At 31.8% G+C, this 66,159-nt stretch overlaps 2 protein-coding genes and 2 long non-coding RNA genes across 4 annotated transcripts; 2 read left to right on the top strand and 2 right to left on the bottom strand.

Annotated features, from left to right (window-relative positions):
* Positions 1 to 4,565: 4,565 nt before the first annotated feature.
* LOC143053821 (uncharacterized) lies at positions 4,566 to 13,903 on the top strand. Its single transcript, XM_076226612.1, has 6 exons — positions 4,566 to 4,890; positions 10,525 to 10,990; positions 11,537 to 11,623; positions 12,581 to 12,671; positions 13,042 to 13,122; positions 13,814 to 13,903. The coding sequence occupies exons 1-4, from the start codon at positions 4,643 to 4,645 to the stop codon at positions 12,599 to 12,601; spliced, it is 822 nt and encodes a 273-aa protein (XP_076082727.1). The 5' UTR covers positions 4,566 to 4,642; the 3' UTR covers positions 12,602 to 12,671; positions 13,042 to 13,122; positions 13,814 to 13,903.
* A 357-nt stretch (positions 13,904 to 14,260) lies between these two features.
* On the top strand, positions 14,261 to 18,918 carry LOC143055165 (uncharacterized). The gene is made up of 6 exons (XM_076228305.1): positions 14,261 to 14,326; positions 14,542 to 14,638; positions 15,011 to 15,297; positions 15,588 to 15,764; positions 16,395 to 16,496; positions 17,113 to 18,918. The coding sequence occupies exons 1-6, from the start codon at positions 14,261 to 14,263 to the stop codon at positions 18,775 to 18,777; spliced, it is 2,394 nt and encodes a 797-aa protein (XP_076084420.1). The 3' UTR covers positions 18,778 to 18,918.
* Positions 18,919 to 36,952: 18,034 nt separating this feature from the next.
* LOC143054238 (uncharacterized) lies at positions 36,953 to 46,098 on the bottom strand. Its single transcript, XR_012971609.1, has 6 exons — positions 45,773 to 46,098; positions 44,738 to 44,862; positions 44,181 to 44,341; positions 42,628 to 42,717; positions 41,017 to 41,139; positions 36,953 to 38,400 (listed from the first exon to the last, which is right to left on the bottom strand). It is a non-coding gene; the product is annotated as an uncharacterized LOC143054238 (long non-coding RNA).
* A 1,111-nt stretch (positions 46,099 to 47,209) lies between these two features.
* LOC143055195 (uncharacterized) lies at positions 47,210 to 50,571 on the bottom strand. The gene is made up of 4 exons (XR_012971965.1): positions 50,535 to 50,571; positions 49,278 to 49,356; positions 47,883 to 48,015; positions 47,210 to 47,453 (listed from the first exon to the last, which is right to left on the bottom strand). It is a non-coding gene; the product is annotated as an uncharacterized LOC143055195 (long non-coding RNA).
* Positions 50,572 to 66,159: the final 15,588 nt, after the last annotated feature.

The raw sequence follows: 66,159 nt of genomic DNA, 5'->3' as shown, positions 1-66,159 counted from the left end.
GATTCAACCGAGAGTAGAAGGTCTGCTCCAAATCTTAATCTTTTCCTCGGAATTGACAAAGAAGTACGACTTCCAACTGAAATATATGACCAACGTGAGTATTTTAACTTTGCTAGTGTCAACGTAACATCTGACTAGTAGTCACATACCTCCTGTTGCCATCTTAAGTATAGTTTACATGTCTCTATGAATAAGGCTTGTTGATGTATGTTCACCACACTGTACGGATGAACAGGGTGTGCTCAGAAAAACAAAATCTCCTGCAACATATGTTTGAAGGATAAGTACTAAAATCGACATTTTATACGTTACCATCACGTATTGGTTGATCGCTACGACGTTTGTATTCATGTCTCATCTTAGCGAGCTACCTTTTGAATTTTAGGAGGGGGGCTAGGTTAAATTTGAAAAAGGCAGGCAAGGAGTTTTGAGTAAAAAAAAAGACAGATACGACACTAATCTAAAATAAAAAAAGCAGGATGACAATTAATGTAAAAAAGTCAGTATAAACTATTTAAAAAAGGCTGGACCGATTAGGATGAAAAATAGCAAGGCAGCACATATATATTACAGTTAAGAAAAAATGAAGGACACAGTTTGTCATCCTAGCCCTCACATAAAAATCAAACGGTAGCTCGCTTACTAGCGACAAGTTTTCGCATTCTTGGATCGTAAGCAACCAATATAGTCGTCTAGTCTGTAATATAACCAACTATGTCTTTTCCCCGATTTTGATATTGTGATTGAGTGTGACTACGCATTGTGGGTGATGTATGCTTAGTAGAAGGGGCGGTTCTACTGTCTGATTAACCGGTCTCATTTCTTATGGGTTCCTGCAGTTTCCTCAGTTTTTTGTTGATACCTTGATTTGACTCTTCAAACGAGATTTGAACATAGGTAAACTGCAGTGATGTCAATTTGATGTGCACCTTTCCTTGTCTGATATTTGCATTTTGATATAATTTCTAGTGATACTATTCAAGTATTAATTTCATTTCCCTTCTGCTTTTCGACATTAGCGAAAACAATCGCATTTCATAAGGCAAATACATGATTAAGCGTGTCTGAGGGTAAAAGTTAACAATGGCATACATGTTTTGTATATATAATACCGCGACCAAGAAGGTAAATATTCAATAACAAGTAAATCTTCCATTCAATGTTGAACTGTTTACTGATGAATATGAAATATCAACTGAAATGCTTAATTGTTAATTTTTAATGCTAACTGTGATATTCCTGGCTTGGTACAGGAATTTTCTTATGTAGAAAATTGATGATTAAACCTGATTTTCTAGCTAGCTAAACCTCTCATTTGTATGACAGTCGCATCAAATTCAATTATATTGACAACGATGTGTAAACAAATCAAACAGACATAATATATCATAATAGGTAAAAATGTAAAAAATATGAGTACAGCTATCAATATTGTGTTATAATCTTAACTAAAAAACAAAATAATATGTAACAAAAAGGCATATAGAAAAAGGACATAAGCAAAAAAAAGCAAAACTTTAGGACAAGAATACAAAAATTTACCATAGCACAATAACACAATGACGAGATGTATAAGTACAGAGCCAAGTCATATGTATCAAAGAAACAGCAACAGGCATATAGACAATTGCAAAACACATTAGCAAAATTAAAGATTACAACAGTGTCAACAATAGCACAATAACGGGATATATAAGTACAGAGCCATGCCATAACTCAAAAGTTGTTGAATCAAGGGTTTATAGTGTTCTTAATTTGGTAACCGATTTCGGTTTGTCTGAAAATGCATAGGTTTACAAATAAAATCAAAGTGGTCGTGTACATATTTTTTTTAAAGAATATTTATTTACAAGAGTTGTTAGTCTTTCCAGGCCATAATTGATTATTTTCCTTTTGGCAGCAGTTCGCATTAATGGATCATACATTTATTTGCAAATTTTCACAGATTTAATTAATTCAGAAGAAAATACCGTTTAAATAAAAACTTTTATTTAGGCTTAGCAGGTAGTCATAATCATATATATACATATGTCAGGAATATAATACAAATGAAATGAAAATTTTGAAAAAAGAACAAACGACGAAACACAATGTTCTTTAACAAATTGGCTACGCTGATAGAAGTTTCAACGACAAACTAAGACATATTTAAAGATAAAAATTCTAAATTATTAAAATGTTGACTACCTGTTTTCTGGTGTTTCTGAAAAGTGAAAATCAATAGTGAGTTCTACTTTTAAATTGAAATTTGTATCCAATATAAATTACTGTACTGCGTGACCAATAAAAAACGTGTTTAAATTAATTTAGAAAGCAGAGCAACTAAACCTTGACCAGATATGTGCTCACTGTTAAATGAAGCGGGACCAATTGTCCATTTACCAGTTCACTAAATTGTTTTTCTGATTCTTCATTAATTAATAATTTTTAATCAAAAATTTACAAATTTTAATATGAATTAGATTTTGAATTTATATTCCCTTTTTTGGCATATTTGTAAGTTCTGCTAATGTTCCATTTATTTCCGTTTCCGTTTCCTTTCTATATTTTATCATTTCCCGATGCTTTCTTTGTCGAAAAGTATCTAGGAAGTTAAACTTTTGGGATTCATGTTTTTCTCATTTCCGTATCAAGTTTTGTTACATTATGCATATTATTTTTCTCTATTTTATTTTAATATTATACATGTTGCTTTTGACGATTTAAAACTTGCTTAAATGAAACAAATATGTTAAAAAACGTAATTGATGTACATGTCAAAAAACTAAGATGCCGATATTTGGTCAACATTTCGTTTTTGAGATACGGCGCGACATGTGACACCCCCCCCCCCCCTCTTTTTTCTCCAAAAAACTCAATAACTCAAAAATGAAATGTTGAATCACCAAAAAGTATACAGATCTTATGATTAATATATCTAAGAAGTGTATAAAGTTTAAAGCAATAATCATAAATCGTTTTTAAGATGCGGCGCGACATGTGGCCCCACTTTCTTTTTTTACAAAAATCTCAATAACTCAAAAATGAAATTTTAAATCATCACCAAAAGTATACAGATCTTTAAATTAATAAAACTAAGAAATGTGTTAAGTTTTAAGCAATAATCATAAATCTTTCACGTAAAAGTTCCGTAACTCAAAAAGTTTTAATCTTATTTTCACCAATAAGTATATCGTTTGACAATTATAAGAAACAACAATGTTAAGTTGCATGAACTTGATTTGGATTAGTTGTTCTCAAGTTACGGTGCGATATGTTTACGCCGGACAGACAGATTGACAGACGGACAGACAGACGGACAGACGGACGCCGGACATTTGTATGAATACGTCCCGTCAAAATTTTAACGGGCGTATAAAAACCCTAGAATGACATGTACATCAATTACGTTTTGTGAACGTTGTGACAAAACGGTTATACTTTTTGATATCAACAAATCATTTGCCGAGAGCAGATTTTTCACCAGTGAGGAGTAATGTTTTTCTCACACCGGTCAAGAAATGTGATAAAAGTACAAAAATTAGAGAAAGCAAAATTAGTCATCACTGAAACCGTTAACCGAGAAAAGTGATTTTTGAAAACAGTCTGAAAAATGTCCAAGCATATGCAAGGTAAGTATATATCGGGTTTGCGCATTTATACCGTGAAATTGGAAAAGCTGAGAGGAAAATATAAAATATTTATGATATTTTGAAGGTTTTATTTAATTTTCTCCTGGTTCATGATATTTTTTGCCGGAAACCATGCGTATAGTTTCATTTGCAATGACTTCAAAAAGTATAGCCATCTTGTCACAACGAAAAAAAAAACCGCTGTATATTCCATACAATGGAGGTTTCAACCCTCTATATTAAATAAACATAGTTAGATCATAAAAAAATAAAAGTTGGCGGTAAAAGTTTTTCTGTTTTTCTTTTTAAACAATATAGATTGATATCATCACTTGCTTGATTATATCATAAGTACAATGTATCTGAAATTATAATCAGATATCCATGCAATTAATCCGATCATTTTGACCTTTGCAACTATATAATTAAAACATTCAACGGTTTGATTGAATATATTAAACATGATACAAATTATTTAAAGAAATTCCATAGTGTCAGCGTCCTTTAAAAGGGAGCAGCAGTGTTACTCTCTTGTGTGTTACTACATTTATCTTGCTCAACATCTTTTATAGTCTTTGGAAATTGAAATTTCTTCATAATGAAAGATAAAAGGGTCAAAAAGAGGGAAGTGTTAATGATGTGACCAACTCATTGGAAAAGCTAGATGCGGTTATTGCGACTGCGTTGCTTCTATACAAGAGCATGCATGATGAAAAAAATCTATAATAAAATTGAGAATGGAAATGGGGAATGTGTCAAAGAGACAACAACTCGACCATAGAAAAAACAACAGCAGAAGGTCACCAACAGGTCATCAATGAAGCGAGAAATTCCGCATCCGGAGGCGTCCTTCAGCTGGCCCCTAAACAAATATATACTAGTTCATTGATAATGAACGCCATACTAATTTCTAAATTGTACACAAGAAACTATAATTAAAATAATACAAGACTAGCAGTTAAATTTTTGTAGTATTTAAATTTTTTAACATAATTGGTCAATATAATTTGTGTCATACTTATATTATAGATATGTTTAACAATAATCTTGATAAAGTTTTGAGAAGCGTTTTAATTGCAGGGGATTCCAACCTGAAGCAGCTTAAACCCATGTTTGATTACCCAGTTAGAACACTGTGCATACCTGGTGCCAGAGTACAGAATGACCGGAAAGAATTCTATTCCCAACTGATGAGTGCAATGAAGACGGAAAACCCAGACCAGATTGTTCTGCATCTAGGTTCGAATGATGTTTTCGGTGATGTTGAATCAACTTTGAGGTATTTTTACAAAAACGATAATTGGTTTACGAAAGCTTAAATATAAAATTCATGAATTTATTGTATAGCTGCACCATACGCAATTACTACTGGATCATTTACGAATGATTGCATATGTTTGCCCTCTGAAATCATATTTATCTATGATAATTTTTAATTTTTTCTATATAATAATTAACATAAAAACCCTATAAAAATTCCCTTGTTTTCATGATACATTGTACATGTAATACAATTCATGTGCAATTATTGAAAGATGATCACAATTACAAAATAATTCTGAAGATAATAATAGGACGACACTCGCCCGAAATTATATTTAAAAAAGAAACATATCAGGAAAAACATCTTCTTTTTCGGTTCATATACATGATGTCTATTATCTTGCCCAAATAACCTTAAAATTAACATTTTGTATGGCCCCGCAACGCTTTGACACATCTAGTTTTCTACTTTTTTCACCCTATTTATTGTCTAAATAAAATGTGTAAACTTTATTGAAAAGTCCAAAGAACAAGGAATGAAATCTTGACCTGCAGAAAAAAAAATAACACCATAGATAATTGATAGGTTAACCAATGAAATGGAAAATCTTGTATTTAGTGCATGTTAGAAAGAGGAACTTATTTAAAAACAAAACAATTTCAAAAATCTTGCCTTAACACATGGCATAAAATTGAGAATGGAAATGGGGAATGTGCCAAAGAGACAACAACCCGACCATAGAAAAAAAAACAGCAGAAGGTCACCAACAGGTCTTCAATGTAGCGAGAAATTCCCGCACCCGGAGGCGTCCTTTAGCTAAACTATTGGCATACATTTCGTAAGGCCAAAAAAAACATATGTCTGTTTAAGGTTACATACTTGAAATAAATAGGGTAGGTATTTCGGTATTTCATTTTATTTTATTTTTTTGAGTCGTGTGTTTTTTTCTTGTCGTGGTCCGAGTTGAACATGGGCCGAGTTACCCGTATTTTTAATTATTGGATAATTTCCCTTTGATATTGGTTAGAAAAAATGGCGACCCAGTGTTTATTTCAACACACAAGTCGCAAATTTTCTTTAAACAGCTGTTATATCATGATTGTGAACATTAGGATGTATTAGGTAATTGATTTATACTATTGGCAACACTAACTTCACTTTTGACAGACGCTCTGAACAGGGCTCACACTACTTCAGAATTATAGGGAGAAGTGACTTCTCTTTTTGAAACTGATAGGGAGAAGTGGTGAGATTTGAAAGAGAAGTGCTCATTCGCGCGGTGCGCTACAATGTTTCTTCTTCTTCTTCCAGGTAAGGAACCGGATTCATTGCTGAATGTTAATGGTTCCGCGCGAAAACTTTACGCAGTGTCGGGCAACACAGAAAGATTTCTCTTGGCTATTTACAAATTACATTTAAAACGTTCACAAAAAAATATACAATTAAAATTATTTACAACTGGTTTTCCTACTTCCTTTCAGAGCATGCCTTCAGGGCAGCTCTGAATCCCTCAACGGTGTTGGTCGCTGTAACTGTTGTTGGTAGGTTGTTCCAGTCCCTGATTGTCCTCGGGAAGAAAGATTGGCCATAGGTGTCTGTACTTGTTCTTTCTTGGAAGAAGCGGTTTTTACCTCTGGTCCGGTTATCATTCGGGGTCAAATATTGGTGACGGTCTATATCTATAAGTTCATGCTGGATCTTGAATAGCATGCACAATCTATTTGTTTTCCTCCGTTCTTCGAGGCTTTCCCACTTTAGATTTTTAACCATATTTGTGACACAGCCAGGTGTTCGGTCTGTGTAGTTGTTATTCACAAATCGTGCTGCTCTTTTCTGCACCTGTTCAATTGCCTTGATTTTATTTTGGGCGGTTGGGTCCCATACTGTGCTTGCATATTCCACTGCAGGTCTTACCATGGACACATATGCAGCTGCTTTTACAGGTTTTGTACAGCCTTTGAGGTTTCTACGTATAAACCCCAACGTTCTGTTTCCTTTGCCTACTGTATTGTCTATGTGTTTATCCCATGTTAGGTTGTTGCTGATGGTTACTCCAAGATATTTACTTGCTTCCTCTGTGTCTAGAGTATGACCGTGAAGATGGTACGATGTTTGTATCACTGGTCTATTTTTGGGGGATATTCTAATGACAAGGCATTTTTTGGCATTAAAACTCATCTGCCATTTGTTTTCCCAGTCTTCCAATGCTGTTAAGTCCTTTTGTAGAAGTTCACTGTCAGCTTGGTTGGTGATGGTACGAAAGAGAAGGCTGTCATCCGCGAACAATTTGGTCTCTGATGTAGATGCTGTTTCTGGCATGTCATTAATGTAGGCCAGGAACAGTAATGGACCAAGGACTGTGCCTTGGGGTACACCAGAGAGTACTGGTACTTGTGAAGAGACGGCACCCTCTAATATCACGCTCTGTTTTCTGTTATGTAGGAAGGAGCGAATCCATTTATTGGTTTTGGGGTTGACGCCGTAGTATTCCAACTTGTGTAGGAGGCGGTGATGTGGTACCTTGTCAAATGCTTTTGCAAAGTCAAGCAGGATGATGTCTACTTGGCCGCTACTTTTTAATTTCGATGCAATGTCGTTGATGGTTACGATTAGTTGGGATTCGCATGATCGTCTTTTGCGGAATCCATGTTGTGCATCAGTTAGTATTTTATTTTTGTCAAAGTGGCCCATGATGTTGCTATGTACAATATGTTCTAAGACCTTACATGTGATGGAAGTTAGAGATACTGGTCTGTAGTTAGATGCTAGGTGCCTTTCGTCTTTTTTAAAAAGTGGAACTACATTGGCATCTCTCCAATCTTGCGGGACTTCACCAGTGTTCAATGATGTTTGATATAGGTCTGTGAGTATAGGAGCAAGTTGTTCTGCTGCTGCTTTCAGTATAAAGGCTGGTATTGAATCGGGACCAGTAGCTTTATGCGGTTTCAGGTTTTTTAATAATTTGTGGACTCCGTTGGTACTAATTTTTATGTCCTTCATGGTGGAGTATGGACTTTTACCTTTATCTGGAAAGTTATTTAGGTTTTCTTTGGTAAATACTGACTGGAATTGGTCGTTTAAAATGTCAGCTTTACTCTTGTTATCACTTTGCAGAAATCCCATTTTGTTTTTTAGCGGTGCCACTCCTGTCCATTCCTGACCTTTGCTCTTGATATAAGACCAGAATTTCTTTGCATTATCTCTATAGTCTGAACTGACCTCTTCCATATACTTCTTGTTGGCTTGACGGACCTCCCACTGCACTTCTTGTTGTAGTCTTTTATACCTATCCTTGTCTCTTTTCTTTTTAGTTTTTCTCGCCTTCTTGTGTGCTTTCTGCTTTTGGTTTATTTTGCGTCTAATGGTTGTATTGATCCATGGATGAGTGTTTCTTCCAAGGGTCATTTTCGTTGGTACTCTTTTCTCTATGGTGGTTTGTACAGCTGTTTTAAATGCCTGCCATAAAGACTCAACGCTTCTATCTTTGATGTTTTTGAAGGTAGTTATAAAGTTTTGTAGATCTTCCTTTATATTATGTATTTCCGCTTTTTTCCATAGAAATATTTTTCTTCTGACTGGTTTAGGTTTAAGTGGTTTACAAGCCATATCTAGGAGGACGATGTCATGGTCGCTGTTTCCTATTGATGGTAATGGTTTGCATCTTAATTTAAATGAAGGATGAGATGTAAGCAATAAATCTAGGGTATTCTCTTTTCGTGTTGGGAAGTCCACAATTTGTTCTAGCCCGTTGTCAGCTACAAGTTCCAAGAATGCCTGGTTGGTTCTGGTAGGATACTGTCTATGGTCTATAGTTTGTTCTGCCCAGTTGATATCGGGTAAGTTGAAATCGCCACCAATAAGGAATATGTCTTTTTGATGTTTTGATCTGATGTTATTTATTTCGTCTTTCATTTTATTCAGGTAGGTGTCATCTGTTTTATCAGGTGGTCGATAAAAAGCGCCTATGAGCATTTTCTTTTTTCCTTCTAAGTTAATAGTGCCAGTCAGTAGTTCTATTTCAGTGCTTTTTATGATGTTACCCAGCTGTAATGTTTGTTTAGCTGCTATCAATACCCCTCCATGGGGGTCCTTTGGGCGATCTCGGTGTTCCGTGTCATAATGGATTTTACAATAGTATAAAGGGCCATATGTAAATAATGTTCTTTTTATATTGTTCAATTCATATCTGAGTAAAAAAAATACAATTAAAGTAACATTTGAAATTAAAAGTGGTTTAAGTTTTACTAAGGTTCTTGTGAGAAACTTATTCCAACTAAATATCTAGCACTAAAAAAAATTATTTTTAAAAAATGTAAAGAAATTATAATATATCATCATTACAATTTAATTAAATATTATCTTGTGTATGAAATTCAGTGTTTCTCATAAAAAAATATAAAAGTTATTAAGCTGGGCCATAATAAATTGAAATTAGTATAATAGTCTCGGAGTTAAGCAACTTTAATCAATAGTTTGAAACAATCCATAAAAAATATAGGGAATTATATACACCAATCAATTAGATGTAACCAAAAGTCTCTTAATGTGTGTGGAATGCGTAATTTTCCCCTTTGGGATCAATATTCTTCTGTCAGCTGTTCTGTCCGTGCGTCCGTAGTAATTATTGTAAAAGTACGGATTTCGGTCATAGCTGGTCCGATTCAGATCCGTAGTTTAGAAATCGGTCAATGGCGGACAAATGCAAGAAAATTTACAAAAATAAACGATGTTTGACAAGTTATTTGAAAAGGAACATGACGTTTTTAATGCAATAAATGGATTAAACATTTACTGGAGGCAACTTTTATCACGTTTAAATGAAGTAACAAACTTATTTTGCCGCCGAAATTTAGGTTGATGTACAAGCACCGGAACTGCATGAAGTGATAAAAAGTTGTATTTTATCAAATAACCTGCTACACACTGCGAAGACAATGCTTCAACCTCTTTTCTAAAGATAATGAATCGTTTATGTCTGAATTTCTTTAATTATCAATAAAAAAATTGATGTTTCATCAACTTAGTAAAAATTGAAAATGTCCGATGACGGAAGCGACTGAAAGCGAGTATCGTCAAGAACAGGGCGACTTGATTTCGCTTTTGGGGGTCGGGGAAAGCGAAGTGACGGTTGGGAAGGCGACTTCTTCGCCCAAGTCGCCTGGTAGCGTGAGCCCTGAGCTCAGTTTATTTCTAACCATACGATGGAAATAAAATGACTTACATTTTTAGGGTTGGCGCTCTAAAGTAGGGTAGGTCGGGTAACCGTAAACAGACATATATTTTTTTTATTGGCTAATAGGGGTACCGTCATGAAGAACAATGTTAAAAATTCTTGCCAAATTATGTTAAAGGTAATTTTGTGGTGGAAATGATAAAATTTACATGTATTTTACAAATCGATGGTAAAAATATGGCCAATCACATTAATTTTTCCCAAATTAATGGTAACCCATATTTATTTGAGATCTTTGACAAATCATGTAATTTGCTTGGCTGATTATTATTGATTTAAAAGAAACATTTTTGTATATACAATATAAAATTACCTTGTTTCTAATGTTAAAGAATTCAGTAGATATAGCTTATTTACTGTAATGAATATGATGAATATTATTTGCCTCATGTACAAGTTTATTATTTTGTCTTTAGATCTTATAGATTCCTGATAGAGAATTTGCTGCTGGAATTTGAATCGTTGCAAATAGGTATTTGTGGCATACTTCCCCGTGCAGTAAACCACTATGAGAGTACTTATTGGAACATGTCAGCATTGCCAAGACTGCAGAGAGATGTTGAGAAGTTGAATGCTGGTATACAGTCTTTAACTGGTGGTTACAGTAGATGTTCATTTATTGATTATGCCAAGCTCTTTCAACCTGCTGTTCATCTTGGAAGGGACGGACTTCATGTTAATAGAAATGGTGCTTTTATTTTGAAGATGACTTTAGAGAACTATTTAGCAGAGAGACAGAAGTGTGTGACATATATGAATGAAACCTTATTATCTCCTGTACAGGTACCTGATGGAGAATCTGTATCACCCAAGATGACCTATGCAGAAGTGGTGAGACTATCAGTACCTTCATCTGATACAAGGAACAAACCTTTTGACAAGGTATTTGATAAATTATATGTATGAATAGAAAAGATGTAAGCATATACGTATTTGTCTATCACCATCTTGCATTAGAAAGTAACATTTTATTTTCTATGATGTTTTTTAAATGGTCTCTCTGGCATTTTAATGCAGTTTATGCCTTTTAAAAAAATAGAATACATTTGTTCATAGCACATACTGATGTCCTAGATAAGAAAAAAAAATTATAAACAAATCGTTGGATTATAATGACATGAGTATTACAAAAAAATGGATTTAATTTCAATATTATCTATTTGTAATGTGTGTATTATACTTAACGCAATTGAAACTGTTCATGTAACTGATGATTTTATATGATATGTACATGTATTTAGTCTGCACGGTTAGCCACTAGTCCGATGCCCCATACTAGTAAAATTTCATTCGGGCAAGTAAGTTTTTGCAAAACTTTGTTTGGACCAATAAGAAAAATGTCAGGATATTGGTCTTCGGACTAGTAGTTCAAAAAGTTTTTGGTGCATATGATTGATGTTGAAAATTACATTTGAATGTTTATTACAGGATGTTGACCATCAGAATTCCTCTAGAACCCCTTCTAAGAGGAAGAGATTGTGTTTAGCTGGGGCAAGAAGAACAATTAAAAGAAGAGTAAGTGAACATTTAAAATTCTCTTAAACAGCTATGATGGAACTTAATTTAATGTAACGTTATAGGATAGGATAAACTGCTAAAAGATAAAAAAAAAACAAAAACAAAAAAAACTGATTAATGGTATGTACCCTTGTTTTTTTTAAGATGTAAGCCATTTAAGATTTGGTGGGAATATTCCCTCTAGATTTTCTATACACTTAACATTAGCACAGGTGATTTTCTTTTAAAAACTATCTAAAATAAAAAAAGAACAGGCTTTTTAAACTATATTAGAAAAAGAATTGACAGAGTTAGCATTCTAACTTTTTTATGGAACTAAACGAATAAAACCAGAGGATTACTAATATCTGTCAAAAACAAAGACAAGAGAACATCCTAAATGATTTGAACAAAAAATTATATAACTGTATTTGTTTTCATTACCTTATTAATTTAGTCTCAAAGAAAATCAAGAGGAACTTATAAAACAGGGTTTGTTATCATTGGCATTGCATTATTGTTTTGTTTTTTATGTGTTTTTGTTATTGTAATTACGTTTATCGTTATAGCCTGATTTGGTTTTAAATGCACATAATTTACCATGGCATGCTTTTAAAAAGTTGACATTCAAGTTTATTTTTAAATGTTTGCATGTTTATGCATGTTTTATGCACGTTTATGATGATGTTTAAAAATTAAAAAATAAATTTCAAGGCAACAACAATTTTAGTGTTACAAATTTTAAATACTATCATGGAGCTTTTGATTTAAAGGAGAATTTATATAGAAGTGTGAAAACTAGTACACATATGATGTATATATGAAGGCTATAGCACATGTGAATTTATATTGTATTCTTAGAAAATTTACTTTCACAGGTTGAAAACAATGAAATATGAATAACAAATTCCATTAATTCCAAAATCCCAGTTTTAAACTGTTTTATTTTTCTAATTCTACTTCAACTTTTTATAGATACAGTATAAAGAGGAATGAGATAGTCCTAGATGTTACTGACGATGTTGCTGTTATCTTGTCATCCTCAGTCATTTGTACTTTTTATCAGGTATTGTTTTGTTTACTTAAAGATTTATGCTGATTTTGAAATGCAGAAAATTAAAATATCATTTATATATCTCAACATTTACATTTTTTAATTCTTACAAAGTATCTGTAAATATTAGTGAGACTTAATTTTTGAATTAAAAGGGGAAAACATTTATGGAATATAATAGGTCAAAAGTACTATGTTGTTTGAATACATTTGTTACTTTATCCCTTCTTGTGCATGAATTTGTAAAGTTCAGATTTTATAAAGCTTAAATTATTCATTGACCCTGTGAGATCATAAGAAATTTACTATTAATTATTGAACTTGAATTTTCATTTCATTGCATAAAGGCAGATATTTGATTAATTGTTGTACTTTTTTTTAGACTGACACAACAAAGCAACCTGTTGAATCCTTACAAGTAAAGAAATCAAAGAAAACAGCTGTGACTAAGAAAGAAAAAAAAGTAATCTTGTTACATAGCTTCTATTCTGTAACCTGTTCAAATATTTACACCAACAAAATTTTCACAGAATGAATAAAGTAAATAAGTTGGTAGTAAACTAGCTTATGATATATAAACCACAAAATGTAATTACTTATTCGTATTATATTAGATTAAGATTCTTCAAAAATTTCTTTTCTTTTACATGTTCTATTCAAACTTTCAGTTTTAACATGCACAAATTTCTAATTCATTTTACTTTTGATTATGACCTATGCTAACAGTCGTGAAGTGTTATAGAATAACTTTCAACCAGTTTAAACTTCTGTTTGATGATGGAAAATGAATTTTTCCTTGATATTACCTTTATCGATCACACAATATTTGAATTACAAGAATTTCATAATATTTTCTGACCGCTACAAAAAGTTATCAAATTTGTGGCGAGAGTAGAGTTTTCACAATGGACCAGAGCGATTTATACAAGCTTGATAACGGTATTTTAAATTTTCAATAGATTGATCAGAAAAGGCAGATACAATAGTGTTTTTTTTTTAGTGGGTGTTTGATTTCTATAGCTATCAACCAGAGAAAGGATTTATTAATTTATGATAACCTACAGACATTGAAATTTTCGAATCATATCAGATTGATAGATGTATTATATATCAAAGGTTGTTCATTTAAAGTTCAATATTCAATATCTTTTCAGAGCACATATAATTGTCCTGTTTGTCCAGTTACATGCTCCAGAGAAGATGTTCTGATAGACCATGTTATTTGCCGTCATGCTAAAAAAGGTTTGGTATTACCAATTCTTAGAATTTAGATATTGTGATTTTCGGATTTGATATTTTGGTATATAGAAGAAGGAATTTGGAAACCTGACTGACAATAGGCATTTTAATATTAGGTTGATATTAGGATTAGTATAGGATTGAATGAGACTTCTCTGGGTATAATTCATCATAATTAGAACAGCAATTATAATATATTGATTAAGTACATTTTGATGATCCAGAAGAATAAGCAATTTGTCAAAGGCACTTTCCAAGTTATTAAATATATTACTGGTATTAAAACTTTAAATTCCCTATACTTAATTTTTTTTAAATGATTGATATGTACAGTAAAATAGGATTGCTGAATGCAAATAGATATGTATATATATGATGTCTTTTTTATTCCAGGTCAAACTCACTTAGTCAAAGAAATTTCTCTTCAGGTTTGTAATGTTTTGAATTCATTATGTCTGGTGATAATCATTTGAAAATGTGGTGAATCAGTTTTTTTAATTATTTTGTGCTGACTATAAGAAATGTTTGAATTAAAGGTAGTTTATATATACAGAAGGAAAAAAGAAGAAATACATGTACCAATCTGACATTTTTTTACAAATTTATATATGTTTTTGAAAAACTTACTCTTTTATCTTGATAGGTACCAAAAACAGAAGAACCTGTGGAGGAGCTGAGGAGTTCCTTTGTTGAGAACGACAAACACATACATGAAATAGCATATGGTTGTGTAAACATAGGTAAGATTGTTATAATTTTTAAATGTGTTGGATGGCATAATCTTTTCAACTACATATAATATTGCAATAGATTTAGTGAAAATGAAATAGTCTGGGCTTCACTTGTGCATTTTGTCTATCTAATTACCTTTTAGATTAGATTGCTGTTGTATTTTTCCCTTGTGTACAGATTCATTTTAAGCCAAAGTGGAACATTTATGCTTTGCTAATGATATATTAAGTATGTGCTATGTACCTATTTAAGCTTCTTTTTTTTTAATCACACTACTTCTAGTCATATATTGATTATATAGTTCTAAAACCATAAGTCCATTATTTTTACAGAGAGTTATGAAGTGGATTGTATTATTCCATCAAGAACAGAATTTGCAGAGAGTGATGAACTGGAGTGTAGCATTCCAACAAAAGAATTTGCAGAGAGTGGTGAACTGGAGTTTAGCATTCCAACAATAGAATTTGCAGAGATTGGTGAAATAGAGTTTAGTATTCCACCAACAATAGAACTTGCAGAAACTGATGAAATGGAGTCTTGTAGTCCAATAAGAATAGAGTTTCAACTACCAACTGTGAAGGTTTTGGCAAGCAAATGTTGGAAGAACTTTAAAAGGTTTATCCTGCATCTCTGTGGGGATGTTGAAAGGAATCCTGGACCAACAATGGTAAATATATTAATATTACATGATTTTTTAAACATAATGTCCCTTTACGACAATTTAAATAAAAACAATCTTTGACTATGAAATGTACAGGATGATAATCATGAAGAATACAGCAACTTCCTAAAAAAAAAGCAGACAGCAGATGCCAATTAATTTATGTTTTTTATGATGTAACAGAACATGTATGTAATACATGTTGCAAAGATCCATATATTTTTTATGAAGTGATTTTCAGGTATATTAACTTCTATAACTATTTGTTTATTATATATGCTTTTATATTCTTTCAGCTTACGTGCAAGTGGGAACAGTGTACAGAGAACAAGTTCACTGATGTTCGACTGTTAGCCCAGCATGTGATTTCACACATTTCTCCTGGAATTGTGTGCCAATGGGAAGAATGTGTATATTGTTGTCCGAATGATCAATACAAACTGGAAATTCATGTGCTAAAACATATATACTTGGTAAATATCTCAACAGAAGTTATATATAGAATTAAAAAAGATGTATAATTGCCAATGTGACAACTGCAGGTCACCATATGACCTTCAAGAATGAGCAAAAACCAAATCATAGAGTAAGTTATGTAAGGCCAAAAGTGAACAGTATATAACAACTCAAACAAGAAATCATACAGCAATAACGTCCAACAATGAATTACTGGCTGATGCCAAACCCAACACTACCCTCTCCCCTTTAACGGTGGTATAACAGTACAACATCAGAACAATCTATAAGCAACAGTGGAAAAGAACTTAACTCATCAGATTAATGCAATGCCCAAAAAACTTGACAAAAACACAAATAACACAAAGTATAGATCTGAGAGTACTCACAGTTACTGAAAACTAGTTCAAAGCTTAAGGGCCTTAAATGCTGACTGGCATGAAAAGGTTAGGTGAGGTGCTGTGAGTTCAAAGCCAAAAACAATAGAAAAACATGGACATAAAGACTAAGTGCAATCACTAGTTTCACAAGTGATTTTATAGGGAAAAGAAAAAAGATGAAAAGAACTTCATAATTTTATCCAAAGGAAAAAAAGAAAGTGTCTTTGTATCCTTTAAATTATGCATATAAATTGATTTAATTTGTAGGAACAGTTTGCTTTTCATTCAATTGAAGAATGGGGAAGATCACTTCCTTCAGGGCAGTTTTCAGAGACTTGTACAGATCTTCACTTGTGTCCTCCAAATCTGGTGAGGTTATTTCCATTTTAGCCTAATGTAAAAATTATAAACTTTCTCTTTTGCACAAGCATTTAACATAACATATTTTATATCAATTTCTTATTTATTAGTATTTCAAATATGTAGTATGATTAACAATGAGAACTATCAAACAGAGTCCCAAGATGTTGATTTCAGCAATTATGTGTCGCTACAATCTTCAACAATGAGCAATACCTTTACCATATATTCAGCTTTAAAAGGCCACTACATTAAACATGTAAAATTAAAAAACATTCTGATATATGACAAAATCTATTGTTTACAGTATATAGAAATATGAAGATGTGGTAACATTGCCATTTAGACAAATCTTAATGGCCACTAGAGATGGATAGCTATAGAAAATTAAAAACTATAGGTTAATTAATACGTTTCAACAGCCAGCCATTATTATATTTTATTTATCATTGGTATGCCTATATGTTTATTAATGACCTTCACAATAAAAAATAAAACTGCTATCAAGGACGTACTTGTGTTAATACAATATCACCAATTTGCATTATAAGATGTCTCAAATACTAAAAACAAACAATAAGTAACAATGCACACATATATTTTTTCATACCTATTTTTCTTGCAGAAAATGAAATTAAATCTCCCACTGTTAGATGAAGAATTCAGTATGCCTTCTCAGTACCCATATACTGTTAGAGATCATCAGCTTTTTCTACTACAATTAAAGACAAAAAATCCAGAAAATTATGAAAGATTACTGTCTGTCTTTCATCAAAAGGTTGAAACTATGAGTGAAGATACTACAGCCAGTCAATCCGGAACTGAGCCCTCAACTTCCACCAGTGGTAATACAACAGAGCTGACAATCCAGGGAATTGATCTATTGGCTATCTTGAACTCTAACATGACACGCTCAAGTCAACATGTAATTGTGACAAACCGTCCTGAGCTGACCGGTACCAATCAGAGTACAGTAAAATTTAGACTCCAAGATGAAACAGAAATAGTAACAAGGAAGTATATCTCAGGCAATTCTAAGAAGAGAAAACATGCAGCCTCAAGCATTCGAAAGTTTAATGATGAAAACATGACTGGAAATGATCTTATAACAAACTTAAATATATGTAGACAGGCTATTTTGGTGGAACATAATATAATCACCAAAATGCAAGATATGAAATTTCTTGATCCAAAGAATAAATTTCTTTCGTCATTTGAGGAAGCTGCTATTTACATGTCAACTTATCCAGACTGCTCTGAAGGAGTTTTCATTTTTTCTATCTTTGATATTGAGATTGAAAATCACAATGCTCCTGTACATTATATACGATATATAGAATCCGGATATTACAAACATTTCATGGAAGAGACTTTTCTTGAGGTAATATGTCAAACCTTGGGAATTCTGCAAGATAATGTATTTTTATGCAACATCTTAACTGGTGGAGATCAGCAGAGAATGCTTATCGGAAAGAAAAACAAGGACTTAAGAAAATCTAGAATACGCCCTGACAAAATTTATGGCAACAATTTAAAGAGCTTAAAATCTAGAAGACAACAGTTGTGTGAAAAAGTTAAAGACTTTTGTGACATTGAACTAACTGCTTGCTTTGTGCACACTGCTAGGCATGGTTATAAAGTAAACATAGATTCAGATGCTGGTGATGGTCTTTACTTTTCATCTAACAATGAACTATTCCACACAGAAACCATTCAGAACAAGATACTTCATTACCCAGAAGTGAAAAATGCAGAAGTAATTGAAAAATTCTCAGATGACTTTATGAAGCCTCTCCCTGCTTGTAATGTTAATAATCTATGTTACAAAAGTTGCATGATTAACTTTCTATCAAATGATCACAACAGATTCCTTGGAAATGAAAATTTACGCTATCCGTACAGATTTTCAACCAGTCCAAAGGCCACTTCTTTGAGAAATCGGGTATTGTACTTGTACAAAAATAATCAGCTGAATGAACTTAAAACCATTTACTCATCTTTCCAACAGGTAGACCAGAATCAAGAAATCATTAATAACGAAAATATGAATGATTCCAATGGAGAACCTAAAACAAAAAGAACAAGGACATTTATTCCACGGAAGAAAATTCTGACAAAAGAAATGGCTTTGCAGACTATTACAGGACAAAATGTGGAAAATATGTTCAAAAAAGTAAACTTATATGATAACTACAAAAAAAATCTTTTACAGAACAGAAGTTTTATCATCCAGGTTTACGATGACATGAAAGTCATTGCAATTATGAATGATTATGATGATGAAAGTTGAGAATTTAGGAGCTCTGATTATGTTAAAACATCAAGGGATCTTTTCGAAAATGGTTATTTTTACACTTGCACCTGTCGTATCTATTGCACCTTATTGGAATCCCTGGATAACAATATGCAACAGTATGATGCTCTGGATGAAAATGGTATTAAATGCATGCATTGTCGTTTTTTGCATCAAGAGGTATCACCAAACTTGCACAGGGATGAACGAGCAACCTTAACAAACATTCAAGAAGTCATCCAAGATGCTCTGTTATATAAGGATAGGAAAATTATTGAATTGCCAACTGCAAGACCAGGAACAAAAAAAATTTCAATTTTGATAGATGATGACATTTCAATAGTTCACTTGACATTCAATTCACGTCTTCAGCGCTATGTGGTTTCCTGTTTAAATGGATTATGTAAAAGTAAAAAAGGTTGCAAGAAAAATGTTGACTGTCTTAACACTGATCAAAATTTATGTGCTCACTTGTCTGAACTGAAGAAGGCTCCTCATTTTTGGACAGAATTTATCAAACCTGAAGCTGCAGTGAATATTGAAAATGATGAGAATATTCAGCTTATTGACCAGGAAATTGAAGAAATTACTGGCATGACATAGAAGAAGAAATTCCAGCTCTGAATCCAAGTGACTCTAATTTTGATGTGACTAGTGGACTTTGGTCATTTCCTTGCGTAAGTTGTCATAAACCACGGAAACAACAAGATCCCAATCTAGTTCAAAATATACAACATCGTTATATATCGGGCGCTCTTAATTTAAACAATGTTGAAAACGGATGCATCAAAGGTCAACATTTTATTCCAGATATTCCAACTTCAGTTTGTCCATGTGGTGCAGGCTGGACAAGTAATCAGCAGCTAAATGGTGTAACTACATTTTCAAGAGTACTCACTGTCTTTACAAAAATAGCACCAGTACAGTGTCAGGTTTATAGCAGAAGCTGTGTAAATGAAGCATCACCATGTAAAAAGGACTGGGATGAAGGAGATAAAGAATGCATACATGTAGTTACTCGAGATACTGCAGCTGGAGATGAAATTGGTTGGGCATTTGTAAACCAGGTTTTGTCCACTAAAATAACCTTTTCAGCGTTCTGTGATTTAAAAACTAAAGACTACAAAGAATGCAATCCTAATTTCAGATCATTTATGGATTCATCTGTATTTATAAAGTGGTGGTTTAGTTGGGCATCAAATATGAAGATTGACTTTAGGAAACCTTGTCCTATCTGCAAATTTAGACCTAAACAACTTGCCTGTGATGGAACGAAAGTTGGTATTGGATTCAGACATGCTTCTTTTGAGGAAATAAGTAAACCAGATAATCCTGACAATATACTGCCTACAATACATCGTAGAATGGCAAGATGCTTCCTTTTTGACAGAGTTGGAGATAAAGAACAACTTACTACCGCTAGACACCATTTGAACTACTTAGCAAAGTTAAATCTTGATAAAATTCCACCTCAAGAAATATTGTCTGGTGAAGATACTCAGCAGAGAGACAACATACTACTAGAAATATTAGACAACTCTGTAAGGCCTTCTTTCGGACGCTTTCTTAATGACATGCCAGACGTGGAAAAGATATCTTATGCCCTCATACTACATATGCTTTGCACTACTGCACCCGTTATCAGTTTAATTCCATATTCTTACTTGAATGATTTAAGTGAGTTATTAGACCACATTAGTGGCATTAATATAAATGCATCTGGAAATGGCTTTTACAACAGAAAAATGTATGAAATGAGATGATGAGAGAGTACGCTCCGGAATTGAGAGATTTGATTGCTTCATCCATGCTTAGTCATTCCGATCCTCAAGGAAATAATTTTATTCCGGATGATATCATTGCATTCATTCGATATTTGATCAAATGTGTTGCAGATATGGAGATTACTCAACCAGATCCAGCAAATCCACAACCGGGAACATATAACCCAGCTAAGTATGGAAGAGCTTACTACTTTTCAGAAACTGGTGAAAAACTGCGCCCTGTTAGAAACTTTTCCATTGATGGTGAGAAGAGAAAAAACCCAGCATATGATGACCCACCTCTTCCCCATGACAACTGTGAGAAATATTTTTCCAAAACTCAAATTTCAGCAAGAGGTACTTCAACATTATTTTTATGGTTTTGTCCAAGTCATGGTCACTGTTATGGGTTTCACATGACCAATGCAGAAGGCAGAAAAGATCCATCAGCCTCCCTTTACTCACATTTGGAGCATCCACCAACAGATATCTTCTATGATTTTGCATGTAATCTACAGGAGTATTGCCTGAACAGAGAAAGTGGCTACTACCGATGTGTTCGTTTCTTCCATGATATTTTCCATGGGTATTCTCATAAATGCTCATGTGCCTACAGATCTTCAAGACTCCAAGGATTTGACACAATAAACTCTGAAATATGTGAACAATTCAATAGCTTTATCCAATGTATAAAGTCCTCAGCACGGCAAATGACCCAGGAACATTTTTGTTTTTATCTACAGTTTTTTTTACATGAATGGAATGAGAGAAAAAGGGAAAAATATCAGAAACGAATTGCAGTGGCAATTGCTGGAGCTCCATAGCTACAAACAATATTCATTTTAGTCTTCAAAATGTAATACCAAATAATTTTTCTTGCGCATATATATATATAGATATTTCAATTTAAAAAATGCAATATAATCCTTGTCTTTTACCAATATGCATGTAGAATACATGTATATAGATATTTCTTTTTTCTGATGATGTAAAAAAAATAAGTGCCCCTTAGTATTAAAGTGTTATATATTCTATTGGTTAAATCTCTCTTTGTTAAAATTATGTCATATTGTCATATATGTTTTGGTTAATATTACAGAGTTTTTTAAGGTTTTTGTTATGAGTCCTTTAATATATTGTAATATTTTTGTAGTTTTTTTAAACGTCTATTTGTTTTTTTAAAAAGTGTTATATATTTTAGTGGTTAAACCTCTTTTTGTGTGTTAAAAGTCCTTTTATATCATTTTGTCATATCTTTTTTGGTTAAATGTCCTTTATTATTATAAGGTGAAATATTTAAGTTTATGAATCTCTCTTTGTTATAAGTCCTTTAATAATTATTATAGTGTCATATATTTTTGTAGTTTTTTAAATGCCCCTTAGTAGTAAAGTGTTTTGTTTGTTTTGGTTTAATCTCCCTTAGTATTATACAGTAAAAAATTGTTTGTCAAATATTTCTTTGTATTTAGTCCCTTTATATCATTGTGTCATATATTTTTGTAGTTTTTTTAAATGCCCCTTAGTAGTAAAGTGTTTTATGTTTTGTTTGAATCTCCCTTAGTTTTATAAAGTAAAATATTTTTTGTCAGATCTCTTCTATTTAGTCCCTTTATACCATCGTGTCATATATTTTTGTATTTTTTTAAAAGCCCCTAAGTGTTAAAGTGTTATATGTTTAGGTTAAATATCCCTTAGTAGCATAGTGTCATATTTTAAGTTATATCTTCAGTAGTTTGTTAAAAGTCCCTTAGTAGCATAGTGTCATATTTTAAGTTAAATCTCCTGTAGTTTGTTAAAAGTCCCTTAGTAGCATAGTGTCATATTTTAAGTTATATCTTCAGTAGTTTGTTAAAAGTCCCTTAGTAGCATAGTGTCATATTTTAAGTTATATCTTCAGTAGTTTGTTAAAAGTCCCTTAGTAGCATAGTGTCATATTTTAAGTTAAATCTCCTGTAGTTTGTTAAAAGTCCCTTAGTAGCATAGTGTCATATTTTAAGTTAATTATTCTGTAGTTTGTTAAAAGTCCCTTCGTAGCATAGTGTCATATTTTAAGTTAATTATCATGTAGTTTGTTTAACGTTCCTTCGTAGCATAGTGTCATATTTTTAGTTAATTATTCTGTAGTTAGTTAAAAGTCCCTTAGTAGCATAGTGTCATATTTTAAGTTAATTATCATGTAGTTTGTTAAAAGTCCCTTAGTAGCATAGTGTCGTATTTTAAGTGAAATCTCCTGTAGTTTGTTAAAAGTCCCTTCTGTAGTTTGTTTAAAGTTCCTTGGTAGCAAAGTGTCATATTTGAAGTTAAATCTCCTGTAGTTTGTTAAAAGTCCCTTCTTTAAAAGTCCCTTCTTTAAAAGTCCCTTCTTTAAAAGTCCCTTAGTAGCAAAGTGTCATATTTGAAGTTAATTATTCTGTAGTTTGTTAAAAGTCCCTTCGTAGCATAGTGTCATATTTTAAGTTAATTATCATGTAGTTAGTTAAAAGTCCCTTAGTAGCATAGTGTCATATTTTAAGTTAATTACCATGTAGTTGTTAAAAGTCACTCAGTATCATAGTGTCATATTTTAAGTTAATTATCATGTAGTTTGTTTAAAGTCCCTTAGTAGCATAATGTCATATATTTTAATTTAATTATCCTGTAGTTGTTTAAAGTTTCTTACTAGCATAGTGTCATATTTTAAGTTAATTATCCTGTAGTTTGTTAAAAATCCCTTAGTAGCATAGTGTCATATATTTTAAGTTAATTATCCTGTAGTTTGTTAAAAGTCCCTTAGTAGCATAATGTCATATATTTTAAGTTAATTATCCTTTAGTTTGTTTAAAGTTCCTTAGTAGCATAGTGTCATATTTTAAGATAATTATCCTGTAGTTTGTTAAAAGTCCCTTAGTAGCAAAGTGTCATATATTTTAAGTTAATTATCCTGTAGTTTATTAAAAGTCCCTTAGTAGCATAATGTCATATATTTTAAGTTAATTATCCTTTAGTTTGTTTAAAGTTCCTTAGTAGCATAGTGTCATATTTTAAGATAATTATCCTGTAGTTTGTTAAAAGTCCCTTAGTAGCATAGTGTCATATATTTTAAGTTAATTATCCTGTAGTTTGTTTAAAGTTCCTTAGTAGTGTAGCAGACAGAGTTATTAGTTAATTTTTAGCTCCCTTTGGTAAAACTCTAAATTTCATATTTGATGTATTTCATTGTTAATTAATTTACATGAAGCTTATTAAGGATATATTTGTTAAATTACATAGCTTTTGCTATTTTAATTCATTGGTTAAAGATATTTATTTAAATTGTAAAGTTTAATATTTGCATCGTTGCAAATTCTTTGGTTACCTTCTGTGAGAAATTTATATATTTTATATAACTAGTTTTAGATTCTTATTTTGAATCCTCGGAGGACTGACATTCAGTCCCACCTAGGAAAGCCAAGCTTTCCAACCAGTTTCCAATAGGTTAGTGCATTAGCTACATGCCTCCTCAGTATGGTAAATTGAAGTCTTATTGAATGCTCCATTTCTAACCTTTTGGCTTTACATAAATAAAAGTTGTACTTTATTGATTAAATTATATATTGTTTTCAGTTTTTGGTTTTCATTTACTTAGATATATTATAGCGCATCACTTTTGGCATCAGTCGTTTTCCGCATACATCAGTTTACAAACTAGAATTAGCTGTGGTCCGCATCCCCGAATCTTAGGCATAATTGTTCCTGCTACAGTAGCATAGTGTCATATTTTAAGTTAAATCTCCTGTAATTTGGTTAAAGTTCCTTAGTAGCATAGTGTCATATTTTAAGTTAATTATCATGTAGTTTGTTAAAAGTCCCTTAGTAGCATAGTGTCATATATTTTAAGTTAATTATCATGTAGTTTGTTTAAAGTTCCTTAGTAGCATAGTGTCATATTTTAAGTTAAATCTCCTGTAGTTTGTTAAAAGTCCCTTAGTAGCATAGTGTCATATATTTTAAGTTAATTATCCTGTAGTTTGTTAAAAGTTCCTTAGTAGCATAGTGTCATATTTTAAGTTAATTATCCTGTAGTTTGTTAAAAGTCCCTTAGTAGCATAGTGTCATATATTTTAAGTTAATTATCCTGTAGTTTGTTAAAAGTTACTTAGTAGCATAGTGTCATATTTGAAGATAATTATCCTGTAGTTTGTTAAAAGTCCCTTAGTAGCAAAGTGTCATATATTTTAAGTTAATTATCCTGTAGTTTATTAAAAGTCCCTTAGTAGCATAATGTCATATATTTTAAGTTAATTATCCTTTAGTTTGTTTAAAGTTCCTTAGTAGCATAGTGTCATATTTTAAGATAATTATCCTGTAGTTTGTTAAAAGTCCCTTAGTAGCATAGTGTCATATATTTTAAGTTAATTATCCTGTAGTTTGTTTAAAGTTCCTTAGTAGCATAGTGTCATATTTTAAGTTAAATCTCCTGTAATTTGGTTAAAGTTCCTTAGTAGCATAGTGTCATATTTTAAGTTAATTATCCTGTAGTTTATTAAAAGTCCCTTAGTAGCATAGTGTCATATATTTTAAGTTAATTATCCTGTAGTTTGTTAAAAGTTACTTAGTAGCATAGTGTCATATTTGAAGATAATTATCCTGTAGTTTGTTAAAAGTCCCTTAGTAGCATAGTGTCATATATTTTAAGTTAATTATCCTGTAGTTTGTTAAAAGTCCCTTAGTAGCATAATGTCATATATTTTAAGTTAATTATCCTTTAGTTTGTTTAAAGTTCCTTAGTAGCATAGTGTCATATTTTAAGTTAATTATCCTGTAGTTTGTTAAAAGTCCCTTAGTAGCATAGTGTCATATATTTTAAGTTAATTATCCTGTAGTTTGTTAAAAGTTCCTTAGTAGCATAGTGTCATAATTTAAGTTATATCTTCAGTAGTTTGTTAAAAGTCCCTTCGTAGCATAGTGTCATATTTTAAGTTAGTAATCATGTAGTTTGTTTGACGTTTCTTCGTAGCATAGTGTCATATTTTTAGTTAATTATTCTGTAGTTTGTTAAAAGTCCCTTAGTAGCATAGTGTCATATTTTAAGTTAATTATCATGTAGTTTGTTAAAAGTCCCTTAGTAGCATAGTGTCATATTTTAAGTTAATTATCCTGTAGTTTGTTAAAAGTCCCTTAGTAGCATAGTGTCATATATTTTAAGTTAATTATCCTGTAGTTTGTTAAAAGTTCCTTAGTAGCATAGTGTCATAATTTAAGTTAATAACCATGTAGTTTGTTTGACGTTTCTTCGTAGCATAGTGTCATATTTTTAGTTAAATCTTCAGTAGTTTGTTAAAAGTCCCTTCGTAGCATAGTGTCATATTTTAAGTTAATAATCATGTAGTTTGTTTGACGTTTCTTCGTAGCATAGTGTCATATTTTTAGTTAATTATTCTGTAGTTTGTTAAAAGTCCCTTAGTAGCATAGTGTCATATTTTAAGTTAATTATCATGTAGTTTGTTAAAAGTCCCTTAGTAGCATAGTGTCATATTTTAAGTTATATCTTCAGTAGTTTGTTAAAAGTCCCTTAGTAGCATAGTGTCATATTTTAAGTTAAATCTCCTGTAGTTTGTTAAAAGTCCCTTAGTAGCATAGTGTCATATTTTAAGTTATATCTTCAGTAGTTTGTTAAAAGTTCCTTAGTAGCATAGTGTCATATTTTAAGTTATATCTTCAGTAGTTTGTTAAAAGTTCCTTAGTAGCATAGTGTCATATTTTAAGTTATATCTTCAGTAGTTTGTTAAAAGTTCCTTAGTAGCATAGTGTCATATTTTAAGTTATATCTTCAGTAGTTTGTTAAAAGTCCCTTAGTAGCATAGTGTCATATTTTAAGTTAATTATTCTGTAGTTTGTTAAAAGTCCCTTCGTAGCATAGTGTCATATTTTAAGTTAATTATCATGTAGTTTGTTTAACGTTCCTTCGTAGCATAGTGTCATATTTTTAGTTAATTATTCTGTAGTTAGTTAAAAGTCCCTTAGTAGCATAGTGTCATATTTTAAGTTAATTATCATGTAGTTTGTTAAAAGTCCCTTAGTAGCATAGTGTCGTATTTTAAGTGAAATCTCCTGTAGTTTGTTAAAAGTCCCTTCTGTAGTTTGTTTAAAGTTCCTTGGTAGCAAAGTGTCATATTTGAAGTTAAATCTCCTGTAGTTGTTAAAAGTCCCTTAGTAGCATAGTTAAAAGTCCCTTCTGTAATTTGTTTAAAGTTCCTTGGTAGCAAAGTGTCATATTTGAAGTTAAATCTCCTGTAGTTTGTTAAAAGTCCCTTCTTTAAAAGTCCCTTAGTAGCAAAGTGTCATATTTGAAGTTAATTATTCTGTAGTCTGTTAAAAGTCCCTTCGTAGCATAGTGTCATATTTTAAGTTAATTATTCTGTAGTTTGTTAAAAGTCCCTTAGTAGCATAGTGTCATATTTTAAGTTAATTATCATGTAGTTTGTTAAAAGTCCCTTAGTAGCATAGTGTCGTATTTTAAGTGAAATCTCCTGTAGTTTGTTAAAAGTCCCTTTTGTAGTTTGTTTAAAGTTCCTTGGTAGCAAAGTGTCATATTTGAAGTTAAATCTCCTGTAGTTTGTTAAAAGTCCCTTCTGTAATTTGTTTAAAGTTCCTTGGTAGCAAAGTGTCATATTTTAAATTAAATCTCCTGTAGTTTGTTAAAAGTCCCTTCTTTAAAAGTCCCTTAGTAGCAAAGTGTCATATTTTAAGTTAATTATTCTGTAGTTTGTTAAAAGTCCCTTAGTAGCATAGTGTCATATTTTAAGTTAATTATCATGTAGTTTGTTAAAAGTCCCTTAGTAGCATAGTGTCGTATTTTAAGTGAAATCTCCTGTAGTTTGTTAAAAGTCCCTTCTGTAGCTTGTTTAAAGTTCCTTGGTATCAAAGTGTCATATTTGAAGTTAAATCTCCTGTAGTTTGTTAAAAGTCCCTTCTGTAGTTTGTTAAAAGTCCCTTAGTAGCATAGTTAAAAGTCCCTTCTGTAATTTGTTTAAAGTTCCTTGGTAGCAAAGTGTCATATTTGAAGTTAAATCTCCTGTAGTTTGTTAAAAGTCCCTTCTTTAAAAGTCCCTTCTTTAAAAGTCCCTTCTTTAAAAGTCCCTTAGTAGCAAAGTGTCATATTTGAAGTTAATTATTCTGTAGTTTGTTAAAAGTCCCTTCGTAGCATAGTGTCATATTTTAAGTTAATTATCATGTAGTTTGTTTAACGTTCCTTCGTAGCATAGTGTCATATTTTAAGTTAATTATTCTGTAGTTAGTTAAAAGTCCCTTAGTAGCATAGTGTCATATTTTAAGTTAATTACCATGTAGTTGTTAAAAGTCACTCAGTATCATAGTGTCATATTTTAAGTTAATTATCATGTAGTTTGTTTAAAGTCCCTTAGTAGCATAATGTCATATATTTTAATTTAATTATCCTGTAGTTGTTTAAAGTTTCTTACTAGCATAGTGTCATATTTTAAGTTAATTATCCTTTAGTTTGTTAAAAATCCCTTAGTAGCATAGTGTCATATATTTTAAGTTAATTATCCTGTAGTTTGTTAAAAGTCCCTTAGTAGCATAATGTCATATATTTTAAGTTAATTATCCTTTAGTTTGTTTAAAGTTCCTTAGTAGCATAGTGTCATATTTTAAGATAATTATCCTGTAGTTTGTTAAAAGTCCCTTAGTAGCAAAGTGTCATATATTTTAAGTTAATTATCCTGTAGTTTGTTAAAAGTCCCTTAGTAGCATAATGTCATATATTTTAAGTTAATTATCCTTTAGTTTGTTTAAAGTTCCTTAGTAGCATAGTGTCATATTTTAAGATAATTATCCTGTAGTTTGTTAAAAGTCCCTTAGTAGCATAGTGTCATATATGTTAAGTTAATTATCCTGTAGTTTGTTTAAAGTTCCTTAGTAGCATAGTGTCATATTTTAAGTTAAATCTCCTGTAATTTGGTTAAAGTTCCTTAGTAGCATAGTGTCATATTTTAAGTTAATTATCATGTAGTTTGTTAAAAGTCCCTTAGTAGCATAGTGTCATATATTTTAAGTTAATTATCCTGTAGTTTGTTAAAAGTTCCTTAGTAGCATAGTGTCATATTTTAAGTTATATCTTCTGTAGTTTGTTAAAAGTTCCTTAGTAGCATAGTGTCATATATTTTAAGTTAATTATCCTGTAGTTTGTTTAAAGTTCCTTAGTAGCATAGTGTCATATTTTAAGTTAAATCTCCTGTAGTTTGTTAAAAGTCCCTTAGTAGCATAGTGTCATATATTTTAAGTTAATTATCCTGTAGTTTGTTAAAAGTTCCTTAGTAGCATAGTGTCATATTTTAAATTAATTATCCTGTAGTTTGTTAAAAGTCCCTTAGTAGCATAGTGTCATATATTTTAAGTTAATTATCCTGTAGTTTGTTAAAAGTTACTTAGTAGCATAGTGTCATATTTGAAGATAATTATCCTGTAGTTTGTTAAAAGTCCCTTAGTAGCATAGTGTCATATATTTTAAGTTAATTATCCTGTAGTTTGTTAAAAGTCCCTTAGTAGCATAATGTCATATATTTTAAGTTAATTATCCTATAGTTTGTTTAAAGTTCCTTAGTAGCATAGTGTCATATTTTAAGTTAATTATCCTGTAGTTTGTTAAAAGTTCCTTAGTAGCATAGTGTCATAATTTAAGTTATATCTTCAGTAGTTTGTTAAAAGTCCCTTCGTAGCATAGTGTCATATTTTAAGTTAGTAATCATGTAGTTTGTTTGACGTTTTTTCGTAGCATAGTGTCATATTTTTAGTTAATTATTCTGTAGTTTGTTAAAAGTCCCTTAGTAGCATAGTGTCATATTTTAAGTTAATTATCATGTAGTTTGTTAAAAGTCCCTTAGTAGCATAGTGTCATATTTTAAGTTAATTATCCTGTAGTTTGTTAAAAGTCCCTTAGTAGCATAGTGTCATATATTTTAAGTTAATTATCCTGTAGTTTGTTAAAAGTTCCTTAGTAGCATAGTGTCATAATTTAAGTTAATAATCATGTAGTTTGTTTGACGTTTCTTCGTAGCATAGTGTCATATTTTTAGTTAAATCTTCAGTAGTTTGTTAAAAGTCCCTTCGTAGCATAGTGTCATATTTTAAGTTAATAATCATGTAGTTTGTTTGACGTTTCTTCGTAGCATAGTGTCATATTTTTAGTTAATTATTCTGTAGTTTGTTAAAAGTCCCTTAGTAGCATAGTGTCATATTTTAAGTTAATTATCATGTAGTTTGTTAAAAGTCCCTTAGTAGCATAGTGTCATATTTTAAGTTATATCTTCAGTAGTTTGTTAAAATTCCCTTAGTAGCATAGTGTCATATTTTAAGTTAAATCTCCTGTAGTTTGTTAAAAGTCCCTTAGTAGCATAGTGTCATATTTTAAGTTATATCTTCAGTAGTTTGTTAAAAGTTCCTTAGTAGCATAGTGTCATATTTTAAGTTATATCTTCAGTAGTTTGTTAAAAGTTCCTTAGTAGCATAGTGTCATATTTTAAGTTATATCTTCAGTAGTTTGTTAAAAGTTCCTTAGTAGCATAGTGTCATATGCAGGTAGACGGTACAGTATTGTGGGGTTATATAATAGTTTTTTGTGGTTTTTTTTTCAAATATACTGTTTTGTTTGAATGTACTATAAAGGATGAAATCTTTTTTAAATCTTTTTATTGTTTAGATTTTTTTTTAAATACTGTGAAAGTGATATAATCAGTTAGTCTCTAATGAAATATATTCATATTTCACCATAAGGTATTACCTGATGTTATACATAAAAAACATTTCTTCATATACTGCATACTCAATTTCAAATGAAAATAAAACAAGTCTGACAATTACTTGCACTATAATTATTACTGAAATAAAAATCTTCCACAGTATTTAAAAGGGGTTTTGAGTTTTTAAAGTTTATGTACCACTTTACTGAAAAACATGTTACTATTTACAGGTTATAGATTATAAAGTACCATTAATAACCGGAACCTTTATTTGATTAAAAAACTAAAACCCCTTAGAATATTATGAGTGGCTGCTGTAGTATTTGATCAGTATACACCATATGTTTTTATGGGTTTTGGTAGAATCTACAAGCTGCATCTAATATAAAGATGGTTCAACTGTCCAAGTACGTATACAAAAACAATTCCAATCAATAAAGTTGGTTGATTATACATATACATGTATGAAAATTTTGAAACCTGGTCGTGATAAACCAGTATGAAATATGAAATATTAAAAAAACAAACAATTAGTGGTGAAGGGTCATATTGTTCAATTCAAAGTATATCTAAGGTTCATACATTAATGGAACACAGTTATTCGTGGGAGACAAAGTTATTCGATGGGTATATTCCCTATATAACTTGCATATATACATCCAGGAGATTGAGTAATTCAATGGGTATAAATCCTATATAAGGTTCATACACCAATGAGACAGTTCTTCAATGGGTATAAAGCCTTTATAATGTTCATACATCAATAGAACACAGCTATTCAGGGGAATATACATCAAGGTGACAAAGTTATTCGATGGGTATATTCCCTAAATACCGTGCATATATCAATGAGATCGAGTAATTCAATGGGTATAAACCCTATATTGGGTTCATACACCAATAAGACAGTTCTTCTATGGATATACAGCCTATAGAATGTCCATACATCAATGGAACACAGTTATTCGATGGGTATAAACCTTATACAAGTTTCATACATCAAGGAGACAAAGTTATTCAATGGGTATAAACCCTATATAACATTCTTATATCAATAAAACGGAGTTGTTCAATGGGTATAAACCCTATACAAGGTTCATACATCAATGGAACACAGTTATTCGGGGGTATATTCCCTATATACCGTGCATATATCAATGAGATCGAGTAATTCAATGGGTATAAACCCTATATTGGGTTCATACACCAATAAGACAGTTCTTCTATGGATATACAGCCTATAGAATGTCCATACATCAATGGAACACAGTTATTCGATGGGTATAAACCCTATACAAGTTTCATACATCAAGTAGACAAAGTTATTCAATGGGTATAAACCCTATATAACATTCTTATATCAATAAAACGGAGTTGTTCAATGGGTATAAACCCTATACAAGGTTCATACATCAAGTAGACAAAGTAATTCAATGGGTATAAACCCTATATAATGTTCATACATCAATGGAACACAGTTATTCGGGGGTATATTCCATTTATACCGTGCATATATCAAGGAGATCGAGTAATTCAATGGGTATAAACCCTATATAAGGTTCATACACCAATAAGACAGTTCTTCGATGGGTATACAGCCTATAAAATGTCCATAAATCAATGGAACACAGTTATTCGATGGGTATAAACCCTATACAAGTTTAATACATCAAGTAGACAAAGTTATTAAATGGGTATAAACCCTATATAACGTTCTTACATCAATAAGATGGAGTTGATAATCACATTTTATGAATCCTAACGTCAATTGGTTGTATACTCTTAAACAGTGATATCTTTAGATAAATATTTTAGATTTTAAAATATTTAATGATTTGATGATATTGACATTAAGCCCAATTTTATCGTCAAGAATATGATGTACAATGTATATAGTGTATAGTGATATTGGTGGAAGATATTTTTATTCATGATGTGAAAAACCAATACTCGGAAGAGGTGTGCCTACATTGGCAGAATATGTATTACAGATTACAGATTACAGTTCAATGGGTATAAACCCTATATAATGTTCATACATCAATGGAACACTGTTATTCGGGGGTATATTCCCTTTATACCGTGCATATATCAAGGAGATTCAGTAATTCAATGGGTATAAACCCTATATAAGGTTCATACACCAATAAGACAGTTCTTCGATGGGTATACAGCCTATAAAATGTCCATAAATCAATGGAACACAGTTATTCGATGGGTATAAACCCTATACAAGTTCCATACATCAAGTAGACAAAGTTATTCAATGGATATAAACCCTATATAACGTTCTTACATCAATAAGACGGCGTTGTTCAATGGGTATAAACCCTATATAATGTTCATACATCAATGGAACACAGTTATTCGGGGATATGTTCCCTTTATACCGTGCATATATCAAGGAGATCGAGTAATTCAATGGGTATAAACCCTATATAAGGTTCATACACCAATAAGACAGTTCTTCGATGGGTATACAGCCTATAAAATGTCCATAAATCAATGGAACACAGTTATTCGATGGGTATAAACCCTATACAAGTTTAATACATCAAGTAGACAAAGTTATTAAATGGGTATAAACCCTATATAACGTTCTTACATCAATAAGACGGAGTTGTTCAATGGGTATAAACCCTATATAATGTTCATACATCAATGGAACACAGTTATTCGGGGGTATATTCCCTTTATACCGTGCATATATCAAGGAGATTCAGTAATTCAATGAGTATAAACCCTATATAAGGTTCATACACCAATAAGACAGTTCTTCGATGGGTATACAGCCTATAAAATGTCCATAAATCAATGGAACACAGTTATTCGATGGGTATAAACCCTATACAAGTTCCATACATCAAGTAGACAAAGTTATTCAATGGGTATAAACCCTATATAACGTTCTTACATCAATAAGACGGAGTTGTTCAATGGGTATAAACCCTATATAATGTTCATACATCAATGGAACACAGTTATTCGGGGGTATATTCCCTTTATGCCGTGCATATATCAAGGAGATCGAGTAATGCAATGGGTATAAACCCTATATAAGGTTCATACACCAATAAGACAGTTCTTCGATGGGTATACAGCCTATAGAATGTCCATAAATCAATGGGACACAGTTTTTCGATGGGTATAAACCCTATACAAGTTTCATACATCAAGTAGACAAAGTTATTCAATGGGTATAAACCCTATATAACATTCTTATATCAATAAAACGGAGTTGTTCAATGGGTATAAACCCTATACAAGGTTCATACATCAATGGAACACAGTTATTCGGGGGTGTATTCCCTATATACCGTGCATATATCAAGGAGATCGAGTAATTCAATGGGTATAACCCTATATTGGGTTCATACACCAATAAGACAGTTCTTCGATGGGTATACAGCCTATAGAATGTCCATAAATTAATGGAACACAGTTATTCGATGGGTATAAACCCTATACAAGTTTCATACATCAATAAGACGGAGTTGTTCAATGGGTATAAACCCTATATAATGTTCATACATCAATGGAACACAGTTATTCGGGGGTATATTCCCTATATACCGTGCATATATCAGGGAGATCGAGTAATTCAATGGGTATAAACCCTATATAAGGTTCATACACCAATAAGACAGTTCTTCGATGGGTATACAGCCTATATAATGTCCATAAATCAATGGAACACAGTTATTCGATGGGTATTAACCTTATACAAGTTTCATACATCAAGTAGACAAAGTTATTCAATGGGTATAAACCCTATATAACGTTCTTACACCAATAAGACGGAGTTGTTCAATGGGTAGAAACCCTATACATCAATGGTATATATTAAATGGGTATATTCCCTATATACCGTGCATATATCAGGGAGATCGAGTAATTCAATGGGTGTAACCCCTATATAAGATTAATACACCAAATGAGACTGTTCTTCGATGGGTATAAAGCCTATAAAACGATCATATACCAATGAGACACAGTTATTCGATGGGCAAAAACCCTAAACACCAATGAAACACAGGTATTCGAAGGATATAAACCCTATACAACGTTCATATACCAATTATACATATTTGCCACTGGACATTAAGCAACAGACATTTAATCACCAATGAGACACAGGTATTCGATGGGTATATACCCTATAAAACGTTCGTATACCAATGAAACACAGTTAATCAGTAGGTATATATACCCTATAAAAACATTCATACACCAATGAAACACCGTTATTCGACGAGTATAAAACCTATAGATCGTTCATATACCAATGAGACACAGTTATTCATCGTCCTTAACATGCATGAGATATTCGCCACTGGACATTAAGCAACAACATTCAAACACCAATGAGACACAGTTATTTGATGAGTATATACCCTATACAACGTTCACACACCAATGAAACACAAATATTCACTAGGTATATACCTATAAACACATTCATACACCAATGAGACAGTTATTCGATGAGTATAAACTCTATAGAACGTTCATATACCGATGAGAAACGGTTATTCAGCATCCTGAACATGCACGAAATATTTGCCACTAGACATTAAGCAACCAACATTCAAACTTCAATGAAACAGTTATTCATCGTCCTGAACATGCATGAAATATTTGTCACTTGACATTCAGCAACCAACATTCATGCACCAATGAGACACAGTTTTTCAATGAGTATATACCCTATAAAACGTTCATACACCAATGTGACACAGTTCTTCTATGAGTATAAACTCTATAGAACGTTCATATACCAACGAGAAACAGTTATTAATCGTCCTTAACATGCATGAAATATTTGCCACTGGACATTAAGCAACCAACATTCAAATTCTGATAAAATAACTTTAAAACGGCGAATTCGAGGTAGGTGTTGTTTTATTTTGGATTATATAGTAGTAATCGAACATTTGTTGATTCAATCATTTCCAAATGGTTGTCCCTCCTTGGTTACGGCTGGTCAACTGAGGATTTGACCCCAAACTTTTTGCCAATGAAAAAAATTGCTACATACAAATTGCATTAGAATGAAACAAAGGTATAAACCCTATAAAACTTTCATATAATAATGAGACAGTTATTCATCTTTCTGAACATGCATGAAATATTTGCCACTGGACATTAAGCAATCAACATTCAAAGTTTGAATTTCAAACACCAATTAGACAGTTAAGTTGAACCATACAATGACAGCAAACATCCATGTTAAAACTCAAAATTAAATGCACATATACCACGAATTTCTCTTGTAACAGTAGTTATACAAGTTCATATATTAGTGAAAGTCCAATGTGTAGTTGACATTTTGCACTTGGTACAATGAAGTTTCATTTGATATTATTATGCCCCACCTACGATAGTAGAGGGGCATTATGTTTTCTGGTCTGTGCGTCCGTTCGTCCGTCTGTTCGTTCGTCCGTCTGTTCGTTCGTCCGTTCGTCCGTCTGTCCCATGTCAGGTTAAAGTTTTTGGTCAAGGTAGTTTTTGATGAAGTTGAAGTCCAATCAACTTGAAACTTAGTACACATGTTCCTTATGATATGATCTTTCTAATTTAAATGCCAAATTAGAGTTTTGACCCCAATTTTACGGTTCACTGATAGAAAATGATAGTGCAAATTTCAGGTTAAAGTTTTTGGCTTCAGGTTAAAGTTTTTGGTCAAGGTAGTTTTTGATGAAGTTGAAGTCCAATCAACTTGAAACTTAGTATACATGTGCCCTATGATATGATCTTTCTAATTTAAATGCCAAATTAGAGTTTTGACCCCAATTTTACGGTTCACTGAACATAGAAAATGATAGTGCAAATTTCAGGTTAAAGTTTTTGGCTTCAGGTTAAAGTTTTTGGTCAAGGTAGTTTTTGATGAAGTTGAAGTCCAATCAACTTGAAACTTAGTATACATGTGCCCTATGATATGATCTTTCTAATTTAAATGCCAAATTAGAGTTTTGACCCCAATTTTACGGTTCACTGAACATAGAAAATGATAGTGCAAATTTCAGGTTAAAGTTTTTGGCTTCAGGTTAAAGTTTTTGGTCAAGGTAGTTTTTGATGAAGTTGAAGTCCAATCAACTTGAAACTTAGTATACATGTGCCCTATGATATGATCTTTCTAATTTAAATGCCAAATTAGAGTTTTGACCCCAATTTTACGGTTCACTGAACATAGAAAATGATAGTGCAAATTTCAGGTTAAAGTTTTTGGTCAAGGTAGTTTTTGATAAAGTAGAAGTCCAATCAACTTGAAACTTAGTATACATGTTCCCTTTGATAAGATCATTCTAATTTTAATGCCAAATTAGAGAATTTATTCCAATTTCACAGTCCTTTAAACATAGAAAATGATAGTGTGAGTGGGGCATCCGTGTACTGTGGACACATTCTTGTTTTTTTAATGTTTTCATACCCCACTTACATTTTTCAGTCTGTGCGTCCTTTCATTTTCTTTTTGTACTGCTTCAAGTTAAAGTTTTTGGTCAAGGTAATTTTTGATCAAGTTGGAGTAATCTTCCCGTTTGTAATTAAAACAGCATATTCTTGATAAACTTTTGATTAAATCAAAGTTTTGAATGAACAGATAAAAAAGATATCTGAAAATGATGTTGCCCTTTTTATAACTTTTTTTGTAAACTTACCTTCTTTACATTTGCATCACAAAAAATAAACAAATAAATCTAAAAAATATTTATTCATAATTATAATTTATTTTTTTATACATACTAACTGTAGAAATTTATTAAACAAACTCTGACACAGTAACTGCGCTATAGAAGCATCAATTATACAAAGTACATTATAACTAGTGTTGTTAAATCGTACACTTTTGCCTAACCGGTTACTCGGATAATCTTTTGACCGATTAACCGGTAGTTTGAGTTGGTGCTTGAAAGCTTTATCAATAGTACCCTACACATAGATATAACATGTGGTATGAGTGTCAATTTGACAACCTTTCATCCAAGTCATAAATTTACGCTTTTAGAATTGAAGTTTGTCCTCTTTGTTATAAGGCTTGTCTGTGAGGATTCCTGGCGAAGTTTGACTTCTAATAATCAACTACACCGTATCAACCATAGCGTTTGTACCAACTTCAGATTGAAAAAGTAGAAAAACCTTCTTGGATCTCGTAGAATTGAATATGTCTGAAACTGATTATTCTTTCCTTTCCACTTGTTGACTCCGAAAATGATGTGGAGTATTTCAATTTAAATGATTAATTATAAAAAAGAAGATGATTGCCAATGAGATAATTCTCCATAAGAGATCAAAATGACACAGAAATTCACAACTATAGGTCACCGTTTCTTTACTTTGTTTGTATGTTACTTGTACTATCACGTATACATTGAGTTCATTCACATTGGTTTGCATTTCACAATTTTTTAGTTAGCATTTCTTTTAAAGTAAGACTAAGCCTTGCACGACGGAGGTTTTACAAATTTTCTTTTGTTATTGTAGTAGATGGATTCCTATAAAGAATATCTAAGGTTGTGATGTTTAGCAATAGTAATAAAACTTAGTCAAGAGTTTTAACAATTATATTTTCAATTATAATATAATGAAATATATATATAATGAATAATAAAAATTAGTCATACATATGTAATCAATTATTGGGTTCCAAAAAAGTTTTGTGTGATAAATTTAAGTGACATTTACAGCTAAGGATTAATATTTTTGAATAAAAAAGTTCATATAAGGGATTAAAAATCATAAAACAAATTTAAGTATATGGATTGTCACAAATATCTACAGATAAAACATGAAATGATATACAGTGGTCAACATGAAATGATATACAGTGGTCAACACAAAATGATATACAGTGGTCAACACAAAATGATATACAGTGGTCAACATAAAATAAGTGATATACAGTGGTTAGCATGATATGATATACAGTGGTCAACACGAAATGATATACAGTGGTCAACATAAAATAAGTGATATACAGTGGTTAGCATGATATGATATACAGTGGTCAACATGAAATGATATACAGTGGTCAACATGAAATGATATACAGTAGTCAGCATGATATATGTCTCAGAAGAACCAGTTTAGTCAGCCACAAGCCTGTTTACTTCTTCTTTTTCACAAAGAACTTGTATCAAAACCTAAAAAAATTATATAACAAGCATAAAATGCTAAATGAAACACGTATAAAATTAAGCCAAAAGAAAATAATATCAACACAATCAATTGCAATTTTAACAGGTCGAGAACTCTAGATTGCATGACGTCAGAATATATTTGCTTAGTAATTTCCCAAACACAAGGCCAATGACTTAAAAAACTGACCAATCGACTCAATGAACTTCAATGTATTGTGGGGTTATTACGAGTTATAACACGTGGAAATAGCGGAAAAACTGTCAACTAATATAGTGTCTGGGACTCTCAAAATAAATGTTTTTATTCTGTGAATATGTTCAATAAAATTTCATATGACATGACCACTGTGCAGTATGACAAATTTTTGAGCTCTTTTAAACTTGTATATTGACATTTCAATAACATTTTTACTTTGAAAAACACTAAGAACTGGCACAGAAACACTAATATCTGAACTGGATGTGTAAAATTTTTATAAGGAGTCATCATGAAAATATTACTAAGAATTCTACAGTTAATATCTCATAATGGATAACCGATCTTTCTAAAAGATGTTTGAATACAAAAATAAGGCGATGTGGTATGATTGCCAGTGTCTACTTATTAATAAGTTCAATGTAGTTGATGTAAGTAATGATAGGCAACTGTAATGCCTTCAACAATTTTTTTTCAAAATTAAGGGGAGATTATTCAAACATTATAATTAATTTATATGTATATATTTTTGTTTACTTCTTCTGATGGGAAAAGCTCACATTGAGCAGAACCCATACCTATAATCGGCAATAAAGGAGTATGTTCGATAAGGTCCCAAAATGGCCCACTTTTTTTAAAGTAAATTTCAAACTCGGATTTATTGACCAATATCACGATAAATTATAGCTAATACATTGACTAGATAGGATATAAGCCATTTTGTTTAAAATTTTACGTTTCTACGTTTCATTATGACGTCACAAGTTGTACTCATATTGATTTTTCACGAAAAAATCAATGAAAATGGGGAAATTTCAAAAGATTATTTGACAGGAAACATAGAGCGCATACATCGACAACAAAGATCTTTTAAAATAATGTTTGTGAAGACATTTAACATGTCTTATTTGAATATTAAGCTTGTCGACGCCTGTGCTCTATGTTTCCTGGTCCTTTATTTGGTTGAAATCCTAATGATTTTGTCAAATTTCACCAAAATCCCTTATCTTGACCGTTTTGGAATGTAAAAATCGTTCTGTTAGAATTAAACTTTGACAAAAACAGCTCTGTTTAACTTTTTCACATGTCTTTAAGGCAACTTAAAACAATTGTTGTCTTGTAACCATGAACTTTATAATTGGGGCCAAATATGGCACTTACTGAACTTACTCCTTTGATAATTATACCTTGTTGTTTCTTAAAGTCAATAAAAAAATAATACTTTTCCTCGATCAAAATTACTTTTTAATCGTAGAAAAAGGTACAATATTCAGTCAGGGATATAACTCTATAGGGTTATTACAGGAAAATAACATACATTTGTTATTGTGGACTAAAAAATCAAAGAAATGTGATAACATACGTATGTTACATGTTTCAAAGGGACAATATACTTCATAAGTTTAGTTAAAATGTATACAAGTTCTATTGATATTACTATTGTCTTTATGTATACTTAACTATTGAAAGATGTAACAGTTCATAGTATTCCAATTTTGAATAGTACACCTATATGTTATTACAGAAAAAATATGCCTGTAATAACTAAAGGGTGTTATCACAGCTTCTCTATATCACTTCAAAGCATTTGCTCAGACATAAATCATGCTTAATTACAATGTATTTTAATTTATTGTAAGAAATAATGACCAGAGCATGTAATGAGGTTCTGCGCAAGTTTCTCAGTAATTCCCAAGTGTCTTATATAATAAGTTACATTCCTTTAATAACTAAGCCTTGTTATCACAGCTAAGTTAATTCCTAAATAGCCTTGTCTCATTGATTAACCATGGTTAATCAAAAATGTATTAATTCCATTTAAAAATTAATTAGCAAGGCTATGCATTTAGTTTCTGCGCAAAGTCTCAAGAGTTCCCTAGAGTCCACTATAGATTAAATAATTTTACAAATAACAAACATATGTTATTACAGATTTAGAAAATTTAAGGAAAAGTATCTGTAATAACACACGCAAGTTATTTTCTGTAATAACCCTATAGAGTTATATCTCTGACTGATATTATAAAAATAATATTTTTAAACTGTGAAGTTTTAGTGACCCCAACACTCTGCGAGGACATAAGTATTCTTATACATGCATATCCATATAAGGTAGTGTTCCCAACTTGTTAAACCTAACTCTACATTTTACATCTCGTAACTAGAGAATTTTTGTGGGATTGTAAGAAAATTTACTTATATAAGTTAAAAAAATTTAAATTAAGGGGAGATTATTCAAACATTATAATTAATTTATATGTATATATTTTTGTTTACTTCTTCAAGGAAAGTGATGGGAAAAGCTCACATTGCCCTTCAGGCCAGGTGAGCTAAAAATGGCATGGTTATGAAGATAAAACGAACTTCATCTTTTTCATACAATTTGATACATATTGCAATAACATGTAATTATCAAAACTTACAAACTCTTTTGTAAAAGAACCAAAACCACCACTTCTTAGAGCCTATTTGCATTTCCAATTAGCTTCCCATGAAAACACCTCATTTCTCAGGCTATGCTTTTGTTCCACTTTGTCGTCTATCATCTGAAAGAATCAATTTGAAAACTTCATCCAAAATCAGTACTCTGTAGACCTTACAAATGCCCTTCTAAGGTGGTACATAACACAATAGGGAGATAACTCTGTAAAATCGTATGAATGTTTAAATCATTTTTTATTGTTGAAGTCATATAAAACGAGTGACTGATGAAAAATAATGTTTATCCAATTCTTGAACCAATGCATGTATATGTCATAAACTAAGTCTTCTGTGCATGATTTTATCATTTTTTAAGCAAACATATCGAATAATCATTTTTTTTTCACTAATTTTTTTTTGTGTTTTGAAGCCGTAGTTTACCAATTGTCACCTTATAGTAATCAATCAAGAAAAAAGCAACAATATTGATGTGTATAACATGTACAATCAGATAATAGTACATTTCAATTACAGATCCATGGGTTTAGCAATCAGGCAAAAATAAATAAATAGTGTGTTTCCGGTTTCCCGACCCTACCTCCGACCCTAAACATTTGATCGACAAAAGTTTTTAAAATACAAAAAATCCGGATTTTTCGGTCCGTCCGGATTTTGTTTAGAAATCTAAAGATTTTCAAAATTATTGATAGCAATGACCAATATATGGACAAGTAAAGAATTTCAAGAACCAAGATTTTAAATAAACAACCATGGCTTTTCGACAACCGTGTAGCATATAAGCTGTAAAATATGTAAAATGTGATGACATGGTTGTAAAATATAATGACATTTATTCTGGATAATTAGGACATGAAAATCATTTTGAGAAACACCATGATGGACCTATAGAAAAAGAAAAGAGTATTACCCCTCGAAAAATCATAATAAATTGCTGCTAAGCATCAATTTGCAGAGTTTTTACTATAAAAAAAAAGAGGGTAGGAATTGGTTCCCACATGTATACGATATGTGTCATTTACATTGTTAGGTTCAACGAAGCCAAACATAATAATACCATGCTAGATTTTTCAGTGCCATTTTTGCTTTAAGATAATTAATCGGCAAGAACATATTCCTATTACGACCCACAAAATGAATAACATTTGCATTAAAGTTTGTTCTCATATTTCTTACACAGAACTAAAACAGAAAATTAAAAAAGCTGTAGATTGAAGTACTATTCTTAATATTAAAAAACAAAAGATTTCATTTGGAACCTTTTTCTGCTGTCATGGATAGAAAAAAATGAAAAAAGTTTTCACAAAATAAAATGTTTTACCTACCTACCCTACCTATTTATTTTCAGGGTGAAATAGGATTTTGGCCTGACCAGAAGGGTCACCCTAACGTCACTTGCATACAAATTTGGAAGCAAGCAATTACAAAAAAATAAACTTCTTCTAAATATGGACAAATCAACGATTTTTTTCCAAAAAAAATTTATAATGAAAACTTTCCATTAATTTATAAAAAACATATGCATATCTTTTTTTAAATTTGAGGTTTTATACCACTTTATGGAATATTAAGCTTTTAAATATAAAGGTGTATACCTGTATAACTGTAGCACAAAAATATGGCATACTGTTAGACTAAAAAATCACATTTTTGAAGCTGGAACCACATGATTGATAGATGCAGAACTGTATGAAGAAAATAATGGAAAAACAAATTATACAAATATAACTTAGTTCAAAAGTAAAAAACAATTATGCATCTAGGTGTCTATACATATATTACATTTTCTTCAAATGCTTTGTGATGTAGTATACTTCAATGTAATTAGGTTGTAGTCAGATAAATTTATAAAACTTCTTCAGATAATTTGCTGAACTCCTTAGAATATAAAATATTTTTAGGCACTCCTAAGGAACCCAAACATCACTCTTTACAGCATCTTTAATGAAATTATAAGCCTTAGTTTTAACCTTAGCAATACATTGCCATTCTATACACTATACATGTATGTGTAAACGATGTGAGTGATGCTTGTAAAAAAACTTTACAAATGTAATACACAAAATTGTTAAGATGATATATTTTGAGTGAATATCTTTGAAATAAGCATGATAAATATACCATGTATGTACATTTATGGAAGATATCAAATTTATTTATATGTGCTCCTGTTTCGTAGTAAGTAAAAATAAATTTGATATATTCCAAAAATGTACAAATAAAGCAAAAATTTATTTGTGTACCTGTTATTTAACAATAGAAAGCTGATTGCAAGATAAAGTGAAGCTTAAATTTTTTATACTGTGGATTCATTTATTTTCGTGGGTATCAATTTTAGTGGAAAGAGAAAAAAAGACGTTTCGTGGTATACGTAAATTCGTGGATTGCTGATAACAAACAAAACAAAAATCAAAAACGTAATTCGCTGATTTCTTTTTGATTTGGAGATCATATAACCTCCTTGGTTTGATCAATAATAAAACTAATAAAAAAGAAGGAATTCATTGAAAAAGTTTTGAATTGTCAAAATCCTCGCTTGGTCATTTTGGGTTAAAGTGTTCATTGAAAACTTCTATTACAATAACCGACAAAGACAACTAATTATTTGATTGTTTTACAATTTATAAATGCTTGTCGGAATTCTATAAGGCAATCAAAACTTTATGATTGAAAGCTCATTTCCCTAATCACGATATAATAAACAGTCATATAAGTAAAAGGTGTGAAAATAAATGTTCCTGTCATAAACAATATTACCTACGGGCAATATCCCCGTACTTAATCCTATTGATTTTCAATCACTAGTAAACCAAAATTGACACGGTAATTAACAACTTGCAGTTATTTTCCATGAACAGTTTTAATCAATTTTAAAAAGTAAATTATCACTGGTATTCGATATATTTATTATTGATTTAATTAAACTACTTGTATCTTCTTTCAATAAAAAGACGTGTTATGTTACAATGTTTATCGCTAGTCAACACTATACTAGAACTGCATAACATAACCGGAAATAAACATCCGACTCCATACAAATTTATCGGGATTATTCTTCGTTGAATTCTTAAATTCGTGGTTCGCTGTGACCCACGAAACCCACGAAAATTGGTATACCACGAATAAAAATGAATCCACAGTATCTTACATATTTGTTGGATTTGCAGACACCCAAACCAAGTGTAAAGATGATGGTCTAGCTGAGAATGTCAATGGTGGCAGGATCAGCTACTGTACTGCTGGTATTTTTTACAGTGCTGTTGTATTGGATGTGACAACAATGGGACAATAGATGTCGATGGAAAACAGCTAACAGATAAATAACAAAGCTATAGATAATATACATAGGTAGCAAAATTAAAAACAGAATACTTGGTCTACTATTACATACATTTATCATAGACCAGTAATGATATATAGAACAGTACTATTACTATCTGTGCTTAATAAATATGTGCATTTTTAAATCATTAATAAGAAACATAAATCAGGCTGGTAGTTTTTTTGTTTGAATGGTTTCAGATTTGTCATTTTGAAGAGCTTTTTATAGTCAATTATTTGACCTGTAATTGTTAATTTCTGTGAAATTTGGTCTCTTGTGGGGAGTTGTCTCATTGGAATTCATACACCATTTCCTCATTTTTATATTAATATATTTTCTACACACTAAATAATAAATATTACTTTGAAAAACATTATACTTACTTCCGTCCCTCTATGACTAGGCGACACCAGCTCTTTACGGCATCCATACTCTGCTGTTCTGCATTCACTTGCTGCAGGGTAGATTTAACCCAATGGTCAGTTGTATCTTTCAATTGTTCTTCAATCTGAGAGCAATATTACAATAATATAATTAGAATAACTATTACTTTCCTTCAGGCAATTCTGTCAGTGCTCAAATAAAAAAAAGAATTAATATTGCTAAGCATAGATAACCCCTTAATGGTAACCGGTCATTTACATAATTTTGTTAACTTATGTCCATTTGTCTACATTTGTATACTTATGTGCTACTCTTTTTATCATACTACATTATAGTGATATTGATTGAAACACAAGATTGTGATCATATAAATGGTTTGAGAATTCCAAATAAAAATCTTTTCAAATAAAGTAAACAGGTGTTATAGTTGAATTTTATACTTGATTTATCATATAGAACAGTTTAGCAAACAAGCATTTCCATTAGGGAACCTCATTAGGTTGGATTTATTTATGAGCAAAAAACAATTCTATATTCTTTCCGTAATGGAATGGTATAAAATGATGAAAAAACAAATAAATGAATTTATTATATACTTAGTAGTAAATACAGATAAATTGTATGTGTAATACAATCAATGGCAAGCGTGCTGTATCAGCCACCCGTGATGATATCGATATCAGCACGGTTGCAAAAGCTTTATCACACCTTTAATCTGTATGAAGTCACGTCATCGATTGCATTCACTGTTGCAAAGGCTTTATCAAAACCCTAATCTGTATGACGTCAAGTCAAACCTATATCATTTCAAACCTCCTTATCTGTATGATGTCATGTCACTTAAAAAACATCTACTTGCGGTATATGTATATAATAAAGTGTATATGATGGCTTGTTCAATATCACACACCGTATCAACCCTCAACCAATATAATCCCTCGAGCAGAGCTCTTTGGATTATATTGGTGTCTCCAGTTGATACGGATGCGATATTGAAAACGCCATATGATATTCTTTTTATATTGTATTCTTACATATTTCGACAATGGTACTATATCATCCACAATTTTCAACACTGAAACCACAGCCATATCTTCATTTATATAGAGGTTAATGGACACTGCATGATAAATGCAATTTCTTCTGGTAAGCTGTTCATTCCCCTATGGAAAGTGGTATAAAGTCTTTATACCTGAAAAAAGGACATCTGTAATATTACCCGATTTCAAAAGGATACTTACTATAAACAAAGCAAGATAAACAAGGATGTATTTCTAAACTTGATGTATGATTTAATTTTGGCTATTAAAAATTATTTTAAAACCAGCATTTACATGTATGTTATCAACTCAAATTATATGCATACCAGATGAAACTTGATTAATAAGTTATTTTTGAGTATTTTAAAAGAAATATGTAAATAACAAAAAAATAAGCAAATGCATTACAAAGGATTAACTGCCCATGGGAAAAGAAATGGGTCATTATGCTGAGGTCTTTTAAGCAAAAGGCTTTCAATATTAAAATACACAAATAATCACTAAACATTAATAACAAAAAAAATCAGTGTTCTCCCCAGGCCGTTTTAGCGTCACAGTACCATAACGCTATATTTTCTTTCCATGACACATTTATAATAATTTATTTGGCCCAAGAGGAAAAAAATAATTCTGGAACTATAAATGAATATAGAAAACATAAACTGAAAATACTGTTATCATGGTTATAGTCTAAATGTATTCTCAGTTATGAATTCAACAATATATACACAAAGAATAAGGGGAATAGAATATTTTATTCACCAAATAAGGGCCTATAGCATATAAACTATTTAATATATAATACATTTTGTAATAAACAGTTACGTATAATAAATTAAGGAAATAGAGCATTGTCACGACGACGACGCGACAAATTACATTACGCCAAATGTGATGCTATCCAAAATTCCTGGGGAAAACACTGCAATGTTATACAAAAATAGAAAAAACAAGAATGTGTCCCCAGTACACGAATGCCCCACTCGCACTATCATTTTCTATGTTCAGTGGACCGTGAAATTGGGGTAAACCCTCTAATTTGGCATTAAAATTAGAAAGATCATATCATAGGGAACATGTATACTAAGTTTGAAGTCGATTGGACTTCAACTTCATCAAAAACTACCTTGACCAAAAACTTTAACCTGAAGCGTGACAGACGGACGAACGAACGGACGGACGGACGCACAGACCAGAAAACATAATGCCCCTCTACTATCGTAGGTGGGGCATAAAAATTGTTTGTTTCACCCTCAGCAGCTACTATTTGTAATGCTAAAGTTGAAAGAGAAAAATTGTTCTTCAACCTGTTTCAAAAAAAAATTTTGTTTTCGACCTGTTGCAAAAAACCAAATTGTTTTTCATCGAAGGCGAAAACAAAAAATCCATAGCCCCCACCAAAGGACTTTAATACTTCTTTTTCAGTTATATGTCAGTTACTCTAACAACCCCTTTTTGAAGAGAGGGGTTGCTTCCACATTATCTAAATATATTAATAATGTTATGATATAAATGTTGTGAACCTAAACTATTGATTCATGCTTTTTTATACAAAATGTAAGCTGTATTATAAATACTTGCACTAAAATGGCTAAAAAACATAGATTTATTAATCTTCTCTGGTCTTGTTGGTGTGATTCCATTCTGGTGTTGATCTGCTTTATACATTTTTTGCCTAAAAATCATAGAATGTATATAAACTGCAGCCAAGTGCCAAAAATGTAATAAAATTTTTTATTTACTCAATTCTGATTTATTGATTTGGATATTTCAACTGTTATTTATTTTATTCATCTTGAATAACATACGTATATATAGTAAGGATGTCAATGAGTACTCGATTACTAAAGTATCCCTTGGTAGTATTGAGTATTGAATACCAAAATGATACTCCACTAATCGGTTTCCTGTTAAATGTTGTTACTTTCTTTAGTTTAAACAAGCATATTTTTTTTAGATCACCACCCGAAAAATTGTATATTCATCAAAATAATTTTAAAAAATAAAATACGATTCCAATGTTTGCATGTAACTGTCATTAAAATTTTTTTCAAACAGAGGTATATGTAGGATATATGATTAAGAGCATTTTTCCATGGCTTACATTTTTAGCTAATCTTAGTCACTCCCCAACTTCTGTCCTGTAATAGCTCATATTTTCACCAGCAAGTCTGTTAGTTACCTAAGTAATTGTCTCATGATCATTTTGATAAATTTGGACTTCATCTGTACTGAACCTGAATAAAATACAAAAACATATATAAATATATTTACATTTGCTGTTAAAATCTAAGTTATTACTCAAAAAGCAAAGAAACTTTTTAATATTAAAAATCTAAAATTTAAAAAAGAAAGTTGAATTTATAATTAGAACAGGCTTACTGAAAATATCATAAATGTGATTATTGTCAGAAGGCCTCGATATATATGTCTATTTCATCTATTATATTTTAACTCTAAATAAATAAGCAATGATCTTTCTAACTAGTGGATGTTTGTCTGTCTTTAATGAGAATGTTGCAGAGAATCAATAATCTATAAATATTTTTCAGGGTTAATTACTTTTACTATGGTTAATAATTCCATTTAATGTAATAATACATACATGTAATAATATTTGTTTAAGTCATGGCATGATAAGAGTTTATCAAAGAAAACCAGATGATCCGCAGGGGGCAGCTTTATATGACCGCAGAGGTCAAACCCTGAACAGTTGGGGCAAGTATGGACAAAAACATTTAAGCTTGATACAGCTCTGAATTTGGATTGTGATTAAATAGTTGACACAACATAGGTTTTTGACACAGAATGAATGTGGTCTAAGAACTTAAACTTAAATTGCACATTTACCTATTATGGTCCAATATCCAAAATCTAAATACATGGTTAGATTCAGCATATCAAAGAACCCCAAGAATTCAATTTTTCATAAAATCAAATAATGTTCAATTTAAGACCCTTTAGACCTCAATGTGGACCAATTTCATAACCAGGCCCAAATATTAAAAATCTAAATACATCATTGTACATGCTTAGATTCAGCATATCAAAGAACCCCAATAATTCATTTTTTGATGAAATCAAACAAAGTTTAATTTTGGACCCTTTTGGCCCCTAATTCCAAAACTCCCAAAATCAATCCCAATCTTCCTGTCAAATGCCTGTTGTGGTCATAAACCTTGTGTTAAAATTTCATAGAAATCTTTTTACTTATACATGTTATACTAAAGTTATTGTGCAAAAACAAAGAAAATGCTTATTTGTGACCCCTAATTCCTAAACTGTTGGGTCCAAAACTCCCAAAATCAATCCAAACCTTCATTTCATGGTCATAAACCTTATGTTTAAATTTCATAAATTTCTATTTACTTATACTTAAGTTATAGAGCGAAAACCAAATGTCTTCGGACAACGACAACAACGCCAACGTCTTACCAATACATGACCAAAAAATTTCTCAATTAAAAAAAGTCTCAAATATATAATTACAGATACATACCAGTGGATACATTGACATTATGAACAACAGCAATACAAATATTAGCAGATCCTGGATGTTTATCATTGAAATTCTCCACCTAAAAGTATAATACTTATAAGTGTGATACCAAGGAAAAATATATATATAATATTCTAAAAAAATATCAAAACACTTTTTACATTTATAAAAAAATATGTCAGCTACTTAAAGTATAGGTGTTTTATATCAGTAGCTGGAAGCAAAACTTGTATCCTGCAGTCGACCGTTTTATGATAGGCCCTATAGATACGAGTAGTAGTCACCTAGATATCCTGTATCCTGCTTTTATTTAAAGCGAAAAAATAAATTTAAATCATAGTTTATTTTGATGTTTACTTAGAGGTCCCCCTTGGAATGTTGTAACTTTTATTTAAAAATAATGTTGGCAAAATTAAGGTACATGTTTTCGTGCGTAAATTATAAATTGTTGGCTAATACATTAGTTTGAACATAGAAGAAAACAAGAATGTGTCCTCAGTACACGAATGCCCCACTCGCACTTTCATTTTCTATGTTCAGTGGACCGTGACATTGGGATAAAAACTCTAATTTGGCATTAAAATTAGAAAGATCATATCATAGGGAACATGTGTACTAAGTTTCAAGTTGATTGGACTTCAACTTCATCAAAAACTACCTTGACCAAAAACTTTAACCTGAAGCGGGACAGACGGACGGATGAACAGACGGACAAACGAACAGACGCACAGACCAGAAAACATAATGCCCCTCTACTATCGTAGGTGGGGCATAAAAAGAGGAAAAATTAAGCTGGGCGAACATAGCCTGCCTCTCTTTAAATTAGAATGTAAACAAACAAATGTAACATATTCCGACAATAATCGAATTTTGTATTTTTAATATACAAGGACGATTGTAAGGGAAGGTGTTCCCATAAGTTATAGACTACAACGAGTGAACAGCAAGTTACAGCTGTTGTCTGCTATATGGTCGGGTTGTTGTCTCTTTGACACATTCCCTGTTTCCATTCTCAATTTTACACCGATTATCATAATATTTAATAATTGTTAAAAATTCTTTCACAAGAAATATAGTATTTTGTGACACCGAAAATACCTTTTAGCAATTATTTATTTACCTGGTCGGTCTTTCATTCACTTAATTCAACTGTTGAATTATAATGCCTGTCACATACCTTATAATACTAGATTCTGCAAAACGACTATTTTTACTTTAAATGTTCTTTAAAATAATTTTATAGCCCTCAAACCTTACCCTTTTGGTCCATCAAACTTTTGCGTGATATACCATCTTCTTCTTCTTCTTCTGGAAGTCCACCCTATCTGCAGGGTCACCGCATTTAAAAATTTTGTTTATTTTTAAAATTGCGTTGTTTAAAATTTTATCTACTGGTTAAAATTTAAAATAATATTAACAGTTAGAATAGGATGAAACTAAAAATTAGTTAAAAGCTCGAATACGTCTGTCCCGCTTCAGGTTAAAGTTTTTGGTCAAGGTAGTTTTTGATGAAGTTGAAGTCCAATCAACTTGAAACTTAGTACACATGTTCCCTATGATATGATCTTTCTAATTTTAATGCCAAATTAGAGTTTTTATCCCAATGTCACGGTCCACTGAACATAGAAAATGAAAGTGCGAGTGGGGCATTCGTGTACTGAGGACACATTCTTGTTTTCATACTTTAGCAAACAACAACCATCGCACTTTAGCATACACACCATCATACTTTAGCGTCCCCATCCCACTTTAGAGTCCTACATATATATGTGTGTAGTATGATTATAAATACATCTAAAATACTAAAATAACGAGGTCCAATTTGTCAGCCGTCATGGAGCCAAAACGACAAATCAAAGAATTCAACTTTATATATAGCTAATATAGGACAATGGTGTTGATAAAAAATTACACCGTTCCAAAACCTTTTGTTTTCCCCATAATTATGTGAACGGACTGACCTAACATTCAAGTAAAAGTAACGTTTTCCGGATACCTTTTTACTTAATGCTAGCGCAGCCACGAAATACCAAATAAACCCAGGTTCTTTACATAAACAATGAAGACCAGTTCTGCCCTGGACACCCTTGTCACACTAGGGGACAAGTGTCTACAACAACCGACATAACGGACAATTCTCTGGGAGGACAAAGCTAATACTTGACCGGATAATGATTTGGGTAAGAATAAGCCAGCATTCTAGGAAAAGAAGTCTTAAAGAAATAATACCTCAATAATCATATTTATTTCATACCAAAATACACAATAAATATTCTAATATTATGGCAGTTAGTTGTACAACAATACAGAAGTTAAATAAAGTGGGGAAATCTCTTACTTTAAGTAGGGATTTTAAACTGTATCATTTTAACTATTTTATACCCAAGTCCTAAAGTTTAAACCAAAAATGAAGCCAAAACATTTAAGATACGAATTGGTCCAGAACAGTAATAGTAAACAGCATGGCTGTAATGAATACTGATAGTTACCTTCGAGGAAAGTATGAATTCTGGACAATGTATAAAATGTGAATTCAGTATATAATTAATATCAAAATGACTTAACAAATGGTACTTTCTTGAAATAAGATTTGCAATTTAAGCACCACCATCTTACCTCTAACTTTTAATAACCGGTTTAGAAAAGGAGTAAAGTTATTGTGTACATACACACAGGTGAAAGTTTTCATGTAAACAATAGTAATTATATAAAAATGTAAATATGCTCAAGCTAAAAAGGGAGCTAATAAATAACTCTTAATTCCAATATTGCCACATTCCTCCCCACTTAAAGATCAAATGTCATCATTTTATCTAACAAAAATATATGAAGCAATCTGTAAACGTAATAGTACATGTATATAAAATATATCAAAATGTTCAATAAATATGTATACAAAAGTTCAATAAATATGTATCAAAATATTAAAAAAAAATATGCATCAAAATATCCATAAATATATAAACGGAATATAAACAAAAATTGGTCACTTAACGTTAATGTTTCTTCGCTTTTATTACTGTCCTTGTCAAAGTATTCTTGTCGAAATTAAATTGCAAATGTTCGTCCCTCGAATTATAGTGTGTGTCCTCTACTTTTGGTTTCTTTCCCGAATTCACATATCTTTTACGTGTTTCTTGAGCCTCTTCCTTGGCTTTTCTCTTCCTTTCCTCAACTTTCTCCCTCGTTTGTTTTGCCTCCTCCCTTTCCTTTACGTCGCCGACTCGATATGGCAAAACATCCTTCGGATCAATGAAATTTTTATTATTAACCTCTATACACCTATATCTATCTTCAGAGCATTTATGGTCCTTAACGAGATGTTTCTTTAGTACCTGTAATTTCCTTCTGACAAATCACATATCTGACACTACCAAAGTGTGACTTGTACTCGTTAAATGAGCGGAAGAATTGTTTTTTTCCACATTCTTCTATATTACAATACGCCCCCACAGCTGGCCATAAATCTCTCAAGTGATCATTTTGAAAACTTTTATATTCATTATCACACACATGTAATTGTAACTCCATTCTGAAAATATATAATTAATAAACATATAAATTTGTCTATTTTCAATAAATCTTTTCACAGTAATATATATATATATTTATATATATCTATGTCACTGACTTTAATCTGCAAAAATCTACAGTAAAGAAAAAATATTCATTATCCCTGTATATACTATATACAAACACAAAAATTATGTATATATGCATACCTTCTAACAATACCATTTATGATGCCGTGTGGGCCCTTTCACAACATCACAAACAGTAATGTAGACAAGTACTAAAAGTAAATGAGCGAAAACATAAAACAAAATTACAGTGTTAATATTTGTCTGGGTTTAATAACACGACCAAAGCGAGATGTCACTGGTGGAGTTAACGTTTGTACATTTTCGTGTGGTGTAACGATTTGCTCTAGTACAGTTGGAGTATGTGCAGCTTGGTATGGTTTCAAATGATCTACATGTACAACTAATTGTTTAGTACTTGTGTCTTTTTGTATTCTGTATGTCAAATCAGTAATTTTCTTAATAACTTTGTATGGACCAGTCCAGCCTAATCCAAGCTTCTTATTTGCTTCTGGAGGATACCATCTCCAAACAAATGAGTTTTCTTCAAAACTTCTTATTTTCAAATTTTTATCATAATTTTCCTTTTGTCTATTTGCACTTAAACCAGATTGTGTATGTGCTAACTGAAATGCATTTCTTAGAGCTTCTTGAACCCACTCAACATATGCAATTGGACAAGGTATACTTTTATATCCTTGAGGTAAGCCAAACATAACATCAATTGGACATCTAAATTCATGTCCAAACATCAAGAGATTTGGAGAACATTTTGTGCTTGCATGTTGAGTGGCTCTGTATGCCATATTAATGAATGGAATGTGATCGTCCCAATCATTTCTATGTTCATTAACAAATAAACGTAGAATTGATTGTAAAGTTTGATTGAAACGTTCAACCAATCCGTCAGACTGGGGTCTGTATGGACATGGTCGCGTTTTGTCAATTCCTAATTTGTCACATATGGCGGCAAATAGGCCAGATTCAAATTATCGGCCTTGATCTGTATGAATTTGGAATGGACAGCCAAATCTGCAAATGAATTCTGTAACAAGTTTATCAGCTACTGTAAGAGCTTGGTGATTTTGGTATTGCATAAGATTCTGTCCATTTAGTGAAATAATCTTCCACTACCATAATGTATTCATTTCCACCCGTAGTAATGGGCAAAGGACCTATGATGTCAATTGCTATTCTGTCTAAAGGATACGTAGAAACACTGGATTTCAAAGGTGATTTCCCTTTCCCTGGTCCAGGTTTCCCTTTAGCACAAACATCACAACTATTAATCCATAACTTTATAGAATCTGACATATTTGGCCAATAAAATCTTTTCTTTATGAGATCTAAAGTTTTGTCTCTTCCAAAATGAGCTGAATATTTTGTACAATGTAACTGTTGAAAAATGAAATTTCGTATCTGTTCCGGAGCTACAAATTGATAAACCAGCCCCTGATTTTCTCTTTCAAAAAATTTACATAACAGGTTATTCTGAATAGTCAAGGATTCCCATAACGCATAAAGAATTTTTGTTTCTTTTGATTTGTTTTGAATTTCAGACTTTTTGGGTTTTTCGTCAGATTGTAACAAATTGTTCAATATAAAACTTATATTTTGGTCATTCTCTTGCATTTCTCTTAATTGCGAATTCGACCAATAACTGAGCCAGTTTGATGTTATGTCAAAACTAAGTTCTTCTGTATTGACATTGACCGGTCTGATAGCTAAATGGGTCGCAAGACAACCTCTGACGCTATCAGTGTCGCCGTCAGTTTCCGTGTCATTGATAACTGATTGAACACTTAAGCAGGAGGCATGGCCATCCTTGACGGTATTCAGGTCATCAATACAATCCGTAGTTTTGACATTTTCAAAATATTCTATATCTGTTTTCATTTCGGTACATTCTGGACAATTGATTCGTTTACATTTCCGTTTTGGTGTGCGCGATAAACCATCTGCGTTTGTATGCAATGCACCCTTGCGGTGTTGAATTTCCATGTCGTATGTGTCTATGATAGAAATCCATCTCGCGATCATACCTTCCGGGTTTTTGAAATTTTTTAGCCACTTGAGCGATGATCTGTACGCAAAGTAAATTTTTGGCCATATAAATAATGTCTGAATTGGCACAAGAAAATAATTACCGCTAGCAGTTCACGTTTTGTGGTACAATACTGTTTTTGTGCTCTGTTTAAAGTTCGACTGGAATATGCAATGACATGTTCCTCACCATTCTGGATTTGCGAAAGAACAGCTCCGACTCTTGTTTGACTAGCATCTGTATCTAGTATGTAAGCGCCATCTTCACTTGGAAATGATAATGTTGGTGCAGTTGTTAAGCATTCTTTTAACGTCTCAAACGCGATTTTACATTTATCATTCCAAATAAATGATTTATTCTTTTGAGTTAACTGTGTCAGAGGATGAGCGATAGTTGCAAAATCTGGTATGAAACGGCGGTAATAACCCGTGAAGCCTACAAAACTTCGTAACTCTTTGACATTTGATGGTGTATGCCAATTCTGAACCGATTGAATTTTTTCTGAATCGCATTTAATGCCTTCTGCAGAGACAATGTGTCCCAAAAATTTGACTTCTGTTTGAAAAAACGAGCATTTACTCGGTTTCAGTTTAAGATTTGCTTCTCTAAAACACTGAAATACGGTTTTCAAATTATCAAAAGCTGTTTCAAAGTCTTTTCCATAAATTATGACGTCATCCAGATAGCAAAGACAACGATGCCATTGTAAACCACCCAAAACCTGATTCATGAGCCGGTAAAATGTTGCGGGAGAGTTGCATAAACCCATCGGCATTACAAGAAACTGATATAAGCCTTTATGTGTCGAAAAGGCAGTTTTGTATTTGTCTTCTTCGGCAACCTCTACCTTAAAATAACCACTGGCTAAATCAACGCATGAAAACCACTTTCCGCCGCTCAAGGTATCAAGAGTGTCATCAATACGCGGTAAAGGGTAGGCGTCTTTTACTGTTCTTTCATAAATTTTCTAAAGTCCACACAGAATCGAATAGACCCATCCCTTTTCTTTACAAGACACACTGGTGCTGCCCATGGACTACAACTGGGTTCAATTAAATTTTTGTCAATCATTTTTTTCAATTCTTCTTCAAGAACATCCCTCTGTTTCAAAGCTACTCTTCGTGGAGATATCTTTACAGGTTTTGCATCACCAGTATCTATGTAGTGTTTTACTCTATCAGTTCGCCCAAGAGAACCATCAGGACCAACGAATATATCTCTATACTCATGTATAAGTGAAGACAGTTTTTGCTTATCTTCATCTTTTAAGTCTGATGATACTTTATCTAACATAGATTTTAAATTCTCGGGCATGTCAACATCTTTTAAAGTATTAACTTGTTCTGATATGTCATTAGATTTTGTATCTGTTTGTGACTCATTATTATCCTCATCAAAAACTTGTTCAATTGTCATCAAGTGTGCAATCTGTTCACCTTGTTTAAGTTTAACTGATTTTGAATTCAAATTCATGATAGCTAGGTAAATTGTATTTTCTGTATCAACTAGGCTTTTTGCCACTAAAAGACCTTTACTTTTCACCCATTCTAATGGTTCAATAATGCCAATACCATCTACAAATGAATCTCTTTTAGAAGCTTCAATAATCATTTCACTATTTGCAGGAATTGAAACTTGCCTAGCTATCTGAATTCTTGAACACTGGGAACTATTTTCTTTAAAAAGAGGAATACTCTGACCATTGATACTTAAGCATTGGGTTTTAATTTGAATATCAATTTCATTTTGTTCAAAGAAATTCATTCCTAAGATCCCAGATGACCCTTTTATATCAGCTACAATAACTTCTTGTTTAACTAATAAAGGACCTATTGCTATATTCAAAATACATTTGCCTTTAACACTTAAAGCATTGCCATTGGCAGTTGTTAATATACTATCTAAGCTAATCAACTGAGAACTTAGTTTTAATCTCTCAAAAGTATCAAAAGAAATTAGAGGAACTGGTGATCCAGTATCAACAAGAAATTTAACATCAATTTCATCAATTTTGCAAAAAGAAAAAAGACAATTTTGATTCACTAAATTTATTTGAACTCTCTTAATTGGATCTGATATCAAACTTTCAATTTTGGTTTGTGGCCTTTCTAAATTTTTAACAGCTGAAGTATTGGCCTCTAAATCAGCTTTTAATCGTTTCCCTGATTGTTCAATGGACAATAGTACTGAATATGTCCTATCTCATTACATTTATAGCAGACTCTATCAGTCGTGCTGTTTTGATTCCTATAATACCTTCCTCTGCCCCTATTATTAAACCTAGGAGGCCTATTTTGATAATATCCGTTCCTATTTTCGGTTTCTGTATTAAAATGTTTAAGTTGACTTAATTTTTCATCAATTAATTTAGCAACTTGATCAAGAGTTAATAACTCTGTACTTTCCTTTTTATTATCCTTAATTGCTTTAATGGGGACTTCATTGCTAGTTAGCATTGGCTTTCTCATATTATTTTGAGGATTGATAAATGCTTCGTATTCAATTGCGTACGAAATTGCAGTATCCAACGTGTTTGCACGCTGAAACTGGACATGCTTTTGTAAATCCAAGTTATTTAATCCTCTAATGAATTTATTTATAAGAACTTTTTCCATCATTTCAGAATCTTGTTTTTCATTTGGAAAAGCCAAGTAACCTAACCTTCTTAAAGCTTGACCATACTCAGAAACAGTTTCGTCTTTAGAATGTCTTCTTGCTTCAAATTCGCAAACATATGCGGCTTCTCTTTCTCTAGGATTAAATCTATTATTTAAACTTTCTTTAATTTTATTATAATTTCCAAGGTCTTGTTTACTTAAAGTACTCAAAATTTTCTGAGCAGGACCTCTTAGACTCATAACAATTTGTTTAGCTCTTTCTAAATCATTCCATTCATTCCATTCTGCAACTTGTTCAAAATGAACCAAATAGTCTTGCCAGTCAATAGTTTTGCCATCAAATGATTGAGGCTCTTTTTCTCTTCTTACTATACGTTTTTCATGTAAGGTAACAGGTTTTGGCAAGTTATCAAGAGAAGATGTGTGCTTAACCCCTTCATGCCTATTTGAATCATAACTGGGGTATTTGTTAGTTGAATACCTATTTAAGGATTGATAGTCCTCTGAAAATGTATCCTTATCAACATATCTCTTGTTTGGGGGATATTCTGATCCTTGGTTCTTGGTAGTATTGAGTATTGAATACCAAAATGATACTCCACTAATCGGTTTCCTGTTAAATGTTGTTACTTTCTTTAGTTTAAACAAGCATATTTTTTTTAGATCACCACCCGAAAAATTGTATATTCATCAAAATAATTTTAAAAAATAAAATACGATTCCAATGTTTGCATGTAACTGTCATTAAAATTTTTTTCAAACAGAGGTATATGTAGGATATATGATTAAGAGCATTTTTCCATGGCTTACATTTTTAGCTAATCTTAGTCACTCCCCAACTTCTGTCCTGTAATAGCTCATATTTTCACCAGCAAGTCTGTTAGTTACCTAAGTAATTGTCTCATGATCATTTTGATAAATTTGGACTTCATCTGTACTGAACCTGAATAAAATACAAAAACATATATAAATATATTTACATTTGCTGTTAAAATCTAAGTTATTACTCAAAAAGCAAAGAAACTTTTTAATATTAAAAATCTAAAATTTAAAAAAGAAAGTTGAATTTATAATTAGAACAGGCTTACTGAAAATATCATAAATGTGATATTGTCAGAAGGCCTCGATATATATGTCTATTTCATCTATTATATTTTAACTCTAAATAAATAAGCAATGATCTTTCTAACTAGTGGATGTTTGTCTGTCTTTAATGAGAATGTTGCAGAGAATCAATAATCTATAAATATTTTTCAGGGTTAATTACTTTTACTATGGTTAATAATTCCATTTAATGTAATAATACATACATGTAATAATATTTGTTTAAGTCATGGCATGATAAGAGTTTATCAAAGAAAACCAGATGATCCGCAGGGGGCAGCTTTATATGACCGCAGAGGTCAAACCCTGAACAGTTGGGGCAAGTATGGACAAAAACATTTAAGCTTGATACAGCTCTGAATTTGGATTGTGATTAAATAGTTGACACAACATAGGTTTTTGACACAGAATGAATGTGGTCTAAGAACTTAAACTTAAATTGCACATTTACCTATTATTATTTCTTATTTTCAAATTTTTATCATAATTTTCCTTTTGTCTATTTGCACTTAAACCAGATTGTGTATGTGCTAACTGAAATGCATTTCTTAGAGCTTCTTGAACCCACTCAACATATGCAATTGGACAAGGTATACTTTTATATCCTTGAGGTAAGCCAAACATAACATCAATTGGACATCTAAATTCATGTCCAAACATCAAGAGATTTGGAGAACATTTTGTGCTTGCATGTTGAGTGGCTCTGTATGCCATATTAATGAATGGAATGTGATCGTCCCAATCATTTCTATGTTCATTAACAAATAAACGTAGAATTGATTGTAAAGTTTGATTGAAACGTTCAACCAATCCGTCAGACTGGGGTCTGTATGGACATGGTCGCGTTTTGTCAATTCCTAATTTGTCACATATGGCGGCAAATAGGCCAGATTCAAATTATCGGCCTTGATCTGTATGAATTTGGAATGGACAGCCAAATCTGCAAATGAATTCTGTAACAAGTTTATCAGCTACTGTAAGAGCTTGGTGATTTTGGTATTGCATAAGATTCTGTCCATTTAGTGAAATAATCTTCCACTACCATAATGTATTCATTTCCACCCGTAGTAATGGGCAAAGGACCTATGATGTCAATTGCTATTCTGTCTAAAGGATACGTAGAAACACTGGATTTCAAAGGTGATTTCCCTTTCCCTGGTCCAGGTTTCCCTTTAGCACAAACATCACAACTATTAATCCATAACTTTATAGAATCTGACATATTTGGCCAATAAAATCTTTTCTTTATGAGATCTAAAGTTTTGTCTCTTCCAAAATGAGCTGAATATTTTGTACAATGTAACTGTTGAAAAATGAAATTTCGTATCTGTTCCGGAGCTACAAATTGATAAACCAGCCCCTGATTTTCTCTTTCAAAAAATTTACATAACAGGTTATTCTGAATAGTCAAGGATTCCCATAACGCATAAAGAATTTTTGTTTCTTTTGATTTGTTTTGAATTTCAGACTTTTTGGGTTTTTCGTCAGATTGTAACAAATTGTTCAATATAAAACTTATATTTTGGTCATTCTCTTGCATTTCTCTTAATTGCGAATTCGACCAATAACTGAGCCAGTTTGATGTTATGTCAAAACTAAGTTCTTCTGTATTGACATTGACCGGTCTGATAGCTAAATGGGTCGCAAGACAACCTCTGACGCTATCAGTGTAGCCGTCAGTTTCCGTGTCATTGATAACTGATTGAACACTTAAGCAGGAGGCATGGCCATCCTTGACGGTATTCAGGTCATCAATACAATCCGTAGTTTTGACATTTTCAAAATATTCTATATCTGTTTTCATTTCGGTACATTCTGGACAATTGATTCGTTTACATTTCCGTTTTGGTGTGCGCGATAAACCATCTGCGTTTGTATGCAATGCACCCTTGCGGTGTTGAATTTCCATGTCGTATGTGTCTATGATAGAAATCCATCGCACTTTAGCATACACACCATCATACTTTAGCGTCCCCATCCCACTTTAGAGTCCTACATATATATGTGTGTAGTATGATTATAAATACATCTAAAATACTAAAATAACGAGGTCCAATTTGTCAGCCGTCATGGAGCCAAAACGACAAATCAAAGAATTCAACTTTATATATAGCTAATATAGGACAATGGTGTTGATAAAAAATTACACCGTTCCAAAACCTTTTGTTTTCCCCATAATTAAAATCGCCAATAATTAACAAGTTCTGGGTCGAATCTGATACCGATACCAATAATATATTTACATATTACCTATACCTTATATGTATGTTCCGCATCTGACAGGCGAACCACCAAGAGTGTATTCCTTATTTTGATTGGCCAATTTGTTACCTGGATACAGGACGCTCTTATATATTTCTTTGTTTTGAGATACGCGGTACATTTGAAATTTTTCATTGAAATTATTTACACTCCCACCCGCTCCATACAACTGTGTTAGTTATGAATTGTAATGTATTTTATGTACTTATTTATAAGATGTGCTTGTGTATACTGTGGCTAGCTCATGTGTTTATTCGAGCTGTTTGGATGAATATATTTATCATTTCTAATGGCTAGACGCTATATTTGCTCTTTAACATTAACTTTACATGTGACTGTCAGTGGAATAGTCGAGTGTTTGTCCTGTGCTGTGAAATATATCTGTTTGTCTTGTGTATATATTGTGCCGTAATAAAATTGAGTAACTTTGATTTCTTTTGTGAGAAGCCTGGTAATTTTGTGTGATTATAAAATACAAGAGAATATATATGTGTGATTATAAATACAGGTATAACATACGTGACATAAGAGTTTTACTACAATAATTTCAGTAATTGCCAAATAAATTGATCACATAATAAACAAGTAATTACTTGCTTTATAACATATCATAAATTGTAGTGTACTTGTTACGGTTATTTTTATTAGTCCATGGTCTTCTCTATCGTATCATTGTAGTAAAAGAGTTCACGATGCGTTGAAAACAGATACATAGGTCTATAGTCATGATAGTCACATGAATAATCTGTATAAAAATAATAAAATAGACCACTTCTTGTTACAGTTATTGTTATTGGTCCATGGTCTTCTGTTTCATTGTGGAATATGTATAAAAGAGACCATGGTATGTTTCTGACAGTCTAATTGATGTCCATGATGTGTTATAACATGGAGTATACATGTATGTATAGGTCCATGGTCTCATGTGTAATATTTATAAAAGAGATCATGGTATGCTACTGAAAGTCTTAATTGGTCCATTGTCTTCGGTTTAGTACAGGTATAAAAGTACATGAAGTCTGGAGCTGGCATGTCAGTTAACTGCTAGTAGTCTGTTGTTATTTATATATTATTGTCATTTTGTTTATTTTCTTTGGTTACATCTTCTGACATCAGACTTTGACTTCTCATGAACTGAATTTTAATGTGCGTATTGTTATGCATTTACTTTTCTACATTGGCTAGAGGTATAGGGGGAGGGTTGAGATCTCACAAACATGTTTAACCCTGCCGTATTTTTACACCTGTCCCAAGTCAGGAGCCTCTGGCCTTCGTTATTATTCTAATTTTAGTTTCTTGTGTACAATTTGGAAATTAGTATGGCGTTCATTATCTGATTATCACTGAACTGGTATATATTTGTTATGGGGCCAGCTGAAGGATGCCTCCCGGTGCGGGAATTTCTCGCTACATTGAAGACCTGTTGGTGACATTCTGCTATTGTTTTTTCTATGGTCGGGTTGTTGTCTCTTTGGCACATTCCCCATTTCCATTCTCAATTTTATGATGTAATGTTAGAGATACATAGGTCCATGGTGCAATGTGTAATTTTATAAAATAAACCATGGCATGTTAATCATGTTGATGGCAGTCTTATTGGTCCATTGTCTTCTGTTTCATTGTGTTATGATTCCATAATGTGTTACTAACATATCTATAAGTCCATGGTATCACGTGAGATATGTAAAAAAGAGACCATGACATGCTTTTAACAGATATATCCAATGTACATGTAGGTCCATGGTCTCATGTGATATATGCATTAGAAGAACACATCATGTTACCGTCCCATTGGTGCATGGTTTTATGTATCATTGTGGTATAACTATAAGAGTCCATGATGTGTGAATAACATATGTATAGGTCTATGGTTTAATGTGTATTATTCATAAAAGAAACCATGGTATGTTACTGACAGTCTAATTGTTCCATAGTCTTCTATTTTATTGTGATATAAGAATTTATGATGTGTTGATAACATACATGTATGTATAGGTCCATGGTGGCATGTGTAAAGTGTATAAAAGAGACCATGGCATGTTAGGGTCTTATCGGTCCATGGTCTCATGTTTCTGTGTGTGTTAAGGGTCGATAGTCTCATTTGTAATGTGTAAAAAAGGACACCTTGGCAAAATACAGGACGTCTAATTGGTCCCTGGTTTTATGTGTTATTGTGGTATAGGAGTCCATGAGGAATTAACAACATATATGTATAGGTCCTGGCATGGTCTCATGTTACGTGTAATAAGTATAAAAGAGACTGTGGCATGATACACTTTTAACTGGTCAATTGTTTTATGTGTTATTGTAGTATAAAAGTCCATGATGTATTTAAAACATATGTATAGGTCCATAGTCTAATGCTAAATATGTGCAAATGAGACCATGACATGTTTCTGACAGTCTATGGTCCATGTTTCTGGGTGATTTAAAAGTCCATAATGTGTTATAAAAAGATATATAATATATACCTATGGTCTGATGTTTAATTAATATGCATAAAAGAGACCATGGCATGCTACTAGCTGTCTCATTGGCAGTCATACCACATCTTCTTGTTTATATAAGAGTCTAATTTGTCTATTGTCCTATGTGTCAATGTGGTAAAAATAGTCATTCATGTGTTTCTAACAGAGATAAAGATCCATGGTCTCATGTGTGTAATAAGCATAAAAAAGACCATGGCATGTTAATGGCAGTCCAATATGTCCATGGCACCCATCGTGTTGCTTATGTTAACTAGGAAACACTCAATTATGTATGATTTCCCAACTAAAAGACATTTCAGAATATTCACCCAACTAAGAACTGGCTATTCTCTTTGCGTGAAGTTGGAATAATAGATTTCTACATTTTTCTTCTATCTTGGTCATGAGTTCACTACTTATGTTCAGTGTTTCTTTGAAATTATTACAATCCAGTATCAATTGTGTTATTTCCATCTTATTGCAGCAGAAAGTATTCCATTTAATTGGATCAATATTATCCAATATTTCCATTTTCATCTCTACATAGTATTTCTCTCTTATAGTACTTAACACTGGACAAGAGGTAACCATATGAATAATGTCTTCATTTTCTGTATTGCACAGCTGACATAACGGTTCTGCTACAAAGTGTGTGAACTTGTGTTTGTCCGACTGTAAGATATATGCTCCCGTCATCATTCTGGCTTTTATAATTGCTTTTCTTAATTCAAGTCGTGGTTGATTTTGTAGATTCCATACTTGAGCTGTTTTTCCAATTTCTAAATTTTCTATGTTCATATTTTTTAAACTGGTTTTATTACGAGCTTCAGATTTTAATTGAGCATTCCAATATTGGTTTACTTTTTTCTTTATTTCTTCTTTCCATATATCTCTTTTTGGAAGATTTTTCTGCAAATAGTTGATGGAAGGAAGATCATATATCTCAAGTATATTCAGTATCCTGCTGAAAAAACTTTTCTTGTTGTCATAGTTAGTGGCAATTTACAGCTTCACCCATTATGCATAAGTATCTGCATATCTGATTGGCTCCCTGAAAGTGACGTATTAGATATCCTTATTTGGCATTTGCAGAATATTTCCCAACTACGTGAATGCACCAGAAAATGAATTTTCGGCTCTCCCTTGACACCATTTGCGATTATGGTCTTTAGGAAACGATGATAGTCCCGACTCCGTCGGAAGGGGACGATAAATGGCTGGCCCGTGTTAAGAGAGAGAGCCATATCTCTTGCACGTTAAAGACACCCTTGTAGATTTCGAAAACAAGCAGGCTAATGCCGATACAAGGCAGTACTCGAACCCGCAAAGTGGAAGGGGATTTATATAAGTTGCAAAAACTTGTTTCCCAATCCACTATATATAAATATGTTTAAACTACAGTAAATGAAAAATATCCAAATATATTCTATAGGTCTGGGTTTTTTTTGTTATTGATATATGACAAGGTATACATTTTTTTCATAAAAAAAATATATGAAAAAGGTGGGTACGTGATGTCTCAGCTGCTTATCCCTACTGGAAAAAAAGTTGAAAGTCTGAGTATGCATGATTTATAGAATAGATAAATATAGTCAATGGAATTGAGTGCAAGCCGGCTAACTTGAAATAAAGAGCGAGCAAAGATGAAATATGCTACAAAATACAGATTAAAGAATAATTAGCAGTTGAAATATAAACAAGTGAAGATAAAGTGCAAAATAAGTAAACAATGGAGAAAGTGATCTTAAAAAAGAAAACAGATATATATGGGCGTTTTTCAATAAAAGCGTAACTTTCAGACCTAAAAAAATGGAAAATCAACTTGTCGAAAATTTAATTTCAAGAGTTATTTTGATTATACCTCTATTATAGACCTGTTTGTAAACAAAAAATGCAATCTTAAATACTCTTTAAAATGATATTATTCTCATAATTTGTGTACTGTTTCGTAAGGAAACTGCTTCTAAACACACATATTTTTTGCAATTTTAAATGTTTCCTATAGACATTCCAGTTTGTTTACTTTATATACTAGAAAAATCTCATTTTTTTCTGAATTGGAGAACCATTTTTTATCGATTAAGATTAGACAGTACTTCACATATGAAGGTACAACTACTGCCCCAATCTCTATATTGCAATAGTAACAAGACTGATTGTATTCATCAAAGCCGATGTATTAAGCTGTACACTGATATTTTTTTCATAATTTTAAAACCAGATACATATAGAATAATAGGTAGTTTCGTTTTTGATACTGACTATATCATGTGGAATATCTAGACGAGCCCGTTAGATTTGACCCGTTTCGTAGTGGACATTAACAAAAATACAGTATCACTCTGGTCCATTTGATGTGCTCAATTTTTCTTACCAACAATTTAATTGCCAATCCCCATTATAAAAGCATCACTTCTTTTGTAAGACCCTAATGTTTATATCTCTTGCAAACAAACTGAATTGCATTGATTTCAGTATAAAACTGTTTATTGGCAAATTTTAATGACTTAGTTTCGTAGTGGACATTTTGTCAGGAACACACCTTGTGAAATGAAAAATCCTACATTGAAAGCTGTTTATTAAAATATGTTGGCTCTGAACATGCTTTTGAATTATTTAATAAAGAACTTATATTAAGTTAAAATAACATTTATTTCTTCATTTTTTTGCGATATTTTAGAGTATGAATGTTGAACAGTTTAAAAATGGTAAATCTAGTTCAATGTACTGACTGCACAAACAAATTATTTGCAAAGATTAAACACATTTTGTTTTTAAAGTGGCTGGGACATGTCACAAGAAAGT

This window comes from Mytilus galloprovincialis, chromosome 12 (genome assembly GCF_965363235.1).
Source record: "Mytilus galloprovincialis chromosome 12, xbMytGall1.hap1.1, whole genome shotgun sequence".
Classification (NCBI taxonomy): Eukaryota; Metazoa; Mollusca; class Bivalvia; order Mytilida; family Mytilidae; genus Mytilus; species Mytilus galloprovincialis.
Note: the sequence above shows the minus strand (reverse complement) of the source record. Positions and strands in the feature narration are given on the sequence as shown.

Coding starts and splice junctions, on each gene's coding strand:
- LOC143053821 (XM_076226612.1), top strand. CDS start 4,643: ATGTTTAACAATAATCTTGATAAAGTTTTGAGAAGCGTTTTAATTGCA. Junction 4,891..10,524: donor GATGTTGAATCAACTTTGAG/GTATTTTTACAA, acceptor TTTTGTCTTTAG/ATCTTATAGATTCCTGATAG. Junction 10,991..11,536: donor GGAACAAACCTTTTGACAAG/GTATTTGATAAA, acceptor TGTTTATTACAG/GATGTTGACCATCAGAATTC.
- LOC143055165 (XM_076228305.1), top strand. CDS start 14,261: ATGTATATATATGATGTCTTTTTTATTCCAGGTCAAACTCACTTAGTC. Junction 14,639..15,010: donor ATATGGTTGTGTAAACATAG/GTAAGATTGTTA, acceptor CAGAATTTGCAG/AGAGTGATGAACTGGAGTGT. Junction 16,497..17,112: donor ACTTGTGTCCTCCAAATCTG/GTGAGGTTATTT, acceptor TTTTTCTTGCAG/AAAATGAAATTAAATCTCCC.